Source organism: Acomys russatus, chromosome 1, assembly GCF_903995435.1.
Source record: "Acomys russatus chromosome 1, mAcoRus1.1, whole genome shotgun sequence".
NCBI classification, from domain to species: Eukaryota; Metazoa; Chordata; class Mammalia; order Rodentia; family Muridae; genus Acomys; species Acomys russatus.
Window position 1 is genome coordinate 71,841,970 of NC_067137.1, and position 72,089 is coordinate 71,914,058.

The following is a 72,089-nucleotide window of genomic DNA, read 5'->3' on the forward strand; positions in this document are numbered from 1 at the left end:
TCACTTATAATTGAAAATACATTCAGAGCCATATCTGAGATATTTGACATTGATCTTGTAACTTATTTACTTATGATTCTTGTGCCTTGGTATTTTAGTACATGCGTATGTAAGATGATTATATTTTTCTAAACTTTTTTCATTTTGCTCTAATTAATATAAAGATTTAAACTTAAATTTTTGATCCCGGAGTTTCAGGTAGATGATGGACATAATATTAAAATAAAATATAAAGTTTATGGAGTTGAAAATCCAGTACATACTCTCTCCTGTTGCCCACTGACCTGATATAGGCTACCTCTGTAGTGCTAGCTTTGTGCAGGAGCCTTCAGCTACAACTGCAGACAGATTTCTTGGCTAAAAGCTTACATGACACTTTTGTAGCTACACTATAAGAAAATTCTTCCATCCAGCCTGTGTGGGGAAGCTGAATCCAATCCCTCTTTACAATGACTCACCCTAGGCTGGGTCATGTTTGGACCTAAAATGTTGTTCTTTCCCTATGAATCAATATTTTTTTCCTGATTTTGGTTGTTTTTTTTTTGTTTGTTTTTGTTTTTTGGTGTGTGTGTGGGGGGGGAGGGGTGGATGTTATTTTCCAGCTTGTTCTTGGAAGATTTTGTTATTGGAATGATTAGCTTGGAAGAAGTAACAGAAAAATAACTGTGACATATTAGATACTAAATTAACATCAAAGTAGAAGCTTCCAAAAGCTTATGGAAATAGGAGAGGAACCTAAATGAAGTCACCAACAAGTGATAGAAGAGACAGTGCTTCAGCTACACATGTTATGCCACCAAGTAAAACCTCCAGTGCCGAGGATGAGTTAGATTGTGTTAAGTTATTCACCACAGAAGCCCCATGAAACCCACAAAACATTACAGGCTGTTTCCAAAGCTGTTCATTGCACTCTGTGACCTTCAGCAATAGGTAAGGCCCTATTGCTAAAGGCAACAGTTATTTACATTGTAAAACAAGAAAAAGTTGAGCTAGTATCTTACTACAAGCTTCGCCAATACTATCATTCATGATACTGGAATATCTGCATAAAACTAGAAAGGTGATCTTTACTTTTACTGTTTGAGAATCTCACAATGAATATAATGTGTTTTGATCAAATCCATTCCTTCCCTTCCAGTTCCTCCTTTATTCTCCCACCACTTTTCCTCCCAATTGCATGTGTTATGTTTTGAAACCCACTTGTATTTGGGATAAGGAAATAAAGAATTTAATCATGTCCACCCAGTAAAGCCTTTGTTTGCACAGAGGCCTACTGCTCTATTCTAATGTCTCTATTGTTGTACTGAGTTATTTTTATATTTTATTTTATTTGCATGAGTTACTTTAAATCTATATATTTAGTATTTAATTCAAATTCTTGAGTCTGTAAACTTAGGCTTTCAAAATTTAGTTATTTGCTACTATTATTTTTCTTGAAATATTTGCAGTCCCTCTGTCTCTTGGTGCAAGAAACTTGATTATCTAAATATTGATTTGCTACATAATATTTTGAGATTAATAAGATTGTTTTTCAGGGTACTTGTTTCTTTTCAAAATGAAAACATTCAATTAATACCTCTAAGTTTACTAATTTTGTTTTCTGCCGTATTACTCTACTGCTAAACACATCCAGTGCCCCCTTTTCACCCATTTGATTCAATTTCATTACTTCTACTTTTGTTTTATATATTTCTAAATACTAATATAGTTTATTATTAAAACAGTTTTAAAATTATAATTTAAAAATTCTTATTAGACTGTTGGGTGAGAAAAGTAATCAACAATTCTACCCAGCTGTGACACCTACCAGCAAGAGTAAAGACCACTCTGGCAAAATGCACACTATAAGTGCAATAGTGGCACAGATGTTATGGAGATAATCAACAGTTTCTGACTTGATCAAGGCCTGCTCCACAGAATTATGTATGTGCTTTGTGCAATAAACCCAGCCAAGAAGCCATGGCTTCCTAGATCAAAGGCACTGGAAGTGAATCAACTACAATCCTTGCGTTAAATGGACATATCAAACTACATTAAATACATAGCTCTACAGCAATAAATTAGTTTAGCCCTAAGTGCTTGCTAAAAAGGCATTTTTGTGAAGCTGAGTGATGGTTAATGCAGAAACGCCACTGGTCAAAGTAGTGCAGAAAGTGATTGTGGAGTGCTCAACCATAAAGGAGACATTTATAGCACATCTCTTACAGGACTCAGGGAACACAATGGAAGAATGGATCATGAAGATGGAAGAGCCAGAGGTTAGGGAGGACTGGAACAAAACAGTGTCTTTTGGACTTAACTGGGTCACTGCTTATGTGAATTCTTAACATAACATCTGTGGTTGCTTGTGCAAGACTTGTACAAGATCAAGCCAATTAACATTCCAGCATGGAAATGGGAAGTTGTCACAAGCTCCTCCCATGTGCTGAGGAATTATTGTCATTTGGTTACTGTTACTGGAGGGAAAGGCAGTTTTGTTTTGTTTATGAGTATAGTCCTTGGAATTTTTAAGTGGATGGCCTTAACCCTATGAGTTTATATACAGCACAAACTTGAGTCTGTGGGTTATGAACAAATTGCGAAGCTTGAAGTTGAGGTGAATATAAGACAAGACAAGGCAAACCTATGCGTAAGTATTATCAAAGTCCCTTATTTCATATATTAAAATCTTGAAGAATAAACAAATTTGTTTTAAAAGAACAAAGTCCTCCATGAGTAACTTTAAACTTTATTTTTATGTTGCAGTTTGTGGCTATCTGTTTTATTTTGTTTTTCTTCTGGTTCTTTGTACAAGGGTGACATCTGAATATCTGTTTATAGAAGTCCATCCTGATGATGAGTTGCAGCATGAGTGTGGAATGCATGTGTATGCTATTAAGTTACCCATTGGTCTGGAACATGAGTGATAAAGGCTTGACAATACTTCACTGTTTACATGTAGAGTGTATATATGCAACCCCTCTAATCCCTGCTGATAGGTTCCAAGGAAAAATGGAGCACCAATCTTCTTGCCTACAATGTGTTTCCTTAGGGAACTAAATACTACTAAGGGAGTGAAAAATTGAGTTGTATATATTATCCACTATACAGAATTGAAAACAAGTAGTGCTTTTTTTCTAGATTGTGGCAAATTAGGATAGTATGACACTAAGAAACCCATTCTTGTCTCTTTGTTAATGTTATAATTAGGAACCTCAACTACTTTCTGATCTTTTCCAGCACCACCAGAGAAGAGAACCCGAGTATATTCTACTCTAAGTTCCTATCACTTCTGTTCACTTTCATGATGTCATGCACATATATAGGCTAGGATCTCCACTCAGTTAACTGAGGCCTAGATAAGCAAAGCAATTCTCCTTAATGAATTCCTTACTTCTGTAGGGTAAAAAAAGGCCATAAGATTCAGGGAAGAAATAAACCTCCCATATCAGAAACTAATAGAGTTCACAAAACTGTTCTCCAGGGTTATAAAAAAAAAACTGTGAACAATTGCTGGGGTAGGGTGTGGGGAATTTCTAGCTAGCCAAGTTGACATGATGTTTATTAGTTGTGTAATGAATGCAGTTTTGTGAATAGTCACACTCCCTGAAGTGGAATGTTTAATGATGCAGATGCTTTTAAGTGATTCATGCACTGGGAACTAATAGCTTACCTGCTCATAAGGTAACCTCAGAGATGAATCTTTCTGTTGTTGTTGTTTATTTGTTGTAAGTAAGTTTTCTATCTGAGGCAATACATGTTTGGCCATTTGTGTTTCCTCAGGAAACACCCCACAGCAGTCTCTTAGAGTTCTGGACCCATCTCTCAAAGCCCCAATTTGTGTTGTGCCTACATCGTTTAACTTTCATAATAGGCTTTCTTTCTATGAATCTGGTTCATTATCATTTTAAATATACTTGAGATTTTTAGTAAATTCAGGTTCCATTATATCTATATCAAGTACCACATAATACATAAATAATAGGCAAATAAATATAAAGAAAAGACGGTAGTATTGACAATGACACACCTTTACAATTGATTTATTTAGGATCATGGCTCTAGTATGTTCTACTATAAGCAAGCCAAATGTTCCTATTTACCAATTTCTTTCCACTATATGCTTAAATTATAATTACTTCTGTATTTACTCTAAGGGAAACTTTCAAATTTTCCCTTATTCCAAAACTCTAATCCTCTTTTAAAATAAAAATAGATTCCTAAAGGCTTTATATTCTCTCGAAATGCCTATAACTGAATTGCAGCATTTTCCTCCTCTATAATGTATATAGCACTATAACATTTATGATGAACAATCACATGGCTACCAAAAATAAGCACATCATAACTCAGCCTTCTCTGAGATTAGCTCTCCAGTGTATCTAATGCCTGTTCAACGTGAGCAGAAAGAAGAAGGATGTGTACAATATTGGGTCCACATATTTATGAAAAATGAAAAGACATCTCAGTATCCCTGTCTTTCCATGGGTTACCATAGATATAAAGTGATTCATCTTCAACACTATGGATGAATGAGCACCATAAGGAAAAGGGAGAAAAATCTTAGGATACCCTTGTTTCATTTGCAGAGCAGAGCCACACACAATGAGATCCTCATATTTTACATGAGATATAAATTTAATTTCCTCATTAAGATGTTCTTAGTTTTCCTTTCTTTTATTCAAATTCTGTTTTTATACAATATATTCTAACTATGATTTTCCCTCTCCCAGAAGGTGCCCTTCATTTTCCCTCTCATTGGACTCACAGCCTTTCTCTCTGGCATTAGTAAATAGATAGACATCTAAATGATGATAATAATAGCATAAAATAAAACAAAAACAAAGTAGAATAAGATAAAACAAAAAAACCAAAAAGGAACTCAAGAAGGAGAATGAAATGTAAATGTAGACAAAGACACAGATATTTGTACTCAAGGAATCCCCTAAAAGCACAAAAGCCATATTATATACCCAAAGGACATACAGGTTAAAAACAAACAATTCCCTTTCAAAACCTTATGAGACAAAGAACCTCCAAGGGTACCATTGAGTTAGTTTTCTGTTGGGCATCTACTGCTGGGTGTGGAGCCTGCCCTTGAGAGTGGTCTGTATGTGAGACTCCATTGTAGAGAGCTGATTTTCATTTACAAGTGGTTATCAATCAGACATACTGTCTTACAGATAGGACCTTGGGTTCACTTCCCCCTCTCAATGCTGGCCTCCCATCTTGCACAAACCCATGAAGGCCCTGTGCACACTGCAGTAGTCTTTTTAATTTCATATGTGATTCAGTCCTACTGTGTTCAGAGGGTCTTCTGTCTTTAGTGTCCTCCATTCCTTCTGCCTCTTAAAATCTTTCGGTCTTCTCTTCTACAAAATTCCCTGAGCCCTAAGGAGAGGGATTTGATGAAGTCATCCCATTTAAGACTGAGTGTTCCAAGGTCTCTTACTCTTTTGCATGTTGTCCTGCTGTGGGTCTCTGTATTTGTTCCCATCTAATGCAAGAGGAAGCTTCTTTGATGATGGCTGACCAAAAACTTATCTATGAATGGAGCAGAATATTATTAGGAGTAATTTTCTGCCTGTGATCCTTTAGAAGAACAGTACTATTTGGTTTTCCCTTAGATCTCTGCCCTTTATGGCCCCCAGTTCTTGGTCACTCAAGCAATGTGAGATTTGAGTTCTATCTCGTGGAGTATGCCTTAACTCCAACCAGACTTTTGTTAGTTATTCTCACACTATTTGGGTCACTATTACGGCAGCACATCTCACAGGCAGGTCATCACTGTAGATAGAAGGCATTGTTTAGTTTTGATGTTGGTCTTTACCTTTTTTCTTTTGTAGTTTGCAGGGAACTTTCAAGTACCATGAACACTAGTCCATAGGGAAGAATGCCCTAGGTAAGCACCAGCTCAACTTCTCCACATTCAACAAATTGTGTAGGTGTTTTATTCAACAACAGAACCTTATCATCTGTTTCTAGAAAGTAACCAATAGCCTTTCAAAGATTCAATAGTTTTGTGAAGTTCAGAAATAACATCCACTCCCAAATCCTACATAAACTCCAAAAGAAGATGTTGCTATTTTTGAACTCTCACAGAAGCACTAATGCAATCCTTAGCTTGTTTCTTGAATGTTGTGGTATGACATTTACTGGAGAGGTGTGAGCAAACATCTATTCACCCTAGATAAGGCACATCAAAGAAATGGGTGCATTGAAGTGTAGCTTAGGGAAATAGTGAGTTAAATGGGATTACTGAGCACAGGAAATTTCAAAGGCAGCTGTGTCACTAACATGTCCAACTCATAATGACCAAGGAATCTTGACAGTTGAATCCCAGTTGTTCCTGCTGAACTCACAGCCAGAAATCCCTAAAAGTCTCTCTATATATACAGCAATTTCTCCTACTTTATAACTATGATTAAAAAAAACTTGTTAGTCTTGTAACTTTCTGAGCTTCCCATGTATTATGAATCTCCATCATCCCTCTATAGGAACTTTTCAATAAAAAAAAAAAAAAAGGTTTAAGTTAAGTTATAAGTGTATCTAGAACAGAGCCTAAACAAAACCTAGTTCTGAAAAGAGCCTGGTTTTTATTTCAGTCCAACTGTGCAACACTTAAAATTTAGAGATGGATAAAAGAGTTGAGATGAAAAAATAAAGAGAATTTGAAAGACTGAAAAAAAATGAAGAAACTGTATATTTTTAAAAAATTAATATCTAGAATTGATAATTATTTTAATACTACAAAAAGTTAAGTTCACAGTTTAAAATTGCTTAAAATCTCAGAAGTTCCAACTAATTGAATAACATACCTAATATTTATACAAAAACTAAACAAATCAAACTAAAACCCTATCTACTATGTTGAAGTTGGTCATGAATGGGATCCAGTGTTTCTAAGAAGTGTGAACACTATGCAGAATAAAAATTGGGTTAGTTGGAATCTCCTACCATTAGCTCTATGCTATGTAAAGAACCTATATTGTACAATAAGAGTTTACTATATCCAATTATAAATATATTATTTCAAGTATGTAGAATTAATTAACAAACAAAAGTCCTATTAAGTAACAAGTATTGGCTTATTAGAAATACAATAATAAAAATATATCAGTCTTCACCTTGATCAAGTTCATAAAGTAATTAGAAAACATAAATAGTATTTTAACTAATATATGGTATAAATTATCTTTATGCTTTCAACAATTTAAGGAAATCAGGAATAATTGTCTACATTTTTACAATTTAGAAGGTTCTATGAAAATGCACCAAATTTTTACTTCTAAATCATTCTTAGTAATGTTTCCTAGGGCTTCAAAGGGGATATCATTGTCTTTAGGAGGAAACTCAGTGAAGGCAACTTCAGGACCACAAATTCAGGCTGTGACCTTTTCATTGTCTGCATGTGAAAAATCTTTAAGTTTAATAATTTATAAATGCAAACATATGTCATGACAAATGAAATTTCTTTGATCTCCAAATCCTATGTTCATAAATAAAAACTGCTAGTTACAAGGATGTTAGCTCAGATATAGACATGGTCAAGGAGAGACTGTTGAGATAATCCATGATAAACTGCAATTGGCTTTGTACTTGTATGTAGCATCCCAATTTTTTCACAACCAGCAATACTCTAATCAGTTGTTCAGTCTTGCATAAAGTCGAAGGCATAGGGCTCCTCTTTCCAGAAACCTTTGGTCACATCTATATTAGGATATTTTAGATACATAGTGCTCATAACACTTGTTGTCGGGTCCCAGCCTGCGGAGAAAAATTGAATTAGGGTTCACCTGAAAGAGGGAGTGGGGTTTGAAAGTAGGATACAGAGACCCGAGAAATAACGAATCAAGTCAGGACATTTCTGATCAAGATTCACTTTATTCCCAACTAGCAGGAACATATATAGGGCAAGGTCAATAGGATCTATTCTTATCTCACTCACCCTAGCTCCCGGGAAAGAATGCAATAGCCTAAATTGCTCCCTGTAGAACTTCATAGTTCTCTGAGTAGTTCCTTGTAATAAATTCCTAAATCCTCTGGGTGGGTCCAAGTTGAGACTTCTCTACTTCTTTCAAAGATAAATAGTCCAAGGATAGCCTAGAACACAAGACCTCGTGGTGAGGTAAAGGTCAGCAACTCGAAGGTCACAGCATACAGCCTAAGCACAGGATTTCTGGCATGGCAGAATTTGGCATGGGTCCCCACAACTTGTTAGCTTTATTTTTGCATTTTAGGCATAGCTATGCTTTATCCTCCCCTCTAGCCTCAGTTAAGCAGCATTATACTTTCAGCTTCTTGTTCGGCTAATCTAAATTCACTGAATATTGTGATATACCTTTTTCTATGTCTTGTTTACAGACAAAAGTATAATAAAAGTTGAACTCACAATTCTATAGTCTTTGCTTAACTACAAGAATCCTATGACATATGTTTTAAATTCACTTCTTTATTTATAATAAAGTTGAGTGACACAATGAATTTCTGTAAAAGTGACTGGAATTTGGACTGTACAGGACACTGAAAAGTGATTTACAGACAGGAATTAAATAAATGTCTGCAGGAACTCTCACAGAATAAAAGTGAAAATAAGACATATATATTATTTTCTCATCTGATTATTCTCTGTGGTCCCTATAAAAATGAGAAATAACAAGTTTCTAGCATCACCATTTTATTTTACCAATTAAATGCGGCCCAGTAGAGAAATTTCTACCAATATTTAATAGCACCTGAAGTAACACCAACTGTAGTTATTTAATTATGTTAGCAAGCGCTGCCTTTCCTATACACTGACATCTCAGTATATGCTAAGTCATTAAACAGCTGGAAAAATAACAGTGTTAAAGTTATAAGACAAATGAGAGTGAATACTAGTCTGACAACAAAAATAATGTATGTATAGCAATTTCTGCCTAAGGAAATCCATTATTGCATTACAATAAAAAGAAGTTAGAGAAAAGTCTCTTAATATGGCAACTTATACCCTTCAATTGTTCATTTTGAGATAGATGAGACTATTATTTTTATTAACAGTTCATAGAGTTTCTCTAGCAGATGCCATTATAAATACAATGCAATTAGAAAAAAGTAATTTGCCATGGAAAAACTAAGATAGAATTGTGATTCAATTTAACATTTAATAAATTATGCTAATCTGAAGAAAGGCAAATATGTATCTACTAATAAAGCATTTAGACTTAAAATGTAAATTATATTTTCAGTCTGAAGATCCAGTACATAATACCTATTTTTAAAATATTCTTGAGGTCAAGTACCAGGGTTAAGTATTGAACAAATTTATGTAAATCCCCAAGCTATAAAATAGCAATTTATTATCTTGATGAAAATTGTCCATATGAGAAAAACATTATCATGCTTAAGCTTCTGTATAATTAGTATGCCATGTTTTCCTTCCCTGAGTTTTCATTTTGACCTTTTGTGGTATTTTAAAACCATACAAAAATGAAGAAAACCTTACTGTTCAATTATTTTATGAACGTAGGCTACTCATTAAGCCGTTCAACTTTAATAGTTTGGGTGCTGTAGAAAATATCACTCTTCATCTAGTTTATACAAAAACTTGTATTCTCAGGATTTTAGGAAATTAAAGCATTTTAGACAATTTAGTTACATGTTCTTTGAAAGGTTCTTAATGTAAACAAAAGAATATTGAATTTTTATGCACTTTTCATATGCTCAAATAAAGGTGAAATTACTAAAACAGTCTAATCTACTTGCTAGAAGTTGTTTTAGAAGGCCATTAAAATTGTCTTTAGATTTTGGAGGTTTTCCACTAAGCAGAGTCAAGTGAAAAACATCGACATTCCTACTTCCACCTTTACTTACTAGATACTGTATATTTTATGCTATATTATTTTTTTATTAATTTTATTAATTTATTCATATTACATCTCGATTGTTAGCCCTTCCCCTGTTTCCTCCCATTCTTCCCTCCCTCCCACTTTCCCCCTTCTCCCCTCCCCTATGTCTGTGATTGAGGGAGACCTCCTCCCCCTATCTATGCTCTTAGAATATCGAGTCTCTACTTGGTAACTTGCTATCCTTCCTCTGAGTGCCGCCAGGTCTCCCAATCCAGGGGACGTGGTCAGAAAAGGGGCACCAGAGTTCGTGTGAGAGTCAGATCTCACTCTCCACTCAACTGTGGAGAATATCCTGTTCTTCGTCTAGGTCTTGGTAGGTGTTCGAAGCTTACTGCCTATATTCTCCTTGGTATGCTATATTATTTTAAGCCCCAGTGTATTGAAAGCAAAGAATTACAGCCAACAAAAATTGATAATGTGATTTTAATGTGATATTTGTTATCTGTGAATGTAATGCTCATGGCTGGGTATCTTCTAAATATTGGATGAGATGAGAAATCACAGGTTTGTGGACCTTTCCCTATTTGTTTGCTTTGTAGTCTATTTCACGATCTAACCCATTAAAAAGATTTTGCTGCTGAGAACTGATAGTTCCTTTGATTTTTTTTTTTTTTCCTGCTTTCCTTTGCTCTTTGGCAGAAATAAAAATGTGAAAGGATCAGGCTCTTTTTTTCTGTGAACCTTTCTATACTTGTAATTCAACAAAGTTCATAGAAAACGCAACACTTTCAGAAACTCTATTACATGACCTTCATAATTAATGGAACAGATGCAGTAGACGTGCTTAGAGATGGCCCTAACAGGCACAGCTCTCCATCCCTGAGGAGACTCACCACATGAACATCTAGGCACAAAGACAGGACTTTTATTATGCTATTGCTTGCAGCCGAAGACAATGCAGACTTTTTGCTTTCCATGCATGTTTTTGGTGTGATATTGATCAAAATATATCAGCTACCCTACTTCATTTGTTGCATTATATTTATCACCTTTCTTCAGTCCTATAATCTCAAGTTATCTATTAAATTTTCTCTCTGTTGTTTAGAAGATTACATCTTTGTTTACCAAAAATAAAATCCAATGCTAGTATAGATAAAGCAGAGAAAACTGATCAATAACAAAGGATTTGGGACATTTTTCTAATTAAGTTGAAAGACGATATTAGAGATGGATATTATTCATAGTATGTGGATTAATTACAAATGATAATTCTATTATAGCCTGTTATGTTTAAAGTTTTAAAGGGGTTTGTTTGTGTGTATCTCTTTCATTTGACTGTTTCTCTGCAGAAGTCCCTTCTGTATATCATGCAAATGTTCTTTGCCATTAACACTTAAAATGACTGATAAAACCACCGATTATTTTCTTTCAGAAAAGACTTTTGACATTCAAAAAAGCATTCTATTACAATAGCCACTATACTTGATTGGGACACAAATTATTGTGGAATAGGAGCATGTGAGGATGTTGGGTACACAAATTGGTGGAAAAGAATATAAGACATCATTTATCCAGCTTCCTGCTTCAAAACATTTTTCTGGTGAGACTGCATTTTAGGAATCTAGAACAGATTGAGGCTTAGAAAGCCAGAAAATAATTTCATTCACATGTTGAAACCCACTATCCTCTCCACCTCCCCAAACTCATGCACCCTCTAGTGTTTACATTTAAACTAAAAGCTAATAGTTGAGGCTATAAAGCAGACAATATGAGTAGCAGAAACAGAAGGAAAACATTCGTTCTTGATGTTCTTTTTGTTTGTTTGTTTGTCTTAGCAAGAGTTATTTATTTATTTTTTATTAATTTATTCTTGTTACATCTCAATGGTTATCCCATCTCTTGTATCCTCCCATTCTTCCCTCCCTCCCATTTTCCCCTTATTCCTCTCCCCTATGACTGTTCCTGAGGGGAATTTCCTCCCCCTGTATATGCTCATAGGGTATAAAGTCTCTTCTTGGTAACCTGCTATCCTTCCTCTGAGTGCCACCAGGTCTTCCCCTCCAGGGGACACGGTCAAATATGAAGCATGGGAGAATAGCAAAGTAGAAGGATCCAGAGGGTCCTAGAAACCTACAAGTAGAACTTTATGAAAGGCAGATTTGGGCCCAGGGGTCCCATTCAAACTAAGGCACCAGCGAAGGACAATACAGGTGGTAAACTTTAAACTCATTCTTGATGTTTTAATGGCTCCAGCAATATCTAGGTTTTCCTGCTCTAACACCTGCCTTTCCTCTGCACTAAGATCTTTGTCTCACTTCAAATGGGAGTTCAAAAGAATGAGAAAGGAGAAATGCTATGATTGCCCTTTCTGTAGAAAAACAAACAAAACAAAGACAGCAACAATAAAACCAATCCGATTGGCATGTTTATTAGTTTCTTCACCTTTTTCTCCAGAGTTAGGAGACACTGAGTGTTGCAAAAAGGATATGGAAATGCTCTAACTCACAGGTCATCTTTAGCTTCTTCAAATGTATTACCTTCGCAGGGAAGATTTTAATTTTTAAATGTTTTCATTACCAGGAAACATAAGTTTGCTTTCTTATTTTGTCATCAAAAAATTCTGGCCTTATGTATAGGACAAAGAATTTAGCTAGCTCAGTTGCACAGTCAGAGAAAATATTCCACCCCTCCACTTTGTTCTCTGGCCCTTAGTGGATGTATGGTCGCACCCATATAGAATAAAGGGTTTTTACTCAATTTATAAATTAAAATGGTAATCTTATCTGCAAATACCTCACAGTATACCCTAAAATAATGTTCCAACTGTTATCTGGGCATCTCTAAATATCACATGCACACTTGAATTAACTGCTACAAAAGACTGGAGAGATGGCTCAACATATATAAAATGCTGCCTTATAAACATGAGGACCTAAGTTTGTATCTCCAGTGTCCACATAAATGCCTGTGAGTGTGGTGATTTCCTGTGCTGGAGCTCTCAGAAGATACCCAGGGTGTTCTTAGGACAAACTAGCTAGTTAGACTAGACTAAATAGCAATACTCAGGTTAAAAGAATACACCTGATACCAGACTCAGACCTTCACATGCATGCATATATGTGCACATGCATATTTACCCATTAATATATGTGCTTATGAATACACATGCACACAGAAACAGAAATGTCACAAGAGTAGATATAAAGAAAGAAAAATAAAACAGTAACTATACATTGCAAGGTTGTTTCCCACTGCAGTGGAGACATTTCACAATCTGACCAGCAAAGTTCTAGGGTTTCTATTGTTCTGTACTTTGGCTAACATTTATTATTCCCTATGGATTTTCCCCATTTTTTTAAACCTATATAGCATGTGACATATTGGATAAAATAAAGGGGAAAATAATTTAATAAAGTTTTGGAGACTAGGAAATCCAAGAGCCTCATGATATATCTGGACAGAAATAATTTTCTCTTCTTTTTCCTCCTTCTATTACATGATGAAAGAATGACAGCAGGAAGGACCTAGGAGAGGTTACAGTTATAGTACCCACTTTCAAGATAAAAAACTACCTTCATGAAAACCAATCGCCTCTATTGAAGATGACAAAATTCCTCAAGGAGCAGAACCAAATCACTTCAGTAAGCATATGCCTGCTTGTATGTCTGTCTTTCCACACAACTGTACGTTCATCAAAGCACAGGAGTATGTAAGAGAGTACACATGCTGGAAATCTCCTTTGACAGAGGCATTGCTTTGCTTCTGTGACATGAGTGACAGGTCATATATGACAGGAAATATATTGAAATGAATTTTATAAAAAGGTGCTCTGAAATTGAAAACTTTAGGTTGTTATGTTCTCTCTTGAGAGAATTTTAAATAAAAAAGTAAACCTTGATTGCCTCCATTGAGAATTAATTATGGCTTAATAAAAAACAAACAAAGAAAGAAAATGATTTATGGGTTATATCTATGGCAATGATTGACTGAAGTTTAATAAAGTTTGAGTTATCCAAATTGACTGTAAACTATATAAAGGTATTTTAACTAATAAATAAAATTAAATTTGTATTACTTAAGAATCCCTACCTAGAAATTTTGTATTAAGCATATTCACTTAAGTAGTCTTGAGAAGTATTAGGACTGGATTCCTCCCACAACTTTGATTTAGAAAGATCCTGGTAGTCTGATATAAATTAATTTTCAAATTAGATGTTTCAGGCAATAAAAATAATACTTCATCACCACTCCATAGAGAGGAGGGAATAATAAAATGAATTATCTTTTAACAATCAATATCTTTCCAACACACTAATTTTCATTCAAATATGAATCCTGGAAGCACAACTTCCTCGCCTGCTTTGTTCACTATGTGAAACATCTCAGTTTATTGATGATTTATGTCCTGCATATACTCAAGAAGACAGATATTTCTATCACGTAGAAAATATTTATTACTTCAGTCTAGCAACAAATTTGAATCATATCAACATACAAAGTAAAAACAGAAAAGTGTTGTGTTGTATTTTACTAACAACTCAAATAAGTTATAGAAGTGTCATTTCATAATGCAATTAGAATATGGGATAAGTGTATAAAGCAATCATATTTTAGAAGAAACTTGTGTAATTATGAGTGATATTTATAGACATTTTTGACTTTCTAATTTTTTACAATTTTTTTATTAAATACTTTTTACATATACATTTCTATTATTATACATATATACAAAAACTACCTAGAGCAAAAAGAGCCATAAAACAATCAAGTATTATATAAATGTTACATTAATAGTATTTTGGGTATTTGTATATGGCATCCTTGAAGAAAACATCTTTCCTATCTTGGTGCATCTAAACTTCTGCATGTAAATCAATATATATCATATCCCATCATTATCAACTTGAAACATCTATTGAGACCTAAAACAACTTAACTCCTAAACAACTAAGCTTAATTGTGAAACTAAACTATCTGGTCTTCAACCCCATGAGAGACTTAAGAAGGAATAACATTAATTACCTGAGTATACAGGGAGTACAGGTTAGCAGCTTCTCAAACGAGAAAAGTGCTCCAGTTGCTGTGCCTCATCAGAATAGGACAGCTTTGAAGAAAGCTTCCAATCTCAACTGGTCCAGCATTTCAGTCTGTCCTACACAGGACTCTAATTAAGCCTAGAATTTCTCAACATTTAGAAACTGTACCACAAATTCTATTCCCAGCTTGTTTAACCATTTTCCCCAGCTTTATCTGGGCCCCTACAAAGGTATTATCCATCCCAAATCAGCAAGAAGAAACCTTAGGAAAAGGATGCTCCATTTCCCCTAAGGGTGGTTAGGTAGGTTTTTGGTTGCTACCTGGGATGATAGATGTTTATTTTCATTGGGAATTGGTTATAAGTTTTTAATCTTATTCAGAGAGAAAATGATGTTGGACTCAGATATGTCTCTCCTTTCCTTTATCTTTCATTCTTATGTTTGGAGATAGGGGTTGAAAAGAAATAAGAGGGACTATAGAAATATATAGGGAGGATAGGACAAAAAGTAGATTAGTGAATCTAATCCTCAACTTAAAGCTTTAAATGTTACTCACAAGGTTATTTTTAATAGACTTTTTCTCAAGGGAGTATTTAATAGAAAAATACTTTATAGTTATTAAGTTTGAACTTGAAATGTAGTGTAGTGAGATCTAAGTGGACATATGAAATTGACCTTATAAACCAAGAGAAAATTTAAGGCATTTTGTATTTGATATAATAAACTTATCAATGAAATAATTGAGAATTTTAATATGACTCAAAATTAATTCAATTCAACTGTAAAGATCTACCAAGTACCCAAATTATAAAAAAAAAAAACAACAAAAAATTTTTAAATCGATTTTTGCTTATGTAGAGAAAATATACATTTTATTTATCTATATGTTGGTAATGGGGGCTAGAGAGATGCCTCAGAGTTAAGAGAATCACTATACTTCCAGAAGTCCCGAACTCAATTCCCAGCTGCCAAATGGTGGCTCACAGCCATCTATAATGTTATTTGATGCCCTCTTCTGTCCTGCAGGCATGCATGCAGGCAGAACATTGTATACATAAAGGTTCGTAATGTATTATATACAAATTAGTAATATAGTTTTGCAAATTCACAGAACAGAGTTGTAGCTCTTTTAGTAGTAATGATCTGTGTTTTTAACATAGAAATGCAATTAATAATGACTCGGTATACATCATACAGTAAAGAACAACCTGGAAATAATTTTGCTATGAGAAAATAAACAAATATAAAAAATATGTGCTAAAATATGAATATTGGATAAACCTGTAGGTACTTAAAAATGTACCTTCATGGACCAGAGAAAGTAGAAAAATAAACCACCACTCAAATGAGCTTTGCTCAGGCTGTTAAAAAGTGTCAAAATGTTTAACTATCTTTTGAGCATTATTTCTTAAAATTTTTCTGCAAATTTTTAAATTGTCTTACTTTAAACTACTCAGGAAAGGAGTGCTTAAAATCTTGAAGCTATTGACTCCTCAAGTCTGTCTTCTGTGTGATTTGATTTTTAATGTTCCCCCAAATTCATGTTGGGACCTAATACCAATGAAAGAGTATTAAGGTGGATCCTTCAAGAAGCTGTGAGTGGGTGAATAAGGAATAGAACTCATTGAAAAAAAGAAAAGTTCAAGTGGACTTTCTTAGTCCTACCAGCATGTAAGGAAGAAGTAAAAGGCACTATCTTCAAAACTGGTTTATTACCCTTAGAATTCCCAGGCTTGGACTATGAGGAGTAAATTTTGGTTTTAAAACTGAAAAGAAAAAATAAAATAAAATAAAACTTCAGCTTCTACTGATGGCCTGTTCGGAACCTGTCTGGCTTCCCTCCTTTACAGAGGCAGCTTGATGATAATTTGGGTTTAATGAGAAATAGCTATCCCCCAAAGTGATGAAAAACAGATGATGATAATGCCTCAGTGATCTATGGAAAACAGTGAAACAAGACAAAAACAACAATAAAAAAGAAGATAAAGAAAACCCTAACTCCTAACTGAACCTATCTTTATATTTAGTACTAGTCATTTCATCTATGTTTTATTAGATACACTTTGTATGAGTGTCCTGAATGCCTATAAATTATTTTTATAAAAGCAATTAGCTTCTTCTCTAAATTCTTCTGAAAGAAATTTTAAAAATATATTCTTCATTGAATGGAATTAAGTAGCCACTGACCATTAGAATATGGAATTTAAATTTTCTGAGAACAGCATAAAATGATGATTTTTTTAAAAAAAGTACTACAACGAATCAATAATGTCAGAGTTAGTGATGGCTTCAAAACACATGAATATGGAAATAATATTCATGGATATCTTAATAAAGATTGTATGGTCATTGTCTTAGAGTTTCATTGCTATAAAGAGACACAATGATCATGGCAACTCTTATACAGAAAAGCATTTAATTGGGACTGGCTTACAGTTTTCATCATTACGGAGGGAAACACATGTGCAGGCACTGATGGAGCTGGAGAAAACACAAGTTCTACATCTTGATGCACAAGCAGCAAAAGGAGATTGGCACTTGGGCACAGCTGGAGCATAGAAGACCTCAAAGCCTGTCTCTGCTGTGACACACTTATACAAAAGGCTACATCCACTCCAGCAAGGCCACACCTAATAGTGCCACCCTCTATGGGCCAAGCATTCAAACATGAGTCTATAGAGGCCATACCTATTCAAAATACCACAACCATCCATGTATATAGCAAAATAAGCAATTATATTAACTCTTCATTTAATTTCAGCTGACTTAAAATATTTAGGAAGTGGGTACTATGGTGAACATCCACAAACAAAATCTATATGCTTTTCAGATTACTTGTTTCTAAAAAAGATAGCAATATTATATAATTAGAGGAATCAATAGTAATTTATTTTATATTAATACATATATACATAACATATCAAGTTTTTATAAGCATTGCTGTTCAGGTACACTTCTAATTCAGAAGTCCTACACTATCCTACCCACCTTGAGACTTCAGCTACAGCATTTCTTAAAAAGAGACTTCATTTCCTGGCCATGAAAATCTTCTTCTATCCCTCAGACAGCAAAGGAGCAGGAAGTCATTAGAATTCCCACAAGCTCCAGGTAAGCATGACAAAATAATACTATGTGAAATCTAGCAAATACATTTTGAATTTTAGCCCTCAAAATAGACTAGGATTGATATGCTATACAAAAGTAAACCTTCTAAATTTCAATGAGATTGAGAGTCTGGAAACAATAAAGAAACGTTGGGTTTGATTATAAGAACTGAGGAAGCGAAAGGTTAATTCAGAAAGGATTGGTAACTTCTATGATTGTGGAGACAAATACAAAGATTACAAGACAAGGATTAGGAGCAGAGTTCATTGTCATGCTTAAAAACATAAATTAAAACATCCAAAATGTAAAATATGTATGATCAATTAGTATACAAAGAAAAAAAAATCCTAGGACTGAAAATGTTAATGGCTAGATCCTGAAAAGTTGACTGGATTAAAAGTTGATGGAGCTTTTGACTTGCAGAATAACATAAGTGAATTTTGTTCATTTAAAAAACATGAGAAAAATAAGCATATAAGTAGACATTAGGCATAAAGTGCAGAATAACCATGCTAGAATCCATAAACATAAAGAAGCCAAATAGGGTCCAGGGGGAAATGCTTGAATCTCACTCAGAAGGGAAATTTAAATAGATATCTGAAGTAGATGGAAAAAGGACTTCCTCTTCTCTAAGAGGAGAGGAGGGGATGAAGGAAAGGGGCATGGCAGTGTAACTGGGAGGATAGGCGGGAGGGGACTGGGATCAGGTTGTAAAGTGATTGACTAGAAAGGAAGGAAGGGAAGAAGGGAGGAAGGAAAGGAGAGAGGGAGGGAAGGAGGAAGGAGGGAAGGAAGGAAGGAAGGAAGGAAGGAAGGAAGGAAGGAAAGAAGGAAGGAACGAAGGAAGAATGGCTGAGCAACCCATAAGGAGCAAGCTTCCATGTTCTGCTCTAGTGTTTGCCTTGAGTGCCCACCTCAGCTTCCCCTCATGATGGAATGTAAGCTATAAAACGAAACAGACTCTTTGCTCCCCAAGCTGCTTTTGGCCATGGTGTTTGTCACAGCAACAGAAAGCAAACAAAATTCTCTGTGTACCTATTAAAAGCTCTGTAGCTCTTCTTGGTGGTCCTAATCCCAAATCCAGTTCCGTGTCATACGCAGCCAGACTGACATCTGAGTGCCCATTAAGCATGAAAACCTTGACATGAAATACAGTCTTCCTCACAGTTCTTTCCCTTGCTTCTCACTCAAGTTGTCTCTGGCACCAGGTTTCAATTACCACTTGCGGACTAACTGACTGAATATTGTTTATGGAATTTGATTGGGATTCAGTTTGATAAGCCTCTAAAGACTAGCTATGGATGCTTTAAGTCCTGTTTGTTACCTCAATTATTGTTGATGTTATGATCTTACACAACTGTAGTGAGAATTTAGGTTTCTGAGAAAACTCAGTTATGTTATGTAAACATATTTTTATTTTAATCCCAGGTGTGGGATATGGGGCTGCTTCAGTCTGTCCACAGTCATTAACTATGATTGTCTTGTATGCTAGCAGAGGTGTGATCTTGCCGGTTGTAGATAGACTAATTCTGGAGACTCTGGAAAGGGAAAAATATGCCAGAGCCCAGAAAGGGGGAAGGGCTCTGAAGAAGAAATCTGCTGCTCCCCTTGACTGTCTTGGCTGCTGTTGTGGTTTGATGAGAAGTTGGAGAAACCCTGACTATGCAGATTGGACTTGCCTCAAAGAATCTTAATCAGCAAGAAGTGCTCTAAAGAGGCCTATGCCACCTTCCCCCTCTAACCTGTCTCTCTTACTTAGTGTTCAGGCATTGAAAGGAATAAGGGTTGGAATGGAAGTAGATATATAAGAACCCAAATAAAATAGATTTTTTTCTTTTTCTTCTAGAATTTTTTTCTACTTATTTTTTTTTATTAATTTATTCTTGTTACATCTCAATGGTTATCCCATCCCTTGTATCCTCCCATTCTTCCCTCCCTCTCATTTTCCCCTTATTCCCCTTCCCTATGACTGTTCCTGAGGGGGATTACCTCCCCCTATATATGCTCATAGGGTATCAAGTCTCTTCTTGGTAGCCTGCTATCTTTCCTCTGAGTGCCACCAGATCTCCCCCTCCAGGGGACATGGTCAAAAGCAATACTCAAAACTTCCCACATATGATAAAAGACATGAAGCTATAACTCTACAAGACTAAGCCAACTCTTAATAGGGAGTGTAGACATTTTTCATAATGCTATATGAGAAGACACCTTAACCTTCAAAGGAAAAAAAAAAACAATGAAAATATCTTGAAGGAATCCAGGAAAAAAATAGTGTATGATCTACAATGGATACTATTTTAAGATGACAGATTTCTAATGTATGGCTACCGATGTGAGCAGGTAAAACAACTTTATCAGCAGATAAAAAAATACTTGTCATCTATAAATCTTATATGTAGTGACATTATATTACTCAGAGGTAACAAAAAGATTTTTAAAAGTTTTGATGCACTAAAACGAAAATAGATTTTGTTCCTAGCATTCCAACTCAAAGCCTGGACAATAGAAGTTGTGCAGTGAAATAAATCCTTGAAAATATATTATGGGTACAATAGTTATAACAAGGAAGAATGGAAAGATGAGATGATAGAAATAAATAACAGGTTATAGCTTATAAAACATAGTTAATGTCTCAGTATTTAATTTAAAGAGTATAAGAGAAGGCCAACTGAAAGGACATGAGTTGACCAACTTTATTGACGTGAATGAACTATAGGGGGACTGTGAACAGTAGTCTAGATGCATTATGTGTTATCTAGATCCATTACAGAAAAAAATGTTTTAAAAATCCACAGGAGTCATCAAAAGAGAGAACAAACTATAGAAAATGAGGAATATAAGGGTAGACTCAACAAGTTAGTCACTCAGAAAATAGATATTCTATGTACACCAATCTGAGAGAATGAAATCCTAAAATCATGGCCAGTGTGTTTGACAGTGAAACTCTGTCAGGAAAAAAATTGAGATAAAGAACAAAGGAAAGAAAGATATAGATAGCAGATCGATGTTATACAGAGAAACAGACAAATGATTTTCCTGAATGTATAGGAGTCAGGACAGCAGATAGAATTATGAAGAGTCCAGAAGAAACTTTTTAAGTGATATTTATATATAATATATTTACATATTTGTATATGATTCATATTTATTTATATATGATATATTTATATGTTCATATATCTATATTGTATGTTTTATATATTTACATATAAGTATTACATATTATATCTATACTTATATATTATGTATATTTATATATTAAATATAGACATTATATAATATAAATAATATATGTTGTTAATGAAGATCATGGTTTAATGTATATATGTGAAACATAAAACTTACAGTGTAAAATAAATCATATTGCCATTTATTTTTAGGAAAGGCATGACAGTCTGTCTGTCTGCAGACAATCTGTGAGAAAGGAAAGTCAATTTATATAAGACTAAATAGTGTCCTCCAATGACTGATTTCTTTCATAAATGCATAGTTCATGTTTGTTTGATAAATGTTGTCAGGTATAATACACATAATAAATGTTATCTCAGACTTGATGTTTTAAAACTAAATTTTGTATGATCTGTTTCAAACATGATTTAGATCTACCCCCTCCCGCACCCCTTACCACCCACCCACAAAGATAAAACATGTGCATCCTTTGGTAATGTTGTCTATGGTTGTCTAAGGGAAGAAAACTGTAGGTCTTTGTTTATTTTTTCAGTGATTCCCAATCCTTTAAAGAGAAAATTTCAAATGATATAACGTAGACTAGTCTTGAAATATAGTAGTTTGGGTATTGAGTAAAAGCGGTGAAAAGCCTATACTGACATTTTAAATTTTCAGCAGGGCCTAAAATAGTCTAATGTTCCTTGAATTCTAGCTCATGCTAATGGCTCTTAACAAAGACCCTACACACACACACACACACACACACACACACACACAGGAGAGGCCGGAGCACAAGTTTTCTAAATGAGTGCTCTTCAACTATCAGCTTCTGAAACATGTCTCTAACACTGCCCACTGCAGTTTCTATAAAATAGCACACAGTGAAAATTCAAAACTAAAACAGACAGCTAAAGCTACTATTTGAAGAAGTTCCTGGTACTTTGCCTTGTCTTGGAAGTGCAAAAGCCTCAGAATGAAAAATAGGGAGAGTTGCTTTCTCAGTCTAGTGTGATTCAGAAGCACAAAGGATTCAGAGATAAGAAAACCAATTCCTCTTTGGCAAAACATGAATTATTATTTTTTTTCTTGAAAAAGCAAGAACGTTTTGCACAGGCTATGAATAGTGCTTCTATTTCTTTATATACTGTCAGCATTTTATAGTCAGGAAAGTTATAGGCAGATTTATTTTCTAGGACATTTGCATTTTGGTAGTTATAAGTAAAAGTCTGCTAAGCAAACGCAAGTTAAAAAATTTGTGAAAACCCAAACCTTATCACAGATTTGGAGATTACAAACCCCCAATTAAATTATGCATGACGGCTAGAAAGTATAAAAGAATTATTCTTATTTCTCCCCAGGGAAACAATGACCCTCTTCCAATTCCAAACCAGGCACAGTCATGTTTTTGTTCCTTTCCTTTCCTCGGCAGGGCACTGGCACCCTTTACTTACATGTTTTCAGAAAGATGTTTGCAAAGTTTCCCTAGGTCTGATTTTCAGGCAAATGATCACCCTTGTATGACCAGATTAACTCCCACACCTGTCCTTTCCTCTCTGATATGAAGGAATATGTCCCCTTGAATTATAAGCCAAAATAAATGCACCTTTTCCTTCTTAGGTTGCTCCTGTCAAGAAATATTATCACAGCAACAGAACAACTTTCTAAGACAGATTTCATAAAATAAAAACTGAAGGGCTGAACAGATGGCTCAACACTTAAAGCTCTTGTGTCTCTGGCAGAGGACCCAAGTCAAGTGCTCAGCACCCAAAATGTTCAGCTTATAAGCATCTCTTACTCCAACGCCAAAGATGTAACCCTGTCTCTGGCCTCCATGTGTCTCTGCACACATATATGGCTGCAAATATCCAGGCACATATGCACACTCATAAATAAAAATTAATCGTAAACAAACAAACTCTATAATTTGGTTGTTCCTTCATGGTGTAAACATCCCTGTATATGTGGCTCTACTAGGCTATCAGATGTAGGGACCATGAGAAACATACAAGAACAGAAAGTTTCTGCTGTGTGTAGGTAGTGTAGTCTTTTGTCTTACCCAGAGATCGCCAATCAGCAGGGCAGCAAACAAACCTGTTCAAGTAGGTGAAAGTCAGACTTTTTTTATGTCTTGGCATTTTCCACATGGAAATATATTAGATCCTCTCTCTGCTCAGATGCACATATAAATGAGATTTTGTCCTCAGATTAAAAGAGCACATTTAAATAAAGGAAAATGAACACAATCTAGAGCTTAATTTATTGAGTCCTATTGCAAGAAAACCACAGGAAAAGCATATGCATGCCTGTTAGATTGTTTATGAACACTTCTCAATGAGGAAACATAAAACACCTTACAAAATTGAAGTTTTTCTTCTAAAAAACACTGTTGATATATAAATATATAAACACCCATATATATGTACATATATTTCACAAAAATAATTGAAGCTATATTCTCCAAGTTAAGAATTAAATAATAGGTATTTCATTGTTTAGTAGTAGAAGCGCTGATAAGACTGTACATGATAAGACAGCCAGTTACCTACTTGTGTTTATTAAAAAAGAATATTAATGTGACCAGATGATAACATTAGGTCTTTCAAGGATTAGCAAGTGATAATAAAGATTAGAATACTTTGGAATAACCAGTTGGGAAAGACAGCCTGTGGAGAATTAACTTGAAAAACTGAATAAGCAAGGATACTTACTGGAAACTTCTTGTTTGCAAATGAGCCATGATTCTTCAATATCTCTTTCACCATTGACAGACTGAAATAGAAAAAAACACCAAGGACATAAATATGCAATGTCATATTCTTTTTAATAGGTGAATTAAGATTAGATTTTTATAAAGCAAAAAGGAGAACGAAGACATTAACAGCACTAAATAACCATAATTGAAAAAACTGACAAGTGCTATCAGAGTGTTTTTGAGGAGTTGAATACTCAGTGGGATCTCTAATTTAAGACAATAAGAATAGTAGGGAAGGTGAAAGAGATACGAGAAAAAATTCCAGGGTTTCTTTACAGGTCAGGCAGTGGGAGAAATGGAGTTTCATGGGATGCTGTGAGCAATGCTTATTACTTAGTAAATAAACCCATGATTCTCAGTGTATTATAATGCAAAGGAACCAGATGATTTTCTTAAAAAAAAAAAAATGTGGTTTGAATTCATCCTATCGCACTAATAGCAGTGTCAGCTTAAGAATGTGAAGGAAACGTGGAACCAGGAGCACCATTTGGGAAGAGCAATAATTCTTAGGAGCACAACCACGTTTGAGGACACTAAACTTATTGCAACTGCAAAGGGCTTCTCATTCACACCAGGACATGGGAGAAAATAACTAACGTCTGGTATGTCAGTAGCAGTCCATAATAATTCAGAGCTTGAGCTTTAGATTGGCTGCCTCTACTTACTTACTCTGAGACTGGGCAAAAAGAAGACCTAAATTTTATTTTGCCTTTAAGAAGATACTATAAAATACATTCATTCTGAAATGATTTATTTTTTTTTTTTTAATCTAGGGGCTTAGTATTTTACCAGGCCTGAAGTTTAATTATTAAAGAGTTGTAATTGGAAAAGGATTGTCCTAACTTCATCTTAAAGTCACTTCCTTATATCAGAATAGGGCTACCCTTCATATATACTTGTTGTGTTGTAGTTGTTCACATGATAAACTTGCCTTATAATTTTATGTCCGTTTTCTCATATACGGTGTTTGTTATATCATGAACTCAGAAGGCCAGTATTTTATAATTGATGTTTACATATCTTGTTTGTCAGACACAAACTTATTTTTAAACCAGTCTCTTTCAAATATCCCTCTTTATGCTGCAAAGTATCTTTGTTTAGTTAATAAACTATATAGTCACTGTATTTACAAAACCCATGACTTGAACAAATAAGCATTAACTACAAAAACCATGGGTGGTCAATAAAAGGTTTATAATTTGTCTGGAGAGGTAGCGCAGAGGTAGGATGTTTGTCTACCATGCCTGGCAGGTACCTAGTAGCATCACAACAAACTATGTGTCATTAGCACATTAAGTAAATGAAGGAACTTTAAAATTTTTGAAGATACCTAGGATAGTAACTTCTGAAAGGATGGTCACTCACAATGGACAAGAAGGCAATGAACAAAAGTTTCCAGTATCTTCAAAACTTTCTATGATTTTCATGAATGACTTCAGAGAAAACTATTTCTGCATTTAATGGGACAGTTATCTACTTTTCTGGTTACTTATCTTTTGCTTCTACTTTCCCTACTGTTTCCTTTTTGTTCCTTTTAGTGACTTGTTATTTTTCTAATTCTTCATGATGTCAGTGAAAGCCAAACTTGAAAGATCTTTATGGAGTGACTCTGTTAAGTATAAAAATATTTCATTTATAGCTTTCAGTTCTTCTTATCTATTTCTTTTTGAAGAATTTGATCATGAATTATACATTCTGGCACAGCATGAAATATTCAACTCATCCTGTTTCATTCCAGGTCAGCCTACCAAACAATGCATTTGAGCACAGAGAGCAGGTCTGTGAATAGCAACATCCCAGTGTGATTTGATAGTCTTTTCTCTTAGCAGCTAGCATGTAAAAATCCATTACACAAGGGTTTCCTACCCAGTGCAGTCCTTGTAAATCATCCAATTAGCTGAAACTGAAACTTTATATTATGGTATGCTTCTCTAATCACAGCAGTCAGTTCAGAAAGGACACTCAAAAATAATATAGTTGAAAAAAAAGAATTATCATTGTGCAAAGCCACAGTTGGAAATATTTTAGAGACCTGGCACACCGAGTTTTGAGTTGTAAGAAAGATATTCGTCATGAATTTGATTGGTAATTGCTCAATTATTCTGTTTAGTTTAATTCCTTATGATCAAAAATTTCCTATAATGAATATTAATAAAGAAAGAAAGTGTTTTATCTGTTCCATAAACTGAGGATCCTGAGCTCTGGCTGACAGGAGTGGATGATCTGAAACTTGAGGTTAGGTTTGATTTTTAACTGGAAAGGGGAAGATTATGAATTTTATTTATTATATATTTAATATTGTTGTTTATTTTAATTTATTTTGAGACAAATTATTTTTAGATAATCTTTGTTGGTTTGAAACTTAGTCTGTAGACCAGACTGGCTTCAAACTCACAGAGATCTGTTTGCCTTTCAATCCTAAATTGTTGAATTAAAGAAATGTGTGCCACGATACTGAGGGCTTTGTTCATTTAACTTGATCCTCAGTCAGAATATTCTGCTATTTTCTTTTGAAATCCACGGAATCAGAGAGATTTTTACTCTTTATTGAAATAGAGGTAAGAGAAGACAACAGAAATAAGCAATATGAAGGAAAAATTAATTAACGGTGGAGTTTGCACTCAAGCCGGAAAATTTCATTCTGACTTGTTCTCCCATTCTTCCTTCCGAAGCGTCCACTTCCTCATTCTTAGGGCCTGGTGGAAGGAAGTGCCATCCCTTTCTAACACAAGAAACAGACCACTGAAGTAAATGCTAATTACTACTCACTTTGTAACCCCTGTTAGCGTCTCAGTACATATTGTTTTACAATGAACTGTTTACTTTACACCATCTCAGACAATCTATGCTACAGTCATGATTGGTTATTTAGTGCTTCAAAGATATTTTACCTACCATAATACAACTCAGTTATGCATGTATTTACAATCCTCTGATATTCTGATAAGTAGATAAACTCAGGTTGGTCCACTAATTTTATTACTCATTTCTGTTTTTCTCATTTCCTGCTCTTTGTCTTGACTGATTTACTCTAAAGAAACACAAGAATTTGTTTAAAATCTACTAATTCCGTATAATGCTACTGCTCTACTAGGAAAAGGCCATCTGTGCTTGTGACAGGCAATTAAAGTAGGTGTAAATGATTCAACACAGTATGGAGCAAGTGATGTCAGAGCTATGTTCACCTTGAAGCCCAAGCTCATATTGCTGTAGCTTACCCTGGGCACCATTCACAGGTCTCTACTGAGCTGCCTTCTCAGAAGGCCCTGAAATTCACTAATTTTCCTGATTGCTCAATGAGATTGATCAAACATTGCCTGTTTCTCAGCAGGCTCTGTTTTCTATGAAATTAAATCAAACATCAGGACAGTGCCCAGCCTTCTTTCTGCTTGTTTTCCTTTTTCTATGGATTATAAGATCAGTCTTAATAACTCCAGACGATTACTTTGAAAACTGTGATCCTCTCTTTTGTCCTTCGTTGCCGGTAAAACAACATACCATTTCTTAGCCTCGAATCACTCACAGTTCTTTCTTCATGCAAGCACCCTGTTCACGTACTGACAAAAGCTTTGTGAACTCAGCAGAGAGAATGTTAAGGTTATCAGAGCATATTTATCTTTCTTCAACTCCTTGGCCTGTGAAGACATAGTTGCCTTTGTCTCTGCAAGGGCCTCATTATCCCATTTCACCCTTGGTAGGAAACACTTGGTAGGAAAGTTGTTATCACAGATGCTACTATATTATAGGAGGAACTCTAATCCATTTTTCAAGGCTAGTAAAAACTGTCCATGTTATTCCCAGTGTCTCCTTTATCATTAACATATGCTAAGTATTGTAAATTTACATTATGTTTAAACATGATCTATTTCAGACAGTTCTTTTATTCTGAATCTTGAACGAAGAATGGAAGTTAAACTGAAACCCCTCAGTAATGTCCATGCACTGAGACAGAAATAATTGTGTATCCATTTAAACTGATAAAATTTTTGCAAATCTCTTTATTGTTATATAGGATACCTTGGGGTCAATGACTGTGGAATTCTAGCCATGAAACTCTCACTGAAGTAAACAAATAACATAGTAAACTCAGATGGGGATAGATAGAGGAAAAGGGAAAACTGTTAGTACCTATGAGAAAAGTTATTCCATGCTGCACAGCGTAAAACTTTTGTTTACATGGTAAAGAAATAATTTGAAAGGCTTAACTTATTTTTATTGAAAATTTATTTTAAGCAAATAAGCTGGAACATTACAGGTGAGTTTAGACTGTTGAATATTGTAAAGGATAACTGATTGTTTTGACAGAATATTAAAAATTACCTAAACCTAGCGATTTTTTTAAGAAAATGCTTATCAAAGAAAACACATATTCATAAGACGATTGTTTATTTATATATGTGTACATGCTTGTGTATGTGCTGGGGCAGGTGTATGGATGTGCATTGTATGTGTATGTATGCAGAGACCTTACACTTTGGATTTGAGACGGTTCCTAACATATCTGGGACTCACTGATTACTATGATGCTGTGGTGGACTATCCAGTTACCCTTGCCTGTCTCTGTCTCCCCAGTAAGAGGAATATATATATATATTTACATGACCATGCTCAGTGTTTTATGTAAATATTCAGGAATCCAATTCAAGTCATCATTGTTGCATAGAAACACTTTACTGACTGAGCTATTTTCTATTCAAGAGTATTATGATTAAACCAGTTCTTTCTCAAAGTGATAAGTGAGAAACCTAGATTATAAATACTAACTAAACCTGAGTCTTTTGCCAAGCATTATTCTTTTATGGAAATCTACAGAACTGAAGGTCTACAATTTATTCTAATAAGAGACAATTCTGGAATTTAATGTTGCAGAAATTCTGGGTGGGAAAAAATACTAAAATCCCTCAAACGTGAGGGATAGATTGCAACAGAAAGACTTAGCATAGTGCTGGACAGTGGCTCAGTGAATCTTGGGAGAAAGGAAGCAGGTATCCTTCCCTGGGTCAAGCTGGCAGTTTAAACTAGCTGGAATTGGTTATCTCTGGGTTCAGCATCATGCCCTGATTCTATAAACAAAGTAGAGAAGTAGCAGAAGAGCCTTTATATTCACTATAGGACTGCATATTCATATGCATACATGTGTTCATGTTCCTACACAGGTGCCCATACATATGTTAATATGAATATTACTTATATGCACATACAAAAGAAAATAAACAGGTGATTGCATAATGTGAAAATTTGCTTTCTGTGACAGAAAGAGAGAATTTGTTCATCCTCCAAGATTGAATATTTTCCAAGTTCTCTCCCCTATGGTCAAGGAGACTATGTGTCAGGGAGACAAAGAACAGCCTAGAGGATAACAGTTTCCTCCAATTTACTTTTGTATTTTGCAATTCCTTCCTCTGATACATTTTTTGGCTAATTCTCTTATTTTATTTATCATAGTTATTATTAATATGTTTTTACTGAAAGAATAACATTTTCCCTTCCCTACTCTCCCATGAACCCCTGGAAGCTACCCTTCTTTAATTCCTTCATATCTCCCCATTCTCAAGTTAACAACTTCCTTTTGTTTATTTAAATTTTAAGTTATTTATTTATATGCCATTTCCCCATGTTTTCCCCTCACCAAATCCCTTCCAGAGTCTTCCCAACCTCTCTACCCACCAATTTTTTTTTCACTCTCTCTTTCTTTCAATGAAATACCCTAACACAGACACAAAAATCAAAACATAAAAAAAAAAAAAAATTTCAAATTAAGACAGTTTACTGCCTGACCAGTCAGTCACCCAATACACTTTATAACATTGGATCCTCATCTTCAGCTTTTCGGCCTAACATTTCTCCCACATTTGTTCCCAGGGCAGGAAATATTGAGGACTTGCTTACCCTGATTTGGCAAAGTGTGGATATTGACTCTGTGTGCATTTAAGTTGCCCATTTTTAGGAAGATTCTGTTTGTGGCAGGAACAAGGACATTTTGCCCAGTGGCTGGTTTGCGCCCTTGAAGTCATCTCCATAAGGAGATTTTTTGATGCTCATCATCTTCTTCGAGGTTGGCTGGGTGTTGTCAAAGAAATTTAGGATTGTATGAACAACTTTAAATGTCATATTCTGTGTGTCTCTGAGGCTTTGGATGACCTTACTCAACTAATTTACCACATGTATCGATAGAGTCATATCTTAGTCAATTTGTACATTTTGGAAGCTGCTAACCCACACTGCTGGTTCACTCGGGAATTTAAGTTTTATTCCTTCTCAAGTCTCTCAGGGGCATTGAAGACAAGATAGTATAGTTTTATAACCAAGTTTAATTGGTTAGGAGACAAGATCGTTTTAGATCAAGATAAAGAAGTTAAGCTATTAGAGTTGAGATAGGATAGATATTGAATCTCATTTGGAAATTTAGACCCAACAAGACAGGAAAGACACTTACTTCAAACTGGATGAATGCAGATGGCCAAGTCACTATGAAGGTAACATGTATAGAACTCATTATTCTCATGATTGTCACATGGTTCTCCCTGCTGTATGTAGTTTGTTTTATACATGTGTAATAAAATAAAAGTATTTTAAAAATACAAATTAAACAAAATGTTTCCAAAACTACAAAACTAATCAACCACCCAAACATCGACTTCCTTTTATACTGATGAATTACTTCTGAACATAGACCTGCTGTGGACTGTGCCTGATATGTCCAGTGACAGATCAAGGGAGAAAACTGAATTTTAATTTGCTGAGTCATATCAATTGCAAATAGTTTCTTGGCTAGAAGCAAGATTCCATATCTACTTCCCCTCTCAGAGCTGAGACCAAACCTGGCTTAAACCTGTACTGGCTGCCACAGTCTCTTTGACTTAGTATGTGTATCAGTACTCTGGGTCCGGAAGATGCTGTTTCCTTGTAGCCATCCACAAAGATCACTGAGCCTTGAGACTGGAATGATCAAGACAACTCGCTGAGAACCCACCTGACAACTGTTCCATCAGTGAATGCTTATATTTGTTTAAATAATGTTTTTTGCTGTCCTCCAATTCTTTTTCAAGTGTATACATCTTTTCTCATTCTGAACTTCTTCACCTTGAAAGCTTTGTGTTCACCTTCATTTCACAATATTTTAAATATGTTAAAGTTGTTTAAAGTCTTTGAGGTTATATCAAGTTGATTTTTAACTATTGTCTGAGACTTATTCTCGCCATATACCAAGGTCTGTGTTTGTAACTTCAGACTCAGGGAGCTTCTGTGAGCCCTGCTTAGTTGATACTGCGTGCCATGTTATAGGATTCTTGATCCCTCTCCCTCTACAATCCTTTCTCCTTCTCTTCTGTAGTTTGTGTTATCCTTATATGTACTTAGTTCATAGTTTCTTGAATGATCATACACCTGTAGACATGTTTCCTAATATTTTATATGAACTTTTGTATCCCAACTCATGAAATAAATCATCTTTGAAAAACATTGGTTTTTATAGGTAACTGTTTACCTTTGAAATTATTTAAATCAGTAAAACAAATTTAGCAATAAGTTAACACTTATTCAGAAAGTTGTAAAATACTTAAAGCCAGATCTTTTTAGTTACTTAAGAATAACACTCAAGTTTTCATGCCTCAGCCAAAACACATTTTCTTATTCACTATGTTGATGGTGACTTTGAATTCAATTTTGAAAATCATGAAATAATGAGGATTATTTTTAGAATTGCAAAGTTACACATAGAACAGGTAAAATGACTCTATAGCCATAAGATTGCATTTTTCAGTAAAGTCAGTATTGTGGATATTCACTAGAGAGGAGTACTTGAACATGGTTTTAAGTCAATAAAAAGTCTTTACTAGCTGGCCAGTGACTACACTGGGTGTTTGGGATCCAAGTATATCCTTGTGCATTTCTCAGGGTGAGCTTTAAGTATAAAGACCAGGTCCTGGGTTGACATACTGTAGTTAACAAGAACAGTTAGCCAGAAGCAAATCTTCCCCCAAAACTATAGACCATGATGGATTAGGTCTTTATTTTTATTTTTGGTAGGTAGTATGGTCTATGTGCTGAGTTTTTCATCCTGATTGGCACTTTCATCATGGAGTCAACTGTACTAAGGTCTGGGTCCTACTGAGGTCTGGGGGCTGTTATAGTCAGCATGTACCCAGCAGTTATGAAGTTAAAATCAAACAAACAAAAAACCAAAACCAAAGAAAACAGACTTTAAAATAAAAGATATATTTTTCTTATTGTAGGAAGTTTGATATTCTATATAATAAGATGTTGAGTATTAAAGTTTTGAGTATGTATAAACTTTATATATAGCTTGGGATATTGTAGTAATCCACAGTCACAATTCACAGAAAATGTTATGTTAAGGGTCAGAGAGCCAGTTCATTCAGAATGTAATATGATAGCATTCATCTGTAAATTTAACACTGCAGGATCCCTATAACTCAATGATCAGCTAGACTAGCCGATCAGAGAAAGGCTCTATCTAAGAAGCCGCGGAGGAAAGCCTGAGAAAGGACAGCATCCATGCGCACATACATGCGCACACTGCACAGAAACACATAAAAAAAAAAAAAAAAAAAAAAAACAAGTTAAAGTAAAAAACACTTATATTACTATTAATATATCTTAACAAGGAAAAATGTTTAATTCAACAAGGAGGAAAAGGATTCACTTTTGGTGAAATGCTTGCTACCTGAGTCCAGTTGTGAGAGCTTTTCAATAGTTTGCTAGGATGACCTGGATAAAAAGTAAAAATGCAAGGTTTGCAATCATTTGCAATTAATTAGAAATTGCTGACCAAATTTTACAAGTTTAGAAGTGATATTTTTATACTCATATGAAAACTGACTAGAGGATGAAAAAAGTTACTCTCAGTTATTATTAACAAATTCGGTGGGAAAGGTAAAGTCTGAAATGCTGCTTAGAAGGAAGTAGTAGTGGCTAGAGGGATGGCACAGCAGTTAAAAGCACTTGCCAGTGTCCTAAGGACCAAGATCAAGATCCCAGCACCTGCATCAAATGGCTGGCAACCTCCTATACAGGGTGGATTCTGTCACCCTCTTCTCTCTCTGTAGACACTGTTTACACAAGGTGCAAACCCACAATGCACACATGCTCACGCACGCATGCACACACAGACACACATACACACACAAATAAATAAATAAATAGATCTTTAAAAAGAAAAGAAATAGAAGTGTCAGTCTCACATTTACAATTTAAGTAACACTCTGGGTGTGGGAAAATTTTGTTGCTAAGGTGGGAGCCCTAATCTGGGTGCAAAATGTCGGACACCCTTTGCCAGTGGGGCTCTCTTTCTCTTCTCTTTGGAGCCCTTATACACACATTCTCTATCTTAGAAATGTCACATAGTCCTTAGGGAAATTACAGGTACAACTCCTTTTCTTCTAGTAGAACCTGTTCAGCAAGCATCTGTGATACCTGAACTGCCTCCCATGTAAATGAAGCAACTCAGTACCTTAATCCAACAGCCAATGACATTCCCATGCACTCCCCTAAAGTTCTATATAACCCTCCTTCACCCCTAACACCACCACATCTGCCCAACTCCCCCCAACACTCAAACCCCATGCCTGCTACTGCTCCCTTTGTCCTCAGGGACCAATGGCCAGGATCCCAAGGGTGGCAGGGAAATCCACAGTCTGTCGATACAGTAACCTAGCTCTAGAGTTCCAAATCTGCAGTGCTTCTATTAGTGTTTAACTTCACGTAAATGGAAAGCATCAAGAAATAATATTTGCAAAAGCAAGAAATCCTACAAGTCATTGTAACTAAGCAGATTAATGTAGACTTCAAAGGGAAGTGGACTTTGTTAGTTTCCTTTTTTGTTTAAAAGTATCTTCCATCATTTAACATTTTAGAAATACAACATGTAAAACATTTTATTCCATTTTAAAATGAAAATAATTTAAAAATTCTACCAGTATCTTATTAAATATCTGTGGGTCACAATTTATTTTTTGTTCTTTAGCAAACTGAATTCTTTAAAGATATGGTGAATTGTGTCCTAGTTTGCTTTTGTTTTGTTTTGTTTTGTTTTTCCAGGCAAGGTTTCTCTGTATAGCTGTGGCTGTTCTGGAACTCTGTAAACCAGGCAGTCCTCAAATCTGTCTGCAGAGATCTGTCTACATCTGCATTCCAAGTGCCGGGATTAAAGGCATGGCCTACCACCTCCTGGCTTCTAGCTCACTTTCTTCTGTTGTGATAAACATCAAGACCTGTAGCAACTTGGGGGAGGAAATGGTTTCTTTCATTTTTATAGTTGACAGTCCTTCAATCAGAAAAGTCAGGGCAGGAATTCGAGACGGAATCTGGAGTCAAAATGGAAGCAAAACTCCAGAGGATGGCTGCTTCTGTCTTTTTTTTTTTTTTTTTTTTTCCTCAGCTTGACAAACAAACTTGCTAAAATTCAGACATATCTTTTGTAAGCTGTATACATACACAATGTAGCCTTAGACTTTGTGTTGATCAAGACTCTGGAGTGAAACTCACGTTACTGTGTAGTCAGCCAACAGTATAGGAAGGAAGATACAATCAAGAGTTTTAAGCTTAGCATAGTCTAAGTAGATGCTATTGAAAAGTGAAGACAGAACTAGTTTCATATTAGAGTGTGCTTCGGCAAAGCTTTTTCATCCTCTAAGAGAAAGCACTAGCTATTATAATTTGGATGGCAAGCAGATTTTCAACTCTTCATTTCTTACTATGATGCTCTCATTTTCTTGAGATGCATGTTTTCCTGTATTTTTGTTTCAGGAAACTCACCCCACCAGGAGACTTCTTTTGATAAACAAAAAGCAAACTTTCACATAAAGAGAAAAATAAATCTTTAACCAGAAGGAAAGTTAGATCCTGCAGTGTGTGTGTCCCCAGGCCTCCATAAAATTTCACAGGTTAAGTTCTGCCACCTTAATAAGAAACTTCAAACTGACTTGATCAGCTAAAAGGATATCGTTTTTATTCCAAGCACATTAAGATATACAAAGAAATCACAGCAAAACATTGCTTTTGGCTTTTCTCATTTATGATGGTTTATGGCAAAACTGTAAAATAAACTTTGAAAGAGTTTCTAACTCCACAAGTATTGAAAACAACCCATTGTGAAGTTGTCCCTACATTCATATGTACTCAAAATATAATATTTTATAAATAATGTAATGTATTGTTATATTCATGTGTTTATCGTATTTTGAATATTTGTATGACTGAAGTGAAAACATGTTTTTCGTGGTTATATTGTTCTCTGATATACATACAGAAGAATTTGCTAAAGCATTTAGCTGTACCGATTTTTAAATTTTATCTGAGTAATGAATAAACCTTTCATGTAAATTTCTGCTGTGTCTTTTATAATATCCAATTTCTCAAAAAATTGATAAATTGAACAAATCTGATTATAATTTTTAAACTTTAGTATTTTTTGTATGTATTACAAAGCTGTTGAAGGAATCAAATTAATACATTCTTTTTAAACAATGCATATTAACATCCACAAACAGGACATGAGCGATCACTGGTTCTTTTAAATTTAATTGTGTAAATTCTCCCCAACTTCTCAGGTTACTTTAAGTGTTACAGCTCTGAGAAGAAAAGATCCCCAAGTGAAGCATTGCATCTCTAAAGGAAAAGGTATCCCAGAGTACCACAAAGTCACACCTCAGAACAAGCCTGACAGAAGAGATGTAGTGGCCTACTGGGTGAGACACAATAGTGGGAGAGATGCCTCTGCTCAAGTGAGAAGCTGGGACCTGAACAGGTGGCAGGGTTTATGTAGGGTTTCCCAGGGGAGGAGTTTCCAAAGGTAGAGATTTCCAGAGAGGAGATTGGAAGGATTTCAAATCCCAACCTAGGATGGGTCTGGAGATTGGTGAGATTTTTGAGCTTGGGGTTTGGTGGGTTTTTGAGCTCAGGAATTGGTAGGTTTTGGTGGGTTTTCAAACCTGATAGTGAGCTCAAACATTTTATCCTACAGTTACTATTAAAATATTTATCCATTATGTCATTTCCTCTTATGTAAGTCAACTGTATTTTCTTATTGAAATGCTTATGAATTTCTGTTTTATAGGTCCTTTCATGTTGACCTGTGACTTTTCCAAATACCTTCCCACTGTGTCAGTCTTCCTTTTGTGGGTAACTATAGGGCACCACTGCCCAATTAGAAGTCTTTGAGAAGCATAGAACAAAATCTGTCATATCACATCTCATCACATGTCAAATTTTATCAATTTTTTAGTGTTTCTCCATTGAGATAACTTTGAATTTTGAACTTTTGTATTTTCATATAATCATGTATTAAATTTAAAACTGATATTCTGCAGTAGTAGTCTCTGAAAATGTTTTACCTGTCCTCTTTATTAATATGGTATGTTGTTTTAGAAAATTGTATCATATCATATCTTAGAAAGTGGGTCACTGTTTTTTAGATCAATATATTTTAGTTTTGGTATAAAAGGCTTTATATATCACTATATTTTAAAAGGAGTTTGCTATATTAACTTTAAGTACATGTTAGGGGAATATGTAATTTTCTTAACAAGTTATGAATCAGCTTAATAAGGACTCTCTTTTCCCAAAGAAATACATACTTTCTATTTGAATATATACATGTACATAATATTTATGTATATGGTAAAACACATTTTCATTTAGCACAGTTTAAAAGAACCCAAAATGACTGTGTTAAGAATTGATTCTATTATGACAGGGACAGCTTGATCCTGTATCAGAGTCTCAACTGGCAAATTCCAACACTGATAATGATTGAGAGTGTTGAAAACACAGGTTTCTTCATGTCCTGGAATATCTTTACAATGTGTTTATCAGTATGCAAAGTTAAGCTCCCATGAAAAAGAGGCTGGTGGAAGTTGTAGTGGATAATTCACGTTTTCAGCCACAATCCAATAATGAAATGAAGCTACTAAGATCAGTTATTTTGACAAGAGAGTAATAGATCCCTTTTTTTAAGCTGGACAAATTTCAGTAATTGACAGACTCTTTAAACATACCATTACTGGGCACCAGAAAACATCCCCTAGTGACTCTACATTATGGTAACAACTTCCTAAAAGTTCTTGATGACGATGACTGAAAAAGAAAAACAAACAATTTTCCTCTCGTTTGTGAATAATTTTATTTTGGCAAGCAACTTGTTTACTTGAACATATTAAATATCAAGTAATTTGGAAGGAGCTTGAACATCCAGATACACAAGCAGCTGAGTAGGATACTAATTTTCTAATGGAGATATGTAGTACGCTATGTTTGCTGTGTATGACCACTTGAAATAACAAACACTATGCTATAAACTCTAACCAAATGTAATACGCAGCTTTCCTATAAAAAATACTCTGTAAGCAACTTTTTTCTATATCCCAAATCTGTAACTACTACCCTCAAAACACTTTGCTAGTCTATATATTTGTCTGGAGTTCCTTGGGTAGGGGAGATTATATGCATGTATTGTATATGATCATTGAGTGTTCTTGTTCTTGTTGTGGATGGAGGACAGACATCAGTGCCCAGTGTTGAACAGAGAGATTCATTGGGGTATACTTCATCACAGCATAAGACCCCTATTGCAGAATCAGTACGCTACACTAAGGACTCTGTTACTTAATTTTAGAAATCATTCTAGAGCAAAAGATGAGGAAATTCCCCATTAAATATACATTTTTATTTCTTTTTATTGTGTTCCAAATACTGAGTTATTTTGTTTCTTAGAATTAAAGATTATTGGACCTGGATCAGTTGCTTAGTGATTGAGAAATTGACTAGTATGGCAAGGTTCTGGGTTCATTCCCCACAACAACTAGCTAGTTAAATAAATAAAAATAAATAATAAATTAATTAAGTAACAAACAAAAAAAGATAAATCCAGAGAGACTCAGTTGGCATTTGGTTCCCATCTAATTGTTTTTGTCCTGATCTACTGTTTCTGTAAAACAAAAATAAACAAAAATCCCACCTCAAGATCATAACACATTTGACTAGTATATTGTTATATGTCATAGTAATTTGGTTTTTTGTTTGTTTGTTTAGAGTTTTTTTTTTTCTTTTCATTTTTTTGATTGCTAATTTGCTCCTTAACTTTGTCCCAGGCTAAACAAGCCCTCTGATTTACATTTCCAACTGTATTAACACATCTTCTAAATGCTTTTTGAGAATACCCTGAATGTCATTGTGATAGACTTAGAAATTGAAGGTTGCATTACTGTTTTTCACGTAAAAGATCCACGGTATTTGTGGAGTCGTCAGTTGGCGGTTATGTTTGACTAGGTTGGAAATTAAGTTGACTAATATCCTATGACATCAACAGCTCTGATGACATCTCGTGCCTTCTGAAACAAGTTCTGTTGTCTTTAAAAAATTACTTCCTATGCATATATCATTAATTCCATTATGTACATTCAATTCCATTCCATTAGTGTAATGCTACTTAAAAGTGGCCATAGCTTCTTTGCTGAACTTCTGCCAAAATATTATCCATGTGAGGGGTCTGATGAAAAAAGGATGAAAACTGTAATAGTATTTTCTTAACTTTCTATCCAAGTGCAGCATCACTAAATTTAATTCCATTGATTCCATTTCTTTCTATTTATTTTGCTTTCTAGACTCATTTTATGTATTGAAGCATTCTCATGCCAAGTTATCTTTTTGAATGGCTTACCAATTCTTGCTTTTGTTTATATTTGTTTTCAAAATGTGGTTTCCTGTCTCAGAGTCTCCTCTCTTAAAACTCTGGGGACGAACTAATCATAAAATATATTCTGTTGCTCTGAATATGTATGGTTTAGTCTAAATAAACAGTAAATAAAATTTTAAAGTTTTAATAAAAATTCAAGGTTATCTTCTTTATAAAATGTTTATTCTTCATTTTTACAGTTGTCAAAATTCTAGCTAAGGCAAAATATACTATGAATTCAAATAGAGGTCATGATTTCTAGATCATAAGATAAAATGGAGCAGTGATACACAACAGTATCACTTTGGCATGAATCCAGAGTGTTTTAAGTTATATTAATAAATTAAGTGTAGTTCTCACAAACTGGAGTGGCATCAGTAAATACAATAATATCATTCAATTTTCAAATTGACTGTCTATTTTGCTTGGTTTTATAATTATGTAAATACAATGTTAAATATTTTTAAAGTCTTCATTATGCTAATATTTTAAGTTTAAAATTATTACAAGTGTATAAAGTGTAATTAAATACATAAAAGTAAAATTCTGATTTTTTAAAAATTATTTATTTTGTTTTGGGATTGTAATGTGACTACATCATTTTCTTCTTTTCCTTCCTCTTCCAACCACCCCGATATAACAATCTTTGCTCTCTTTATCTCTTCATTCCTTTTTGCAGATATGGTTATATACATGATATCCTAAAGATTCTACCAAAAAATCATTTACATTTGATATATATGTTAAGTAGGACATTACAGTAATACTCATATTAAGCAGCCTTCCTATGTACCAGTAATGAATATGCTTAACAATAAGTTAAAGAGACAATTGCTTTGAAAATGGCCACCAAAAAGCAAATAGGGTACATGGTACATGGTAACACACTGACTAGGAAGCAAAAGACTCTTCGAAAAGGACTTTCAGACACTAAGAGAAACTCAAGAAGATACTAGAAGATGGACAAGCCAGCCACTTCCTGGTTAGATTTCAAGGCCTGTTCCAGAGGAGGAAATCCATCCCTGAAACTTTCAAATTTTTCTTAAACTTACGATGAGGAGGCCTCAGGGTCAGCACTCTCCTTCTGCTTGCTACATAACGTTGACATGCTTGTGCCTGCTAAATACATCTATAAACAAATGTTGCTTTCACCCCTACATAGAAGCCTCTCTTTTAAGTGAATTGGAGCAGAACACAGAGAACCATGTCTACAAAGAATTCTGAAAATAAGAGATGGTTGAGGGCTCTGCCTGAAACAAGACATTTATGCTATGCTTCTAAGGCTCAGGGTGGAAATAAGAGTGTGAGAGCTGAAGGACAGAGAAGAGAAAAGAGGAATGCCATCTTCTAAACTCATGGTGATGAGGAACTCACAGAAGCTATGCCTAATGTCACAGGCATCAGGAAAGTCGACACTCTAACAATGAGGTAAACATGCATAAGACTCTACCAGTTGCTGCTGAGCTATTGGCAACATAGAATCTGAGAGTAAAGAATGCGTGTTACAACTGTGTTCTCAGTATTGTCCACAAGTCTCTAGGGGATGCTTCATAGCTGGTTTACACAAACAGTCCTAAGAAACTCTGTGGCACACAAATAAGTCTATATGAAAATGGAAAATTATTTGTAACACAAAAGAGGAGCTGAAAAAAATGGGCAGAAAATAAGACAATGCAGAAAGAGGGTAACTAGTATATGTTAAATCTCTAAGTGAAATTGTAAATTATATATATGTATATAATACACATGTTAATATATTCTATGTATATTATATATAACAAAGAGCATAACATATATAATATATGTTAATAAAACAAGAAATTGAGTTGGTGACAGTTGTGGTGGAGCATGTCTGTAATTCTAGCACCAGGGAGTCAGTCAGGAATATCACAAATTCCAAACCATCCCATGCTAGGTACAGCAATCCTACCCAGAAAAATGTAAAATATTTTTGATGGACACCTGAGAAATAGAAGAGGGTATAAAATGAATTGTTTTAACTCTGTCAGAGAATTTTCATTATTTTTGGTATTTGCTAAATACATAAATTTAACAGTGAAAGTTTGAGATCCCAGGAGAGGCTTCCCAGGTTCAGAATACCTACTCCCACTGTATAAACGTTTGCTGAGATCTGGTTAATTTCCCTTTGTGATTTACTTTAAACTTTCAAGTTCTGCATGATAAGTACACACACATTTGCACACAGACACACACAGATACACACACACAATTCTTTGACATCAGTTTCTGAGGCACAGTGCATTTCTATGCTCTTTCTGGAGAGAAGTGCAGGTATTAGAATTTTCTAGAGAAAGCCTCCCGCACCCGATTCCTAATACAGAACAACAAAAAGCACTACCATTAACTGAGTGTTTAACTCAAAGCTTTGAACTGCTTCAGACTTTCTGGGCTTCTTCTCTTCTCATGAAAAAACTCAGTAGGCTGGATAATGCAGGAAAAAGAGAGATAGGTTGCCATAGAAGCCACTAATGTGATTAGAGAGTTGACACTCTTGTCCTCACCCACTGCCCTCTGTGGAGAGCAGAGCTGTTGATGGTTTCATTGCTCACCAACAGCCAAATAGCCATAATATACTTTCTGCACAAAAAAAATCGCCAGTAATATGCAAAGGGACCAAGGCTGAGATGCTTCTGATTGTAGCAGGAAAGGAGAAGAAAGGGAGGACACCCCTTCCACTCTCTGTGCCTGAGACACTTCTTCCTCTGGCTGATTGTCTTCATCATTATATATTTAATCTATAAAATGAAACATATATCTCCAACCCCCAAATAATAAACTAGTAACAGTCCCTGAGTCCTGAGAGCTGTCTCAGCTAAAGAATTTATCTTGAGGAGTGAGTTACACTAACCTGAATTTATAGCAAATGTCTCAGAAGTTTGATTGGCATCTATAGTTGGGGAAGGCTTGGCATGAACTCTGGCTTATAGGGGATGACACTATTTCTGAGTATGTAGTGTCTGAACTGATTTGGATTAGAGAGCACTTTGTTGACGCCGCAGGAAAATTGCTTAATTTGTGGTTGAACCAAACCTTTAAAATCTCTTAGATGTAAGTATTGTCACAGATCAGTGCTTCCAAATTCATGGCTGGTCCTAATATCTTCCTTACTTCTTAGCTTTAGGATTGAGTGGAGCTTTGATATGCCAAACATGGCACCGGATTTCAAGAGCTTGATCTAAAGTCATGATGTTGTGAGATTAGCTTCAGATTTGACAAGTAATGGTTATTTAAAAAGATTTAAATGAACATAATATAATTGTCTCATAACCTACAACATTCTATTTTTCTGCTACTTGGCTGTTCTACTCAGTCACAGCCAAGCATTCTGCAGGATTTCACATCAATTTGCCTCCTACAAAGAATTTCCTTCTTCAGCATTCTCTTTTTAAAAGGGAGTAGATATAAAGCAAAAAGAAGATTTGAAATTAACACAGTTGCATTTATTTTCACACAAGAGGAACAGAAAGACACAGAGGCAGAAACACACAGAGAGACAGATGGACAAGAGAGACTTTATAGAAACTATCAAGGCAAAATTTGCACAAGGCAAGATTAAAAGAATGAGAAATCAACGAGAATATTCTGAAGTCAGTGTGGACTCTACTGTTATGAAACTGACATGGAGGTATTAGGATTTGAAATATATGTAAGGAAGAGACAACCAGCCAGCTTTATATGAAATAGCTTCATGCAAAGGAAAGTAAAAGTACTCCTATGTGCAGGACAGGAACTGCTGCTATAACTTGCACCAAGAGTCCTGCTGAACGTAGATTACAGCTCTCACATAGCAGGGGGTTTCTAGGTGTCACTTTCTTGGATGATTTCCATTCAAAGCATGGTCAACAAGACCTTGCAGAAGATAATCTTGAGTTATAATAGAAGTGTGAAACTATTTAAATGAAATATAATGAAAAGAGATTAAAAACAATTTATATTTAAATTTTCTCAAGTTTACATAGAAGATCAGAAATGGAAAATAAAGAAAAACCCTTTCTATCATTTGTCAAAGTAGAAAACAACATCTCCACTCTTAGCATTTTAAATAATTGTCTTTAGTGGAGTGCTTTTCCAATATGAGTCCTGCCAATTATTTAAACAGAGATCCTGAAAGGTGGTAAATTGAATTCCTGAGGCTTCCTGCAGTCCTTGCCCTGAGGAAGGCAAGTTCTGTTATTCTGAGGAATCAAAAAGGCAATAGGACAATTTTGGTGACAGCTAGAAACCAAGGCAACATATTCTACATTTTAAGGGCCAAGACAGAGTGACTGAGCCACAGTGTAATCTGCCAGGAGCATCGTAGGTGTGTCAAACTTCACTTGGGGCATGACAGAGTCTACCCTACTGTAAAAGCCTAAATACATATTGACATGCATATGTTCAAAGTGATTGACTCTGTGGTATCCTAGAGACTTCAGGAAAATTATTCAATAAAATTGTAATTTTATTGATGACTAAAATGCATTTTGATGTATAATGAAAGTTTGGCAATAATAGGTTTTTACCGCTCACATTCATGGAAGTTTATTGAATGCAAAGGACTTTTTGTCTGAATTTTAATTTTTTTGTAAAAGTAAGAGCAGAATGTATCTATGTGTAATGCTGTATGTTAGTTATTTCATAATAAGTACATTTGCATAACGAGTGCTGAGTAGAATTTTCAGTATCTTAAAATGTGATTTAATATTCAGTAAAGTAACATTTTCTCTAGAAATTTCTCTCATGGGCATTCTTCACTGTAGGATTCACATACTGAAAACAAACAACAGAATAAATTAACCCATTCTCTTTGATTTCTCTTTATAAAGATGGTCAAAGAACACAAACTTCACTCATATTCATTTGGATAAAACCATCACCAATCCTTACCTTGGGGATGTTTTAGGAAACTTTGCAAACCTTCAGTATCCTACTGAGTATTAGCAAACAGCCTTTGATTTTAGAGTTGTCTGGATGGCAAGCTATTGGATTAAACTATGCCCTAAAGCTATCCTTTGGCAAAAGTATAATTCAGTATTACTGTTAGTAAATTATACTGGCTTTATCTAATTAAAGATTCCAGGGGGTCTGTTTCTTTTAAAATCTGATGCCTATTAATTTTTATTCCAGCAACTTGATAGGCTTAAGGTCAGAATTTATTTCTTGTATGAACTCTAATGGCTGGAAAAGAGAAAATAGATATAGAATTAATGCTTAATTAAAGTATTATGAACTCTGGCTTACATTATTCTGATGAAAGCAAAAAGTAATGTTCCAGTATTTTATTCTTTCTCTGGCACAACTAAACCACTATTTTATTTTATACTTTCAATGAGCACATAAGTTGGATTAGTAATGCAAAACCTTCAACTACTAAAGGCATATAGTCAATTTGCATCAAATATGAAGATTTTTATGAATAAACATGAGTTATTGTAGTTCTCCAAAGAAATATAAATTCAGTTTCTTAGTAATATGAAACAAATATAGAACATTTCAAGTGAATTACACTTCTTAGCCCTTAAACACGTGTGCATTCTTTTTTAGAATTAACACTGTTGAATTATTTTAAAGAAAAGTAGACAAAAATAGGATGAGTAAAACAGCATGTTTGTACATAGTTGCCTGCTGAAGAATAGAATAGCAAATTTATACTAAAAATGTCTGGAAAGTTAATGCTGAGATTGAGGTTCATGAAATATACAGAAGGAATTGGTGATTATGTTAAATGAAAAACGTCAGGCACGCAAACGAGTTCAGTCTGATTTTATTTGTATGTGAAGTATTAAATAGTTCACCTAATAAAAGTTGAAAAAAGAATGGTGATTACCTGTAGTAAGAATTTTTGTTTAAAGATTAATTATGCTATGTGACTATGTTTTTGTTTCGGTCGCATGTGTGGGACATGGGCAGCATCAGATTGTCCACAGCAGCTCACTATAGTGTGCCGTGTGCCTTGGCAGGGGTATGATTTGTGCAGCTGCAGGAGTTTACCTCGGGAATTCTGGGGACTCTTGAGAAGGTATAAATGTGAGAACTCCAAGAGGGCCTGTGGCGGCTGTCGCTCTCCCTGCTGCTGCCCACCCACTGCTCCTCCTGGTTCCTTCTGCTGCTATGTTTGCTGTTGAGTTTGCTAGTTTGCAGTTTCCTGGACTGCTGGATATCCTAACTACAAAGATTGGACTTGCCTCAAGGAGCTATATCCCTAAAAGCAGGAAGTAGTCTAAAGAGACTTATGCTGCCACTCCCTCTAACCTTCTTTCTCTCCTATCTAGTGTTGATAGATTGGAAAGGATTTGAATGAATAAGGGTTGGAAGAGAGGTTGTCTACGGCCATACCACCCTGAACGCGCCCAATCTCGTCTGATCTCAGAAACATTTAGGGACTTTGTGTTTGTAAAGCCAAAGGGAAATATTTTTGTGGCTGGAAAGGTGTCTTAGTTGGTGAACTACTGGCTGCACATGAGGCTTGAGTTTGATCAATAGAGCCCATATAAAAGTTTGGCACAGGGTTCACATTTGTATTACCAAAATGGGGCAAGTTGAGAGAGAGGGGTCCCTGGAAATTCCATGTAGTCCGTCTAGCTGAATCTGTGAACTCCAAATTCAATGAGAGACCCTGTTTCAAAGACTATGGTGAAGAGTGATTGAGAAAAATGTCTGACACCAGGCTCTTGCTTCCACATGAACGTACACATACATAACCACACAAAAGCAAATATAACTGTGTATTCACACACACACACACAACCAACAGCATAAAAGTTCTTTTCTTTTTTAAAATGAATTTTGCTGAAACAGAATTATATCACTTTCTGCTTCCCTTTCTCCCTCCAGGCCTACCCATCTACCCACCCTCAAACACTTCAGTGAGCACTGGAACTTACACACATACATTCAAAGACTGACAAACTTATACATACACATAATTAAAACTTTAAAAAATTTATAAAATTAAATTTGAATCAAAGTAAGATTATATTGTGTAATGTTTGCATACTACCATTTTGATAGACCAGCACAATTCTTTATAATGTTCTAAATTTAACCTTTATATCCAAGATAAGTAAATGTAGCCCTCCAACCCTCATTACAGAAGCTCTTCTTTAGAGCAAATGGAGACCATCAAAGAAAGCCATGCAGAATTTGAGGAGTCAAACTCACATTGGTACATCTTCACAGCATCTGCACTAGTGGCTCAGGGACTATCAAAGGAGTACAACATCAAGAATGTAAGAGCCAAAATACTAAGAGACTACTGTGAAAGTCGCATAGAAATGGCTGCATTTAACAAGATAGAAACAATAGCTGTATCAATGGAGATGAGGAGGAGAAAATATGTGTGGTCCGATTCCCTGACAAAGAACTACAGGCATTTGCTGACATATGGGAGAGAGAAAATTAAAACCTATCCATCCCTGGGATGTGTTCCTTTATTAGTGGTTCAACGCAGAGAGGTCAGCCTTGCAACCATGTATACACGTACAACAAAAACATCTCAGCAGGGCCTATTTATGTGTATTTTTCTGTCTACATAAACCAAGAAGAGATTTTGAAAATGCTGTTGCATATAACGTCTCATGAGATAAGTATGTTTAGCCTGACTTAAATGTCTGCATGTAAATATTATATAATGCTCTCCTTTTCTATTCTTTCATGTTTGTGTGTTAATTAAAATTAATCTGATTTTAAATATAAAAATGAATTTGACAGGAATGTAGAGTTAGTTCAGCTGGGTAAAAGTCTGTCCTGTTCTTCCAGAGGACCACCACTAGTTACAGAGCCCGTGTTTGGCGGCTCAACAACTCTTTGTTACTTCAGCTCCATAAAGACACAATGGTTCTGGACTTAGTGGGCACTAGCATGTACACACATACATTCACAGACACACACACATATATGTACACATAATTAAAACCTTAAAAATATTTTAAAATTAATTTTGACTTAAAGTAAAATAATATTGTGTAATGTTTGATTTTCAATATGTATATTAATTATAGATCTTTTTATTCTATTATAGAAAGGAAGGAAACAACATCCATGATCAGAAAAGTACACTAGTACTTTACACCACTTGGTAATACTCAACTTTCCTAGAATAATTCTTTTTACAATTGTAGCTACAATTATTTTTATTAGAAAAAAATGTAGTTATTTTTATTAAAAGAAAATATTCTGACATGCATCTTTTAGTTCATTGCTATTATTTGCAAATGATCACTTAATATTATAAATTAGATATTCATAAATTTGTATTTTTTATCTACCCATACAGACCAATGCACATCAGAAGGAAATTCAAAGTCTCTCAAGTGCTACATGTGGACTCATATTTACAAAATAGCCAAAACTGTAGCATTTAACAACTGAAATATGTTAAGAGGAGTTATTCACTCATTTAGAAATGCCAGATTTCTTATTTTGCCTCAGAAATGTGTGGGTTTGGACATTTGACTCTTTTTTGGGGGTGGTTGATTCATTTTTTACATTTATTTTTCATTTGCATATTCACTTACATCCTGATAATAGCTCCTTCTCTCCTCTCCTCCTGGTCCCAGCCTCCCACCCTCATCTCCTGTGCCCCGTCCCCTCCCAGAAAGGGGAAACCTCTCCCCCAACCAACCACTTTTTAACAAGTTGCATCAAGACTGAGCTCATCTTCATCCAGGCATCTAGGAAAGGCAGTCCCTGTAGAGGTATAAATACACACTGGGGAAAAAAAAAAGACATCATCTTCAACAAATGGTGCTGATAAAACTTAGCAGCTGAATGTAAATAGATCCAAACTTACAACCTTTCACAAACCTCAACTTCAAATGGATCAAAGACTTCCACATAAAACCAGATATTTACTAAACCTGATAGAAGACAAAGTAGGAAATAGCTCTGAACTCACTGCCACAGGAAAAGACTTCCTCAACAGAACACTGTTTGCACTGTTACTAAGATCTAAACAGAAAAATCTCAACAGAGAAACTCAAATGGTTGCCTGCACTTAAAGAAATGTTAACATCCTTAGCCATCAGGGAAATGCAAATCAAGACTAACTGAGGTTCCATCTTATACCTAGTAGAGTTGTTAAGATTTAAAAAAAAGCAGGCAGCAGCTCATGCTAGGACGGATGTGGAGCAAGGGGAGCATTCATACATGGCTAGTACATGCATGAACTCAGACCATCTCTCTAGCAACCAGTGTGGTGGTTCCTTAGGAGGACAGGAATCAATCTACCTCAAAACCCAACTATACCAGTCTTTGGCACATAGCTAAAGGATGCTTCATCCTACCACAGGGAAACATGCTCAAACCTGTCCACTGTTGCTCTAATCTTAGTAGCCAGAAAGTAAAAACAACCTAGACATCCATTAACAGAAGAATGGAATAAGAAAACATTGTATATTTACAGAATTCAGTAGTACTCAGCAAATGTCTAGGCTTAGAAAAAAATCATCCTGAGTGATATATCCCTGTTTCAGGAAGCCAAATATGTTATATAGTCACTTATATGTGGATATTAGCTGTGAAGTCTGTGATTACCGAACTACAGTCTGTAGAACCACAGAGGGTATACATAGAGTAAGGGTCCAGAAGGAACAGACAGATCTCAGTAGGAAAAGAGAATAGATTAGATAACTACGGATTCATGGAAGTATGGAGGAGGAGGATCAAATGTAGAGGGTAAAGGAGAGCTCTGTGTGTGTGTGTGTGTGTGTGTGTGTGTGTGTGTGTGTGTGTGTGTGTGTGTGTGTAAATACAAGAAAAGATACTAAAATAGAGGGAAACTAGAGAGGTAGTATGGACAATGATGCAGGAGAAATTTTCTAAGATACATACCTACATGAAGGCAATCAAATTATCAAATTATGAAGGAGACAGAGTCCCAACTGGACATTTCTTGTCACATAAATGACTCTTCTTGTACCAGTACTGGATTACATCTGATTGGACTGTTGGACAAAGAGGCCCCAGGGAGATCCCCAAGGAGCCCAGGGTGTTTGCAAGACTATAGGTTGCTGTCCATCAACTAACACCAAGGCCCTGTTGCTGAAGAGAACACCTATACGGTTCATTAAAAATGCAGATTTCTGGCTGGTCCCTACATAGGAGCTCCATTCTTTTGTTTCTGCATCTTTAGTACAGGAATGCTCAGCATGCTCTCAAAAGAGAAATATAAACACAAAGCCAGGCACAAATTCTTTATCTACCATGGTGTACTGCCTACAATATATTCTAGGGAAATGGTGTCATAAAACAAACTGATTTTTCAGTTTCTACATATGATTTATCAAGTTCCTGGAGATTTTGTGTCATGGAATCATAACTGCTTATCTACTTATATACTATTTTTGTTCAGAGGATGAAATCTCATAGAGTCTTCTGTGTAGCTTTCTCATGTTTCTAGAACAATGGATAATTATAAAAATAGTCTTCCTTGGTCATAAAAAAATAGATTAAAGCAATATTTCTTCCTCACAAAGTTATTTCTACTGTTTAAGATACATGCTTATTTATAATGTAATATATTAATTTATCATCTAAATTTTTAGAATAAATATAATGGCAAAAATGTAATGTTTTCATCTAAATTTTGGTTTAAGCAAATGATATCCTTTATTCTAGGTCACTGTAGTGAATTGTTATAAAATCTTCTCAACAAAGAGGAATTAGAGGAGTAAAATGAAAAGTCTATGTCTATATCTTAAACGAATAACTCCAAGTAACTCTAGTTATGAAGATGGTCCTTACCCCTTACCCCCCTCCATTGCTTTTTCATTTTTTGGCTTTTTAAGTCAAGGCTCATCTGTATAGCCTTCACTGTTCTGGACTCTCTTTATAGACATGGCTGGTCTCATACTCACAGTCATCAGCCTGCCTCTGCCTCTTTGCCTGCTGGGATTAAAGGCATGTGACTTAAACCTTTAACAAAATTAAATAACACACCGCGGAGGTCCATGAGTAATCTCAGTTCTTGTGAGGCACAGAAAGCAGTATTTAGATGCAAATTGACTACTTAGAATAAATGCATCAGCAAGCTCTAGTTTCAGCAACAGACTCTACCTCAGTGTATGTGGTAGAGCTTGATTGAGAAAGAAACTGATAGCAATCTCTAGCCTCCATGGTCATGTCTTAGCCCTTCATACACAAATGCAGAGATGTAGGTGAACACACATACTCAAATGAACACACACACACATACATACAAGAAATTGCTGTAGCTATTTCCATTCCTAAACTCATGCATAAAGATACCACGAAGCCAAGTGTATTTGTCTCTTCAGCATGAACACTTTTCTATATACAACCAGCAGGTTAGTTTTAAGTTTTTGAGTATTGTTTGTGTTATTTTTCATCACGGTTTTGCTAATTTGTGTTCCCACCAACAGTATACAAAGGTTTCTTTTTATTCCTTTGGATTTTTAATAGTCATTCCAATTAATAACCATTCCAATTAATAATCATTTCAACTAATAACATCCCAATTAACAGTCATTTTAACCAGGGTGAAGAGATAGCTTATTGTCGGTTTTCTCTACATTTGCAGCATACTTTTATTGACTATTTTTTCAGGCACCTGGTTGCTTTCTTTTGAAAATTAATTATCCACTTAAATCAGGATATTTAATTGCTTGGTCTTGAAATTTTATTTATGTAGTAGTCTATATATAATCCATTATCAGATATAAAATTTACAAGCATTTCTCCCATTTTGTAGGTTGTGTCTTTACTCAAATAATTATTTCCTTGGCACAGAAGACTATACCAGTTGAATAAATTCTGCTTGCTCTTTTTAAATTGACGACACGGCTTTCAGTGAAGGGTCCCTTACCTGAAAATATTCAATAAAACTTGGTAAACCATTACTGGGCAAGTTTCTCATACATGATTTTCCTTCCCTATATCATATTTATAATCCACATATTAGATGCCAAAATTTAAAAAATTTAAATAAAAACAATTTTTGAAGTAAGAAAATCTGATGCTGCTATTGAGAGTTCTCTTGGGAATAAATCTATAAACATTTTTACGACTTAGTTTACAGATTTTCCATGATATATGTCATCATTAAAGTTTGCTTCCAGTTGTTGTTTTGACTCTGTGACTTGGTCTGTTTTCTCTAAAGAAACTAATATTTTCATTTTTTAATTCCCTTTTAACAACTAAAATAACCTTACTTAATTGACAATTGACAAATCTATAAAAATTTGCTAATGTCTAAAAAGAAACGTAGTATTAAATAAGAAACGAACCTAGGCATAAATTTAGTTATAAACCATGTTGTACAAAGTGAATTTACATAAATAATATATAAGGTAGTAGCCCAGTAAAAACAAATTATAACATAACTACATGTGAATTGATGGAATAGATGATGTAAAAATAGTATTTCATATAAAGCCAAAATGACTTCCCACTCAAGTGCTGGTTCTCTTTCTATGATTGTTTGTAAACTCCTTAAATTCATATACTTTAATCAATTAAAATATAGACAATTATTGCTCAATGCTACTATCAGGATAAAATGTTCTGATATACCAAAGAAACCTATTTCAATGCATCATCACATGAAATATAAAACTATATGTTCAGTTTCTTCCACAGAATATCCATTAGTAAATTTCAGGCTTATAAGAAACAAGTGAAAAATCATTCTTCTCAAACCAATGTTCATAAGTAATTTGGGGTATTGGATGAAATCCTGAGGGAATGTTTTTCATTAAAGGAGCACAGCATGTCAAGGACTCCAATGTCTCAGACCCATGAGAATGTGGATGGCAAGGCTTCCCCAGGTCAGGCTCAGGGGAATGCCAAGTAATTTTAAAAATAAAACAAAATGTCAGTGGAAACTAAAGATCAAATTAGAGATAACAGAGAAGGAATTGTCTCATGACAAAGTGCTTTTTTCCATTAGTAACCTCAAGTCAGATAGGCATTCCCCTTGAAGGACAGGTCCAGCTGGAAATCCTCCAATCAAGCCTGCAGAGACAAGCCCTGGCTTAGTGTTCAACAGAAGCAAGGGAAATGCAAATTTTCTGTAGGAAACCATGAACCAGGAAATGGTAAATAAAGTTTAGAAAACAATGTTAATTATTGTTGATTTATCTTCTAGTCAATTGGAAATGAAATATCAAGAATGAGAAATAGAACTTACTTTGTTTACCAAAAAGCCTTTGAGTGATTCATAAAACTTTGTAATGTGGTAAAATTTAATATATTTAGTTTTCCTCAATAAGCTAGAAATCCTATGTGCTGTTTCAACCTTAGATATTGATTTACATTCAGAATTTTAGACACATCAACATAGGAAAGATATTTTCTACAAAGCTGCCAAATACAAATAGTCAAAACACTAAGAATGTAATATTTATTTAGTCCCTGCTTGTTTATGGCTCTTCTTGCTGTAGGTAGTTGTGTATATGTATAATGATATAAATGTATATGTAAAAATTTTAAAAATATTTAATATGAAAAAGAAAAAGAGCTGAAATGGATAGGAAAGATTAGAAAACAAGGCACTAACCAGATGCAAAATAAAAGAAGGTAAAAGTAAAGATAAAACAATATATCAGAATGTCAGAAACAAAAAACAATGATGATTGGAGGGGAAATCAAATTAGAAAATATGTGTATAATAGTAATAACAGGAATTCATTTAGAAATCAAAGTTACAACTAGATACCTATAATACTTCTGTTAACTGTTGAAAAACTCTACAGTGGACTTGTTATAATAATACTGATAGAAAAATCTATCCAGTAAAATGTCATGGCAGCAAATATAGAGCACATATTTACACAGATGTGTATATGTTTGAGGTTTTATTTGTACATATTGCTGAATGTTGTGTTACATCTTAGTAAGTTTAAAAGTTATTTAACAAAAATCAAAATATATTTGCAGTATGTCCATGGAATTGGAGAGCATTATTCTGAGAAAACAAGCAAGGTACAGATAGAAAAATACTACATTCTTGCTCCTATATGTAAACCAATAGATAACTGGTAGAACAAATGATGGAATGATCACTTTAGATGAGCGTTGACAGGAAGGAGTAAGCAGGAGTTTAGATGTGGTGGCCATGAGGGTCTTGTATTCACAAAGAACCACTAAAACATTCATCATGCATAAATGTCTCCTTAATGGAGAAGAATTAATCAAATACTTGCAATCTGTCAAAAAAAAGCTGAGAATGAAGGTTGTTAACAACCCAATGATCTTTTGTTATTTGTAGGGACCGACCTTACCCAAATTTCCCAGGATGCTTATCCCTGGCTCTTCCCCTCCTAACCATTACCTATCCTTAAGGGAGACATCACATGTACTTTATGGCCTCCAGGCCTTTATGTTATCTATAGCCAGAGACCACACTAAATTGTAGGCCTTTTAGCAATAGAATCCACCCTGATGGCCACATGTACTGTTAAAGAAGTTTATGCAGTCAGTCTGTGCTGGGTTTTCATTCTCATCTCCTCGTGCAGTTTGCTTTCCTGTCTGACACCTGCCGAGGCCACTTCATGTATGTGTGGGGAGAGAAGTTAATGGGGGTGAAGTTGTTCAAAATATGTGAAAGATTCAAATGAATATTCGTTTATATATGTTAGAATATTATATAGTGGAAATAAATAATGAAAATGTTTAAAAGATGGCAGATCCATTTTTAAAATAAACTAAGACTCTTTTCAGGTAGGAAAAGGAAGAGAAGGGCAGGAAAAAAAAGATAGTTGAACGAAGGAGGAACATGAACCATGTACAACATATGCATGTATGAAAATACCACAGCGCATCCCACTAGTTTGCACAATTGATATTTTGTAGCAATAATCAATGTGATTCTTGAAAAATTTTTTGTAATTAAGATGATGGTCTTTTGAAAATATCCATAAGTTTTATGAACATATCTTCAGTGGTAAAATGGAGTAAAAATGTTTAGAATAATAAAAATATAAAATTATAAACTACCATTCTTCAATCCTCCAGTTGGTTATATTCACTCTTAAAATGTGCAGAACTTTTACAAGCCAACGAAATGAAACAACAGAGAGATTGTAACCAAGAAGAGACTTGGTTCAAGCTGCTGACTTTGAAGACAGGGAAAGCACCACAGATATGTGGTTCTATTATCTTAAAAAGCTACTCAAGACAAACATGCACTAAATAAACATGGCCTTTGTTCTACAGCTCATGATTATGAAGTCTTCCAACATTTCAAACTGGTCTTAAAAACAGAAGGACATCTTGATCTCTGCTTTGGCACAACTGGTACTGAGAGTCAGCTGAGTCAGCGTGGATGTCCAGCCTACAAAAGTAGGCAGTATTATACGCCTCTTGTTCTGACTTGCTGACTCTGTAGTAACTTATTATGGCCAATAACCACAAACGTGCTATATTTATCAGCAGTGCTAGCATTGTGTATTTGGTTTTATTCTTGAATATCTTTTGAACAGAGGGCGCATTGTTGTATTGATTTATGATGCAGGAGTTCTATGTCAAATTCAGCTTTTTAAGAGCATGCCTGAATAAATGTAAAATAAAAATATGAGAAAATATGCACCTATGATGGGTGCTGTAGAGAGAAGAAAGATTCTTTTTATGTCCTTGGGTTAGAATGGGTTGATAATGATAACTTGAAGGTTGTTAAAAGGACAAAATAGTGAAAATTGAATGCTGTGGTGGAGTTTTTGTTTACTCAGTGGACCATAAAGAGAGAATTTACCATGATTGTGATTTGAACACAATTTTTCTAGTAAATGTTCTTAAAATTCTTGAAATTCTCTACAAGAATTCCATGCTACTAAAGAAGCATTCATTAAAAGACTAAACAATAGTGACATAAGGTTCTGGAAATAAGGATCTGGCTGCTACTGTAAAGGAGAGGAGATGTCACTTTTTAAATTTAAAGGATGATGGCTTGACCACACACTGAAATAAAGGATGATAATGGGGATAATGCCAGCAAGGTTCCCCTCAGCCCATTTAATGGACAAAAATGCCCAGTCTATGAATTAAGCACAGATGGGTTCTGTCAATCCTTTCAGCCTGAGAGCCCCTAGTGGGAAACGACAATATTACTGTATCAGTAGAGACAAATTAGCAATTCAAACCACTTTGCATATGAAAATTAATGCTTGACAAATTTTAAATGACCCTTTAATTATTTCAAAAGATATCTTGTGGCCTTTACTTTAGTCATTTTTTTGATAATCATATTATAAGTTTCTGTGTGTGGCTTTATTGTTCTCTATCCCTAAGGCTGATCAGTGCACAAAGGAAAGGACACCGAATGGCAAGCGCGCGTTTCTGGATTACTGATGATGCATTGTTTGTGTCCTTTATAAAGACCAGAATGTTACTGTTAAATTATTAGAGCTTTTGGAAACCAAACAGTCTGAAATGATGCATAATTCAGTGAACATTAAATTTCTTAATTTCTTCAAGATTTTCAATTTCTTGTTCTTTTCCAGTCATGTTCTCCCCTCTAAGAGTTTATTTCCATGGAAAAAATGAAAGAAAAGTTAAATATTTATGATTGATTCAAAATAAACCTTGCTCTATTTTAATGGTGGGATAGTGTAGTTGGCTGGGTGCTAAACCAGCTAATTCACTGTCTTGTCCTTGAGCCCACGATGAGCTTTGGCACTTTACTTATACAATCTTATTACTAGTATGAGGCCACAAGTGGCAATAATAACTTATTTAGTATTTCAATGAAAAAATTAAAAGTTGGATAATTAAGATACAGCACAGTGTAACCCAGCTGATGCCTAATGTGCTTTTCTAGGTGAAGTTTGTGAGCAGTATGCAGAGTAAAAAAAAGGTGTTCTGTCTGTTATTTTTACTCTTTGAAAACATAAGCTTAAATAGTAAGGTAACAAAAATTAGCAAGCACCATTTACCAGCTATATCACTGTGTGTGAATAAATGAAAAAATCTCTGTGATTCACAATTGCCTATTTTTTGTTACCACTGAAATTAAGAAGCAAGTACAGATTTTTACTTCAAATAAATCAGAAGTCAGGTTCTTCATAAATGGCTGACTCTACATGCCATTGATCGCTGCTGGATTTTGATCCCACTGTGAACCCAGAGATTGTAAAATGTGAATTCTGTGCTTTCTTCTGAGGGAAGATATTAAGCATTTGTGTTGTATATTGTTGATACTAAGCAATATCATGTAATTCAATTTCACTAGCATGATAAGTTTCTGTAAGGATTTGTACTTTCTATGCATTTCTTCTTATGATTCATTAAAAATAATTAAATTAACCCATAAAGATAAGACTGATAGGACCTTGTCATGAATTGCAAAGAACCTCACAAGGAAAAAAAATTGATTCTTCAAAATTCAATGCAGAAACAGAGGGAATAACCATTCTCTATTCTCCTGGAAAGAAAAGCCATTAGAAGGTGTTCTGTCCCTATGGAACTTTGCCACATGGGTATATTCATTCCTAAAAGGGACACAGCATATCATATGTACTAGTGCTCAAAGAATATAACTCTTACATGCTTCCATCTACAAGATGTCAATATCAGAAACTTAAGTCTAAAGGATAGAGCAAAGAAAGTAAATATGAATAACCATTTCCTGAAATGTTATTTGAAAATATTTCCTTGACCTCAAAGATTTAAATTGCAATAACAAAATTATAGTTTCTAAAATCTATTTTTGGCAAATCATAAATGTTGGGTATGAATCTATGAGGCAAAATGAAAATGTTCTAACACCGAAGACAAATTTCATAAAGAGTTCTCTGTTCATATTCAGGGAAGAGGAAGCATAAAACCTGATGTGCTTTGGTTACAGAAGCACAGCTTGGAGTAAGCCTCAGAGAAACGGATTGTCAATCACATGGGCCTATTTTCTTCTACAAAGGAAATGTATGAGTCCTGATCGCCTGGAATGCTGGAGCAACCTGGTCAAATTCTTGGTGATTCTTTGCTATTCTATTAGGATCCAACCTCCACCTGAATACCCTTAATATCCTAAGCTTTGTCTCTCAGTGAGTAGAAACTGTATGTACCTTTTATTTTCCACCAATAGAATCTGTCCTTATGGTTATGACAGAGCCTTCCTCTACACTAGCAACTGTCAACCTGTGTGTCATGACCCCTTTTGGGGCCAGAAGAATCTTTTACCGGGGTCACCTGAGACCACCACATATTTTACATTATGATTCATAATAGTACCAAAATTACACTTATAAGTGGAACCAAAAGTAATTTTATGGTTGTGGTCATCACAACATGAGGAACTTTATTAAAGGGTCATGCAGAAATTGGAAGGTTGAGATCCTAGTCGTGAGCTCTGCTTATCAGCCAATAAAATTTAATCTTATTGTAAAATTCACAGGTTCGTTGCCATTTTGGAAAGGACTTTTGATGTGGACTTCCCTGAAGTTTTGTTATGAGAATTGTCACATGGAAACCCATTCTCTAAGTTCTACTATGCTTAAATATGTAAGAAGAGCAAACTATAGGGTCAGTTTGGAATGCTATGACCCAGTGTCCTCAAGATGATACTGTCTTGAGCTTCAGTCTTCACCTCTTTCATATTGTACCTGGTGGGGGTGGGGGTGGGATAATGAGGATTGTTTTAATTGTATTTTTAATACTTAAATATGGAAAAACATTCATTATTAGTATCAGGATATAAAAATCACTTTAGAAATAAACTTTTACCTTATATGCAAGTCAGTACACACACACACACACACACACACACACACACAAGAATAAGATTTTAAATAATAAAGGTTTTAGAAGATGAGCTATCAGAAAACTTCATGACATTGATATATGAAATCAAAGGTTTACATACCTATATCTAAAGTGTATGTTAATAATGTGGAATATTATTATCCCTAAAGATAAGATATTAAACAATTTGTAACAATATAGATACATCTTAAATAGTTTATGAAAAATGAAACAAGTTAGTCACAGAAAAATAAATAAAATACCATGTCAATTATATGCAATATTTTAAATATTCAGGCATCAAAAACAGATAACAGAATAGCAATATTACTAGCAGAAAGTGAAAAAGGATTATCATCAATAGATATAATGACACAGTTAAGCAAGATAGAATAGTTCTAGTTATTTGCAGTATGATGCAATGCTTACACCAACAGTGTTCAGTATGTAGTACACATTGCTGCACTTTTAAAATTTAATAAATTTTTTTCTCATATTAACTGCTCAGTCACACACATAAATAGCTAAATTTCAAGAGAACACCTCTGGTAATCAGCAAGATGCTTATTGTGTTGATTTCTGTGATATTTCAGGTCTATATTATTTAAATTGCATATGTACACTTTGGGTTGTTTGGTTGTTTGGTTGGTTAGTTGGGTTTCTGAGACAGGGTTTCTCTGTGTAATAGCCCTGGCTATCCTGGAACTCTCTTTGTAGACCAAGTTGGTTTCAAACTCACAGAGATTCACTTGCCTCTGCCTCCCTAGTACTGGGATTAAAGGTGTGTGCCACCACACCTGGCTACATTTTGGTTTTATATCATGTGTATATCGAGAAAGCTATTGGAATTTTAAAAATAACTGTCCTAAAGTGGAAAACCCACTAATTGTAACTGGAACAGCATTTACATGCAGCAGTGTTTGTCTTTTAATCAAAATTATTTTATTTAGCTTTGTGGACTGTGAAGTCCAGTGTTAAATAAGGCATGAACAGATTTGATGTCTGAGTGAGTGTCCACTTTATGTTATATTAACTGCCTTTCCTATGCACCATTATATGGAAGAATAGGAAAAATCTGTTCTTTCTTCTCCTTATAAGTTATGAGACAACCCCACATCCCAACTTAGGCTCAACCTAATAACAGCACATCGATTTTTTTGCATTTTATAAGCTGATTTAAAAACTAGTTTAACACCAACTTTTCTATATTTTCTCAAAAGAGACTTTGTGTAGTCAAAGTAGTGCATATGAAGACAAAGAGAACATAGTCAGTCAAATGAAAAAAAATAAACAGTAAAACTAGCCACACAAATGTTATTTTTAGAAAATGACAGATTAGTCCATAAAAATAATTGAGCAGAGAATGTGAGTATTATAATTTGCTTTCTTTGATTCTTTTGTTTTGAGAAATGGTCTCACAAAGTAATCCTGAACGGCCTTAGTTTCCCATGTAGACCAGGATGGCCTCACAGATATCCACCAACTTTTGCCATAGTGATGTTGAGATTAAAGGCATTTACCACCATAGCCAGCCCTAAATAGCATAATAAACACAAACAGGATATACATTATAGTTGTGTTAAACAAACGGAAGTATATTTTAACTGATATATATATATATATATATATATATACACACACACACATACATATATAAATGTAAAACTGACAATAAGCAAATTAAAAGTAGTCAAGACAATTATCTCATCAATGTAATTAGTACCAGAGATTATTCTGCATTTCATTCTTACAATGTTTTTTATTGTGACTAGTATTTTATATTAGTAAGAAAGAAAATATGACAAAATCAAAGGCTCATTAAAATTCAGAAACTTTTATTCCATCTTCAGTGAATAAATAATATATTAGTTTGACATGACAGTCTTTCATAATTACCACTGTATAGCATGTAGAATCATGGAAATTTTATCATTTATTCCTTCCAATCTATTCACACTTTTGGGTTTTGACATTTTTATGTTATTTGAAATTTTGCCCATAGTTACTTGTAAAGTCTGTCATGTTATATTCTCATATTAAGAGTTGATTCATATAAAGAAATTACAAAACAAAATAGCATATTAAAATGTATCAAGTCAATGAACAATTCTTTATGTACTTGAATATATGACAAATCATTTCCAACTATGTAATAAAGACACAATTAATTCTTTATTGTTTAGTGAATATAATTTGAGGATTTTTTTTAAAATTTGAGGGTTTGTGTTAGGAATAGTAAACATAAGCTCTACACTTTAAAAAGTGCTCTCGACGAAGTGTTCCTGTTGCCTATAAAAGCTGGAGAGTTAGGAAACTCCTAGGGCTTACCGTCTTGCTGAGCTGATTAGAAGCCATAACCCCTTCTCTCCGCACCCACATAGCTATTATTATCATCATTAATTCTGTAAATTTAATTATTTTACATACTTTATACCAGTGGTAGCCCACTGTTTGTCTTTGGATTTGCCAAGCTGGACTTGGAGAGATATTTTCCTTGATCTGTCACTGTTGCCATATCTGGAGGTAAATAAACATTTGTTCATATCTTCCAAGGAAAAGCCGTACAACACTCAACATGAATAAATGAGGTATGTCTATATGTTATGTACACATAACATACAGCAAGAAATTTCAGAGCATATTCCCTTTAGTGAATATGTTAAGCCCTTCAAGATGAGAAGAGAGTGAATAAGAGCCCAAGATGCATTAGAAAGAGGGTTTTTCATATTCAGTATAATTAATAAACTGACACCAATTCATAGAAAATGAGACATTTTCATTCTGAATTGTAGACTAAACAACATGATTGTTTAATTACAAGGCGTGGTTGTTTTCTAAAACACTAACTTAAGAAAGTTGTGAAAATTCTGAGAATTTCCCAAGTAATTGTATTTTCTTTTGTTCACTTAATTGAGAAGGTTCTAAGGGAACGCCTTCAGACAGTGGAATTAGGACCAGACATCTTGAATTCCAGAATTTTATTAATAGAAGGGACTGTACATCACAGGAGCCTTTCAACATAATCTAAAAGCTAAGAACTCTAGGCTGTGTGACTAGTTAGTCTTTTGAAAAACAAGTTTCTGCAGCTAAAAGTAGGTGTATGGATGTAATCCCAGTTACTCATCAACCTGAGGTAGGGTGATTAAGCTTTTGAGCCCAATATAAACAATTTAGCAAAAAGAAAAATAAATGACTGAAAGCAATGTGGATACAGATGTAGGTGAGTGCCTAGGATATGTTCATTCTCCACAACCTCCAATATAAAACAACAGTTACAAAACCAAAGTCAGAGGAAGACAAACCTGAACATTTAAGAGGATAAGGGATGGAAAGAACACTTTGCTTTTCCAGACACATATCTCAGTGTATCCTTAGAACAGCAACTCCTCTTGGTTTAAAGAAGAAATATATCCAGAAAAATAAGCAATGACCTAGGTCCTTGGATAAAAGTTATCTTCTATAAGTAATCGCACATTCATTAAATAATCCTACTTCATTGATTATAACACAACGTTTGACCTTTAAAAAAAATCTGGCTATATTCTTTTGAGTTCATTTAATTTTATTAGAGGGTTTTGAAATAAATTTTCATACAAAGAAAGTATATAAAGGAGGAGAAAATGAGAATAAAAGTCTTGGTGGAGGGTACAATTTAAAATAGTAAAACAGACCCTACATAAAACCAGACTATTAATAATTGTTAATATCTACTAAGCACTTTCATTAGGAAGAGAACTCAGCCATTTAGAGGGAGTGTATATAGATTTCCTAAATTACAGTGGAACTGTTACCTCGGCTGGAGTGATAAAGAATATGAGGCTTACACATTGCAACCCAATGAATATTTGGGTATGGCCATAGCCTCTACAAAGTAGACACAGTGCAGAGTAAAAGATTGCACTGATGGTAAAACTACAAATTGCACCTTGCGCAGATTTCACAATAGAAAGATGTGTTCAAGAAAGGTGTAATTTGGGAAAGGCTTCACAATGTGAAAGGTCATAAGATTTTTGTCAGGATATTTCTAAAACTCAGATTTGTATAGACTCTTTGTCTCATAATTATTATGTAGGGCAGATAAGATTTACCTACCAAGTGACTTTCTCCTCACACAGAACTCACAAGAGGCAACATCTGCCCATCTCTTCTCTTCTCTTTTAGAGGTTGGCCTGTCTTGATAGCAAGTTCCTAAATGGAAAGGGGCTACAGGAAACATAAATAATTATTGTCACATTATCCACTCAATAGGTCCATTGTTCTTCCAGATGCTCCTTAACCAAGAATGTCCTTGGGATTCTTCAAACACCTTATCAGTGACCTGTACTTAGGTAATATCAGCAAAGCTTTGACCCATTTCTTTCTAACTCAGCATCTTCAAATACTGTCTCACAAAAGACCTTAAAGAATGAACTAAACTCTCCTTGGGAAAGGTGAAGTTTTTTTAGACCCATCACTTTAGCTCAGGTAACCATTTAATAACCCTGATCGTTGATTTCAAACAACACTCTCTTTAAAATGCTTTTATTACTGCTCTAGAAACTAAAAGGCATCACCGTGAAGTTCTAATAAAGGAACAGCACCATCTGAAAAATGCATGGATAGTAAAGGGCAAGTTTTTGCTTAGTTAGAGTAACTCCTAAATATTTTATATTGCTTGTGGCTAATGTGAAGGGTGTGGTTTTCCTAATTTCTTCCTCTGCAAGCTTGTCATTTGTGTATAGGAAGGCTACAGACTTTTTTGAGTTAATTTTGTATCCAGCCAATTTGCTGAAGGTGTTTATCAGCTGTAGGAGTTCTCTGGTGGAATTTTGAGGGTCACTTATGTACACTATCATATCATCTGCAAATAGAGATAATTTGACTTCCTTCTGTCCCATTTGGATACCCTTGATCTCCTTTTGTTTTCTTATTGCTCTGGCTAGAACTTCGAGTACTATATTATATGCATGGGCTTGAGGTAGCACTATTGCCAATATTCTGAGAAAGTGTCAGGTTGATTTGCAAAACGGTTGTACAAATTTGCACTCCCACCAGCAATAGAACAGTATTCCACTTTTTTACCATCCTTGCCAGCATGTGTTGTCACTTGAATATTTGATCTTAGCCATTCTACGTGGTGTAAGATGGAATCTGAGTTGCTTTGATTCAAATTCCCCTGTTAACTAAGGACAATGAACATTTCTTTATTTTTTTCTTGGTCATTCAATATTATTTCCCTGAAAATGATCTATTTAGCTCTGTGTCCCATTTTTAAATTGGATAATTTGTCTTGATGGTGTTTAGTTTCTTGAGTTCTTTATATATTTTGGATTTTAGCCTTCTGTTGGTTGTAGGGTTGGTGAAGATCTTTTCCCAGGCTGTCATTTTGTTCTTCTTAAAGTGTCCTTTGTCTTACAGAAGCTTTTTTTCTTTTTGGTTTTTCGAGACAGGGTTTCTCTGTGTAGCCTTGGCCATCCTGGACTCACTTTGTAGACCAGGCTGGCCTCGAACTCACAGCGATCCGCCTGCCTCTGCCTCCCGAGTACTGGGATTAAAGGCTTGCGCCACCATGCCCGGCTACAGAAGCTTTTTAGTTTCATGAGCTCCCAGTTATTTTATTAATTGTCTATCTTAGAGCCTGAGCTATTGGTACTGTGTTCAGGAAGTTTTCTCATTTGTGCCAATGAGTTCAAGGTTCTTCCCCATTTTCTTTTAACAAATTTAGTGTGTCTAGTTTTATTTTGCAGTCTTTAATCCACTTGGACTTTAGTTTTTAAAAAATATTTTATTAATTTATTAGTATTACATCTCAATTGTTAGCCCATCCTCCTATTTCTCCCTCCCTCCCACTTTCCACCTACTCCCCTCCCCTATGTCTGTGACTGAGGGGGACCTCCTCCCCCTGTATATGCCCATAGGGTATCAAGTCTCTTCTTGGTAACCTGGTATCCTTCCTCTGAGTGCCACCAGGCCTCCCCATCAAGGGACATAGTCAAAAATGGGGCACCAGAGTTATCATGAAAGTCAGACCCCACTCTTGACTCAATGGTGGAGAATGTCCTGTCCATTGCCTAGATCTGGGTAGGGGTTCAAAGTTTACTGCCTATATTGCCCTTGGCTGGTGTCATAGTTTGAGCAGGACCCCTAGACCCAGATCCGCATGTCATAATGTTCTTCTTGTAGGTTTCTAGGACTCTCTGGATCCTTCTATTTCCCTATTCTTCCATGCTTCTCTCACCTAAAATTTCATTAGGATGTTGGACTTTAGTTTTCGTACAGGGTGATACATGTGGCTCAACTTGCATTTTTCTACATGTAGACATCCAATTAGACCAGTACTGTTTGTGTTTGTGTTTTGTTTTGTTTTTTGTGTCTGGCACAAGACTGACCTCAAACTCACTGACCTAGCACACCTAATACTCCTGCTTCCCTCTTAGATGTGCTGAGGTTAGGTATGCTTCATTGCACATGGATATTTCTCCTACCCATGACATTTTCATATTACTTGAAGTTGTTATCCTCATTTTATTGACGGGAAAAATGTGATAAGGGAGTAGGTAAAATTATTATAGCTCTTTGAAAATGAGTCTGAGGCTAGGTTAGGTTTCATTATATAACCAAAACACTATAACTGATCTTTAGCGTGATTCCATTGCAGTCAGCTCTGAAAATGTTTTGGATCATGGCAGATATTTGTAGGGAAACGGAGAGAAAACTTAGGTGTTTACCACATTGAACCATTGAATTATGCTAAATTTTAGTAATATGTTTTAAGTTTAGTAATAGGTTTTTATTTATAAAATAATGTGCCCTAAAATTCAGTGTTGTTCCATGATCTTCAAAAGACTCTTTTGTTCCCACAAAATTAGATAATGTAAAAGATATGTGATATTCAAAAAAGGTAGATAACAACTGCTTTTCCTTATTCTTCTGCAATCTTATCACTTGAGATATTACTGGTTGGATAATAAGCGGAAGGGTCTAGATATACTCCCTAGTACCACTGAAGAATACAACTGAGAAAGGCTGATATTTATCCACACACATCAGATCAGAGCAGATCACATCACATCATTACATCACACAAAGTAATAATGGCTAATAAAAAGAAAGCAGGTCTCAATGAAAAATTAAATTTCATTAAGACTTAATAGCACTGTAGAACAAAACAATGGAGCTGAAATAGAAAACTAACTGATGGTTACATCTTTCCTCCACATACCATCATTGCATTTTCCTACTCAAGAGCAATCATTAGGCAAAACAAAAAAAATTCATCAGAGTTACTGAAGTAAGACAGTGGCTGACACATACTACATGCACTTATGGAAATAGAAAAGACAACAAGAATGTAGTGAATGAGTTTGAATCTTGTGTATATCCTGTTGGAGATAGAAAAGGGGTCTAATGAGGCATCACTATTCAAGTTTGCTTTTTTATGTTGTTGTTGCTAGCTACAATTTTATTTTTATGTACTCACCATATTGTGGTAAGCATAACTCAGTACAAATTCTTGAAAGACACTCATCTATATATTCAATTTTAGGCAAAGGATGACAGACATATATGAAACCTCTTTATTCCCATTAGACATTCACATGAACATGCATGGAATATTTTCTTTGCATTTGATTGAGATAAAAGATTTTGATACACCCAAATGTATGTTAAAAATGCACCAGGGGGATTCTGCGGTCTCGCTGTTGGGAATAAAAGCTCCCTAGTTTGCTAACGTTCTCTAAAAGTATTTTGGAACATGAAAGAAATAAAGAAGTTGTCAGAAAAATTTCACTTTTATGAGTGATTTATCACAAGAGAATAAAGCAAACAGAAGGTATCAGATACTTTTACTTCTCAAATTACTTAATTTTTAAGCATCTCTGCTATTCTTTTAAGACTCTAATGTATCTAAATATACTCCCTTGTAGTATTTTCTGGTCTTTGTAGTTTTATATGTATGAAATATTTATTATCAGAGTATTTGATTGATTTTCAAAATAAAAGAAAAATTAGTATCCTGCTAAACAAGTAGAACATAAACATGCTTCTAAAAGTTTTTATTGCTTAGCTTAAATGTTCTTTTTCCTAGTTTTGTTTCCTTATTTTATTTTTTCTTTCTTCTTTTTTTAGTATTATATAAAATACTAAAAATTGGATCAAATGTAAAGTTTGGGGGTAAGTGTGCAACATCCCTACATACAAGGTAAGATAAGTAACAATCAACTTGTACTGAAAAACAAATAAAAAGCAATGAAAGAAACCAAGTAAATGACAGCAGAGCCCTGGGCTCTGAACATTAAAAAAACATTAAAAAACAGCCCTTACAAAGACAAATAACTAAAACCAAATGTGTATGAGCATGCATGTAGGCATTAACAGGAACTGTATGTTAGGAACACAAACAGTGTTCATACCAAACTAAGTAGTTTATCTTTATTTCTTGAGGTTTCTATTGCTTTGATAAAACATAACCAACGCAAATTGAAGAGGAATTGGTTTCACTTCATTTCACAGCATGTGGTCCGTCAGCCAGGCAAGTCAGGACAGAAACTCAGGAAGGAAGCTGAAGGCAAGAGCTTCTACTGAAGCCATGGAAAGATGCTGCTTAGTGGCTTACCTGGCCCATGCTTGTTCCTATAGTACCACGACTGGCGACCCAGGGGTGGCACTTCCCAGAGTGAGCTTGGCTCTCCCTTATCAATCACTAGTCAAAAAACTCTCTTACACTTTCCAGTGAACAATTGTTATAGAAGAATTTCCTCTAATGACGTTTCCTCCTTTCAGATAACTCTAGTTTGTGTCAAATTGATGAGAGAGAGCAAGAGAGAGAGAGAGAGAGAGAGAGAGAGAGAGAGAGAGAGAGAGAAGAAGAAGAAGAGGAGGAGGAGGAGGAGGAGGAGGGAGGAGGAGGAGGAGGAGAAGAAGAAGAAGAAGAAGAAGAAGAAGAAGAAGAAGAAGAAGAAGAAGAAGAAGAAGAAGAAGAAGAAGAAGAACCAGGTCAAATAACAAATTTCATCCACCCTGGTTTAAACAGTGGAGTTTATTTCTAAATATTCCTCTTCATACTTCTGAAATTAAAAATAGAGTCTTTAACCACATATACATATGCTGTAACCACCAAACATTCACTGTTTTATTACACTGTAAACATTAAGGTAATATTATGTTTACAAAGGGAGTTTGAGGAAACATTGGAATATTCCTGTCATGCACATGCAGAAATTACAGTTAACTTTAAATTCAAAGTAAGATTTTAAAAAGGCAATATAACAGACATCCAGATATGTAATCCAGTACTTCATAAATAGAGCCAGAGGATTGCCACAGGTTCTAGCTTGGATGTAACTCCATAGTAGGACCATGTTCAAAAAAGAATCACACAAAAATGTTTTCCAATTGTTCATGTTTTGGCATGTGTCTTTGTTGTTCTCTCTAGGAACAGTATGGGATATTTCACATCATATCACCAAGTGTCATTACATGTCAGACATTAGCTTTGTCATTGTTTAGTTTTTAGGACATGTCTTGTTATGGAGTTCTGGCTTATTTTCTGTTCCAGGCTAGTGTCAAGCTTGCAGCACCCATGCCCTGTCTCAGTCTCCCAAAGACTGAGATTGCAGGTGTGGTTCGAATGGTTTTCTCTTATTCAGTGTTGGGGAATTTGTGTCTGACTGGCTGCTAGTGAAGCCTTTGCCTCCTTTTCTGCTTTGGTTTCCCCCCAAACAGATAGATACACTCTGTATTACCTGGATTCTTTAGTAAACACTGAGAATTTAATACTATGTCCTAGTTTTCCCCTCTGACCATTAAAAAGGTCTGGTATACTCAGTCTTTATCACCCACAATGGCCTGTTCTTTTGACTGACACTTGCAGAACATATTCCTGTTAAATTATCTTGATTTGACAAGTGACAAAAGTACATTCTTTTTCTACTAAGTGATTCAAGGAACCGCTGTTTTTAGACCAAGAAGTAGTGTGTATTTAGATTCTGTATGCAGTTTGGGAGTAAGGAAAATCTCAAATTTGATAGCATCCATTTCAACAATACAGACATAAAGCTATGTCACAGAAGGTTGGAGCTACAGACTTCCTCTCAGCCTATTCCACAGAGTGACCAGATATGGCAGGGTCTGTGGAGGAGGCATCGTGTTCATTTCCAGCTTAGTCAAGAACATGTATACAATTTGTTATTTGCTTTTTTTTTTATTAATTTATTCTTGTTACATCTCAATGTTTATCCCATCCCTTGTATCCTCCCATTTCCCCCCCCCCATTTTCCCATTATTCCCCTCCCCTATGACTGTTCCTGAGGGGGATTACCTCCCCCTATATATTCTCATAGGGTATCAAGTCTCTTCTTCAGATAACATTTTTAAACCCACTATCTTCAGGAAACTAACCTAACATACTTTCATTCTTTACTGAAAAGACCCAAAATGTAGAGTATAGACACCAAAGGTTACCTGTTCTGCCAATAAACATGTTGCCGGGAAAAAAGTTGAGGCCTAAGAGCAAGGGCTCATGCAGCTCAAGAAATATCAAATCATACATACAGAAATGAAGTACTCTAGGTAAAGCATTTCAGCACAAGCCTAGAGTCCCTATTTTAATCTTATATTGTACTCTCAGCCATTTAAATTAGTTTTGTCAGTTTAAAGACTGAAGTCAAAATTCCAGAGTTGGAAACTTTACCAACCTTAGTGTAGCATACACTAGGCTAAAAGTTCACGCATAAGAGTTTAATTCAGCTCAGAGGAGAAAAAATAATTGAACTCAGAAACAGAAAATACAGAGCTGTGAATTAGGAACATTATAAACGGGCCTTATGTTTGAATACTTAGGTGATTTGGCATAGTGATAGGAATAATAGCAAGAAATGGAGCACCACAGTTAGACTAATGTATCAAAAGCTAAAGAAGAACACAAGAAATCAAAAATTGTTAGAAGAATTTGTGTTCCTGTCTAATGATATTTCTTTTGCAATATCAAAAGACTTTTCAGAGTCACCTTGTAGACAAGAGAATACACATGAGACTTCAAATACTTTAGGGAAAATCAGGATTATCTGGATGAACTGGTTTAAGTAAATTCAAAGAAACCCTGAAACATAAACTACCAGAAAAGGATTGAAACTTACCGTTATAGTACATCATGAAGAAATGAATATCAACCACAGGGTCACAGTGAACATTGGACACTATGAGACATAGACAAAACAAGGAGATGTCCCATCAGAGATTTGAGAATGAATAAAATTAATTACCCGAGTATACAGAGGGTACAGGTTAGCAGCTTCACAATTGAGAAGATGACAGAGACAGTTTGCTACCTGAGCCATCACCCAAAAGTCTCTGTAATGTTGGAGCATCATCTTCAGCCTTCTTGTCCGATATATCTGACAAACATATTTGTAACGCAGGAACTATTGAGTACTTGCTTACCTTGACTTGGCAGCATTTGACCATCAATTCTGCCTGCATCAAAGCTTGCACTTTTTTGTTTTTTTTTTTTTTTTTTGCAGAACGCTGTCTGTGGTAGAATCTTTTATTGCACAAGATGGTTTTAGCTATTCTGGTTTTTTTTTTTCCATATGAACTTGAGAACTGATCTTTCAAGTAAGTAAAGAATTGTGTAGATATTGCATTGAACCTGTAGATTGCTTTTGGTACGATGGCCATTTTTTACTATGTTGATTCCTCTAATTCACAAGCATGGGAGATTTTTTTTACATTTTCTGATACCTTCTTCATTTTGTTTCTTCAGAGACTTGATGTTTGTTTCATACAAGTCATTCACTTGCTTGGTTAGTGTCATTCCAAGATACATTATTTTATTTGTGGCTATTGTGAAGGGTATAGTTTCCCTAATTTCTTTCTTAGCCCATTTGCCATTCGTTTACAGGAGGGCTACTGATTTTTTTTTTTATTATTATTAATATTGTATCTGGCCACTTTGGTTGTTTATCAGATGTAAGACTTCTTTGGTGGAATTTTGGGGGGGTCACTTCTATACACTATATTATCATCAGCAAATAGTAAGACTTTGGCTTCCTCCTTTCCAATGTGGACTCCCTTGATATCCTTGCTTTTCTTATTGATAAGCTAGAATTTCAGATACTATATTGAAGAGATATGGAGAAAGTGGTCAGCCTTTCTACTTCCTATTTTAATGAAATATACTTGATTTTCTCTCCATTTAGTTTGATGCTGACTATCATATAGCCTTTATTATGTTTAGTTATGTGTTTTGTGTCTCTGATCTCTCCAAAAATTTAAATATGAATAGGAGTTAGGTTTTCTCGAATGTTTTTTTCAGCATCTAAGGAGATGGTCATGCAGTTTTATTCTTTCAGCTTGTTTATATGGTGATTTACATTGATGGATTTCTATATATTGTACCATCCCTGCATGCCTGGAATGAAGCTTACTTGGTCATAGTAAATGATATATTTGATATATTTTTTCTTGGATTCAGTTTGTGAATATTATATTGACAATTTTTGCATTCGTGTTCTTAATAGATATTAGTCTTAAATTCTTTTTTTTTTTTAGTTAGGTTCTTTTGTGCTTTAGGTATCAAGTTGACTTTTGCTTGGTAGAATTATTTTGGTAATATTCCTTCCATTTCTATTTTGTGTACTGCTTTGAAGAGTATTGATATTAGCTCCTCCTTTGAAGGTCTAGTAGACTTCTGGGCTGAAACCATCTGGCCCTGGGCTTTTCTTTGGTTTGTAGAATTTTGATGATTGCTTCTAATACTGCAGGAGATATCAGAGTATTTAATTTGTTTATCTGATCTGTTTATCTGATCTGTTTATCTGATCTATTTATCTGATCTGATATACTACTGCTATGCTAAAGGATGTAACAATAAAATGAGCTTTCATGACACCCTGCTATACCCAGAGATCAATGTTTCAACCAGCTATTATTAGAAAAGCTTCTATAGGAGATAGGAACCAATTCAGAGATACACAGCTAGACAATGTTCAGAGAGTGAATAACATTGACATACTCATTCCTAAGTGTGAAATGTTCATCAAATCCCTCCCTTCTTGTCTCAGAGTGCTATATAAAGGAGAAGCAATTATATCATTTCTCCCTTCCTCTTTCTCCCTCCAAACTATTCCATATACCCCTCTCACTCATTTTCAAAGTTATACCCTCTTTAATTAACTAGTTGTTTTAATATGTGTGTATATGCCTCTTTTTATAATATTTTTGTTTATTTGTAGTTTTTTAAACCCAAATTTTATGAGAATGGCAGTCTATAGAACAAAATTGTTTAAAATATAGCCAAATTAAGGAGAAGGATAAGATTGGCTATCACATTCACTTTTCATTAAAGAGCAATTTTTTATTATTTCATATTACATCTCAATTGTTATCCAATCCCTTGTATCTTCCCATTCCTTATTCCCTCTCGTTTTCACCCTATTCCTCTCCGCTATATCTGTGACTGAGGGAGACATTCTCCCCCTGTATATGATCCTAGAGTATCAAGTCTCTTCATGGTAGCCTGGTACCTTTCCTATGAGTGCCACCGGGCCTCCCCTTCAAGGGGACATGGCTAAATATAGGGCACCAGAGTTCATGTGAAAATCAGTCCCCACTCTCCACTTAACTGTGGAGAATGCCCTGTCCATTGGATAGATCTGGGTAGAGGTTCGATGTTTACTGCACGTATTGTCCTTGGTTGGTGCCTTAGTTTTAGCAGAACCCCTGGGCCCAAATCTGCCTATCATAGTGTTCTTCTTGTAGGTTTCTACAACCCTCTAGATCCTTCTATTTCCCCATTCTCCCATACTTCTCTCACCTAGAATCCCAATAGGGTGTTCTCAACTCTATCCAACTTTCCAGGTAAGCGAAGACTTTCATGGGACATGCCCCTTGTGCTAGTGTCTTTCTGCATATCAGTTAGCTCATTATGATCATATCTAGTTCAATCCATTTGTCCACAAATTTCAGGAATTTCTTGTTTTTAATAGCTGAGTAGTATTCCATAGTGTAAATATACTACAGATTCTTTTGTCCTTCTTCTACTGAGGTCGATTTAGGCTGTTTCCAGGTTCTGGTTATTATGAATAAGGCCGCTATGAACTTTGTTGTGTGGTGAAGCATTTTCTGGGTATATTCCAAAAAGTGGAATAGCTGGGTCTTGAGGAAGCTCTATTCCCAGTTTTCTGAGATAGCACCAGATAGATTTCCAAAGTGGCTGTACTAGTTTGCATTCCCACCATTAACAAAGGAGTGTTCCTCTTTCTCCACATTCTCACCAGCATGTGGTGTTGCTTGAATTTTTGATCTTAGCCATTCTGATGAGTGTCAGATGGAATCTCAGAGTAGTTTTGATTTGCATTTCTCGATGACTAAAGTCTTTGAGCATTTCTTTAAGTATTTCTCAGCCATTCAATATTCCTCTCTTGAGAATTCTCTGTTTAATTCTGAGCCCCATTTCTCAATTGGATTATTTGATTTGGTGATGTTTAATTTTGAGAGTTCTTTATATATTTTGATTATTAGACCTTTGTCAGATGTAGGGTTGGTGAAGAGCTTTTCCCAGTCTGTAGGCTATTGTTTTGTTCTGTTGACAGTTTCTCCTGTCTTACAGAAGCTGCTCAGCATCCTGAGGTCGCATTTATTAACTGTTCATCTTAAGGCCTGGGCTGTTTGTGTTCTATACAGGAAGTTGTCTCCTGTGTCAATGTGTTCCAGGCTCTTCCCCAATTTTTCTTCTAACAGATTTAGTGTCTCTAGTTTTAGGTTAAGGTCTTTATTCAACTTGGACTTGAATTTTGTGCATGGTGACAAATATGAATCCAATTGCATTTTTCTATAGGTAGACATCCAGTTAGACC